At 33.6% G+C, this 72089-nt stretch overlaps 2 protein-coding genes and 4 non-coding genes across 6 annotated transcripts; 2 read left to right on the top strand and 4 right to left on the bottom strand.

The window, feature by feature from the left end:
* Positions 1–8120: 8120 nt before the first annotated feature.
* LOC128040792 (small nucleolar RNA R71) lies at positions 8121–8227 on the bottom strand. Its single transcript, XR_008195598.1, has one exon. It is a non-coding gene; the product is annotated as a small nucleolar RNA R71 (small nucleolar RNA).
* Positions 8228–27248: 19021 nt separating this feature from the next.
* On the bottom strand, positions 27249–27355 carry LOC128040684 (small nucleolar RNA R71). The gene has a single exon (XR_008195490.1). It is a non-coding gene; the product is annotated as a small nucleolar RNA R71 (small nucleolar RNA).
* Positions 27356–45634: 18279 nt separating this feature from the next.
* Positions 45635–45741, bottom strand: LOC128040778 (small nucleolar RNA R71). Its single transcript, XR_008195584.1, has one exon. It is a non-coding gene; the product is annotated as a small nucleolar RNA R71 (small nucleolar RNA).
* Positions 45742–53344: 7603 nt separating this feature from the next.
* Positions 53345–53451, top strand: LOC128040795 (small nucleolar RNA R71). Its single transcript, XR_008195601.1, has one exon. It is a non-coding gene; the product is annotated as a small nucleolar RNA R71 (small nucleolar RNA).
* Positions 53452–56215: 2764 nt separating this feature from the next.
* LOC105797580 (uncharacterized) lies at positions 56216–56887 on the top strand. The gene has a single exon (XM_012627530.1). The coding sequence runs from the start codon at positions 56216–56218 to the stop codon at positions 56885–56887; it is 672 nt and encodes a 223-aa protein (XP_012482984.1).
* A 5152-nt stretch (positions 56888–62039) lies between these two features.
* On the bottom strand, positions 62040–64045 carry LOC105798749 (transcription termination factor MTEF18, mitochondrial). Its single transcript, XM_012628960.2, has one exon. The coding sequence runs from the start codon at positions 63778–63780 to the stop codon at positions 62053–62055; it is 1728 nt and encodes a 575-aa protein (XP_012484414.1). The 5' UTR covers positions 63781–64045; the 3' UTR covers positions 62040–62052.
* Positions 64046–72089: the final 8044 nt, after the last annotated feature.

Raw genomic sequence — 72089 nt, 5'->3', positions numbered from 1 at the left:
GGCGGATACAATTATGTGCTTTAGTTGATTAAAATGCTATGTCAGATCGCAATGCCAATTGGAATAAGGTAGTGAACAAGTGGAAGGTTATTGAAAGTACGAGTTCACGTCAGGAGAATATTGTGCTTTAATTGTGGTACTGTGCAAGTTATGTTGCAAGGTAAGCTTGTCAGGAACCAACTGAATGTGAACTAGAATAGTTAAAAGATAAAAGGGTACTCAAGTAGGTTTCTCAGAAGTTGTGGAATTTTGGATAAGGCAATACAGTAAAATTTTACACTTTTCAAGTTCTAATAGGGAGTTTTCTTCTTCCTTCTTCTAGAATATTGTTATATGGGGCTTAAGAAGCAAAAATGTATTTTTTTAATTGAAGATGAAATCTTGAATTATATGGATGATTCTCCATGTCAAGGTAAGTTTTATGACTTTGCGTGCTATGAAAGATTAGGCCTTTAAGAATGTATGAATTGTAAGATGAAGAAGTAAAGCTTTATAGGTGGGTTATCTAGGTTAGAGATGATGACAAGTTTATTTGAAATGAGTTTTAATGGTTATTTTCTATTTTATAAGGCAGTGGTTGCCACAATCCCTATTAGATGATGAATCTAAGGTTCAAGTTGTTGTTTGTGATTTCAGGTGAGTCTCTAAGCCGACTCTTACTTGCATATTGTCCATGTAACAGCTTCTATGAAGGTGACTGATCTATAAAACCGAAACTAGAAAAGCATGGTATGATGATTATGCTATTGCATGAATGTTTGATCTATGAAACTGAAACTAGAAAAGTATGGTATGATGATTATGCTATTGCATGAATGTTTGATGGACTTTGCATGTGTAGTTTGTATGAAATCTAACAAGTTTAAGTAAGTGATATGAATCCTAAAGTTAAAGTATGGTTGAATGGGCATGTTTGGAAATATGCAATAAGGTGTGAAATAGCTTGGGTGTTTGCACGAATCAAGTGTTGAGTCTTTAATGATGTCAATGTATGAAGAGTCGGTCAAGTGAGTTTGTGTCTATTAATCACGGTGGAGTCAAAAGGGATCCGTTGGGACTAAAAACATGATCCCCGATATGAATCTCTGAAAGAGAGTCCATGGCCATGCACCATATCGTGTAAGACCATAGCTAGGCTATAGCATCATATGGAAAATAACTAAAGAAAGGTGATTACTCAAAGGGGTTCTTTGCTTGACCCAGGACGATGAGGGACAAACCTCACAAAATATGACTCTAGACGAATCCCTATTGTGAACACGCTAGAAAAATGATGCCTTTGTGGAAATCTATGAAAATAAAGCCTTTGTGGCAATCTATGAAAAGGAAGCATTTATGGAAAACTATAAAAAGGAAGCCTTTGTGGCGATCTATGATAAGGAAGCCTTTTCGACGTACTCTAAAGAATGCCCTTTGTGGCAACCATCTGAAGGCAATGCCTCTGTGGTCGACCCTAAGAGAAGCCTTTTCGGCGCACTCTAAAGAATGACTTTTGTGGCAACCATCTGAAGGCAATGCCTCTGTGGTGGACCCTAAGAGAAGGAAATGGTATTCGTGGTGAGCTCTAAAGTAACGATAGTTGTAATGAAATTAGAAAGAAGCTCCCCTATGGCGTATCATGTTACACCTTTGATGAGATATGCTAATGAGCTTCGTTTGTGGCGAGCTTTGCATGAAATGTAATGCCATATCCTGCATGTTTGTAAGATAAGAACATAGAAACTGGAATGCACCAGAGTATGTGGTGAGTTCAAAGTATGGGTTAAGTAAAATTCAAGAAAAAAATTGTGTAAAGGCTATGTCTAATTGTTTGATGAAGGGAATGTAACGCCCCAAAATTTAAATCTTTAATTTTTGTATGTTTTGGCCAAAATTGCTTGTTTGCTTTATTGGCTAAGTGTTTTGGGTGTGTTTGAGAAGCTTGGGTTCAAGTCTTGGCTTTTACAGAATTTTTAGTTTTACTCTTAATTGAATTTGGACACTAGCACATAGGCTTTATAAATATTAGTGCTTGTTTTATGACAAAAAAAGCCTATTGGTCTAGTGGTAGGTGGCGTGTGAAGTACTCTTAAGGTCTAAGGTTCGAGTCTTGTGCTGCACTGTGGAGTGTTTATTTTTACCACCTGTGCACTGAGGTGGTGGAGTTTGACTGAAATGCTGTGGAATTTGAATAGAAGAGTGAATCATGTAGAGAATAGTGGATTGTGATTGGGTGGAGTGAATCAAGGAGGGATAAGGGGAGAGATTTTAGGAGAAAATCAAGGAGTTGTTTTGAGAGGAATGTTGTGTCGTTTAGGGTAAGTCAAGCATTGAGAATTCGGATGGGGGAGGGTGTTTGTGCTGAATTTGATCATTCACTTAAGGTTATCAATTTTGGTTTATTTTGGAATTTTTCTCTCAGTCTGCTTTGATTTCTGTGAGTTTCGGGTTTCACGTTTTAGTTTTGGTGCCGAATTTTGCCAAGTTTTGGGAGTTACTCTCGGGTTTGCTCATTTATTTTATTTTCTTCTCTTTACTTTTTTTTCTTTCCTTTTTGTTTATTGTAGTCGAATTCCATCTTTGCCGAATCCCTTTTCTCTTCACTCTTATCTTCTCTGCCAAGCCGAATCACTTTTCTCTTCTCTTTTTTTTTCTTTGGCTGAATGTCCTTCTCACTCTGTCTTTGATTTCTATCTCTTATTCTTTAACTTTGTGATCGAGAGCTATTTCTTTTTCCCTTATTGATTGTGGTTCAGCCGATTGTCGCCATTCCATTCTCTGACAATTTGAGTTCCTCAAGGAGGAAAGGAATATTCAAATGTTTTTAAGTCGTCGAAACCTTCCTCTCGTCACGCGAACATAGGTAAGTATGTAGTTTAGTATTCCAATGTGAAGGCCGAGTTCTTTCTTTGAGTTTGTAAGTCACCGTGTGTGGTTTTAAATCACATGATTATGCAATATGGTTTAATGAAGTCCGTTGTGATGCATATATCTGTCAAGAAGATTTTTGTCAACCTTCCTCGGTGGTATAAGTGGGCTAAGCCACTTTTTTCAGTCAATGCAAGTATTAGTTCAATTCTGGTTAAGGTTGCAAAAGAAGGAGATTACCCTTTTTTGTTTAGCGACTAATGGAAAACATGTTTGAATGCAGATTTTGGGTGTTCGTGGATCTTTGTGCATTTTCACAAACTGGTGTGTAATCACCCCACTACAACTGTAGATCAGCGAAAAGCCGTGAACATGGTGTTTGAGAACACACGGGCGTGCGAATGCTCGAGTGGTAAGCCTAACTTGTGATTCGTGGGCAAAATGAATGAAATATCCTGAAGGGTAAAATGACCGAAATACCCTCAAAGGGTAAAATAACTGAAATACCCCCGAAGGGTAAAATGATCGAAATACCCCCGAAGGGTAAAATGACCGAAATACCCTCGAAGGTAAAATGACTAAAATACCCTCGAAGGGTAAACTGATCGAAATACCCTCGAAGGGTAAAATGACTAAAATACCCTCGAAAGGTAAAATGACTGAAATACCCTCGAAAGGTAAAATGATCGAAATACCCTTAAAGGGTAAAATGACCGAAATACCCTCGAAGGGTAAAATGATCGAAATACCCCCAATAGGGTAAAATGACTGTTATACTCCTAGGAGTTGAAATGAGTGTATGACCGATTTGCTCGATGTTATATATATGACTGTTACTGAGTATGACATACTGCATACACGTATGATTTATGACATGACATACTGCATGGGGTTGGGATTTTGATATAGGGGAAGTATACTGTACTGGTGGTTTGTCACATATACTGTTACTGGCAGCCTTGCTGCGTTACAATTATTGGCAGCTTTGCTGCGTCATTATTTTTGGAAGCTTTGATGCGATATTGGTGTGTTGGCTGGGTGGGTCGATTTTATCCCCACATGGTGTGTTGGTGGTACGGAGTGGTGTGTTGGCTAGATTGGGATGGGTTGCATTACTGCATTGTATTGATTCTTCAGATTGAGCTAAGGCCCACACTTTATCAGATAGGGCTCGAGCCCGGGCCGTTCTCGCATGTTGCATAGTGATTGTCAGAAGGGGATTACACACTGAGTTTCGTAAACTCACCCTCTCCTTTAACTGTGCAGGTAATCCTCTGCCATAGGCGATTCGGTGCTGCGAGGGACTCGGAGATGGCCACACAATCACTGCTTTTCATATTTTCTTTTATTTTGATTTAAATAATAAGTTGGGTTTTGTTTTTGTAATAAGGCCTTTAAGTTGGTTTAATTTTTTAATTGGGCTTTTACTTCCATATTTTAAATTGCTAGTTTAGGAGAAAATGAATTTTATAATAATTATCTTTTTCAAAGACACGAGTTTTAAACTATAGAATTTAAAAAGCTTCACAATTTTAGACTAATTGATTAAATTAATATCATACAACAAGACTGATGTTTCGACTAATTGATTTGCTAATTAATAATAAAAGGGGGTTTATCTTCAACATAGAAAAAGAAAACAAATTCTACCAACGAGTTCAAATTTTTGAGTGACACATTGATGTGAGACATCAGATCCGACCATAACGTCTAGGCCAGATTTGGGGTGTTACAGGGAATGTATTAGTGAATAATAATAAGAAGGGGTAGCTGAAGAAAGATAAGGTAAGGAAAGCAAATTCAAAAATTATTTTGAGAAGAGCACTAGGTAAGGCAATCATGATTAAGATGTGTATGAAAGGAAGAAATTCTGAAGGGATGAAGCCACTGATGAAACAATGTTAAGGGGAATTAATCATGATATAGTAAATAGAAGGAAAGACTATATTTCATCAATGGCAAACTGTTCCTGGTGACAAACAACTGAAGATTTAAGAAAATGAGCTAATGGCAATGGACTAACTGTAAAATTATGGAAATGAATGACTAAGGTATAAATGATTAGTTCTCACTAAGTTCTCATAAACTTACATGAATTCTGTTTTCTATTTCCGGTTGAATGTGAGGCTATGCCTTGGGGAAATGATGCTAGGACTACGCCCAAGGAGTGGCGTATCAAATTATTATGCATACAGAGCAAGCTTTGATGGCGTGACTTAGTGTGTTTGACACATAGAAACCCTTCAATCAAAATAATTACGTTAAACTAGGACATCATTTTAGTAATACTTGTAATCAAATTCTCTATGTATTATAACTGAAATTCTCTAATGTTTATACTTATGTATTGTATTGTGAAGTCTTGTAATTAAGTAGTTCAAATCGATTGTAATTTGTGTAAGTAGAGTTAAGTTACATTTTTATTAGATTGGTAACATCTAAGATTCAGATCCGGTTCATTGAATCGGATTTGGGGTGTTACAGACTATCTCACATGCAACCTAAGAATGATATTTAGCTAACTCAGTTATTCTTAAAGCAAACAAAATTAGTTTACAAATTAGAAAGCTAACAAATCTAAAGGCAATCCAAATAAATGTATGTGCAATTATGTTTTCCATCAAAATAGACTATGTAGATACATAATAGACAACTAAAGTGAATCTGTCACATCCCAAAAATAGGGTTAGTAGAAATTGGGTTAATGAACCGAGAGTGGTCACGACTAAACTTTTATTTAGATGATCTCTTACTTATTTGATAATAAATAAATATAAGTTATAGTGATTGAGTAATGGTGGAGCTGTCCTTGATGATCTGAGTTTGAATCCCTTCCCTCTCAATAATTTTTTTTTGGTGCAAAATGTTTTAAACCCTTAGCAAAGCTCATCCAATGTTTTTAAATATTTTCTGTTAAAATAAGAGTAAGGAAGGGAAGTGGTCTAGTGCTTTAATGCTCATTAGCTATCCTAGAGGTCTTAAGTTCAAGTCCCCTTATTCTCATCTTTTTATTTAATTTTTAACACAAAAACCCTTGTAATTATTAAGCCTGTCGTCCACCCCATAGCTTCCACGAATAGGAGGATTGCTTTTTGATAACTCTTGAAAAGAGTTATATTTCAAGCCTCTAGATGAAATTAATTGTTTGTAATTAAGTAAATATGTTTGCATTTTTTGATATTTTTAGAACATTGCATAAGAAAGCCTGGATTGTGGTATAAATGTTATTATCTATTACTTCTATTATTGGGAAAGAAAGGTGTTGTTTGTGGTTGGCAACAAGTGTAGGATGAAGAAGAGGAGAAAAAGAGTAGGAAAATGAAGGAAGTGAAATATTGCCATGACAAAATGTTGGTTAAATTGCCAACACGAATGCCATGGAAATTCTAAGAATATGACGCAACACTCAATCCATGTCACTCTTAGCCAGCTGGAATTGTATCAGATAAACCACCTTTAAAAAAAGAAAGCAAAAGGTGTGTGCTGAGAGGGAGGGACGTACCCTATAAAAAAGGAAAGAGAAAAGAAAAAATAAAAAACCAGGGAGAGAGAAGAATTAGAAAATAGTTTTTATCTCTCTATAGCAGATTCTCGTGAAGAAAAAAATCTCAGAGAAAGATAGAAAAGGGTAGTAGCTTACAGAGCAAAAGAATTTCTGACGCAAGGAAGGGGAAGAGGAATCTACCCTGGGTTTTGTATCAAATCTTATTATTAGAGTGAGAGCTGGAGTAGCAGAAGCTTCTTACAATTTTGCCTTTATTTTTGATTTGAACTTTGTGTTTCGTGATTCTAAACAATGATGTTGAATGGTTTTGTTATGGCTTAGAATGTTCAACCTATGAGCTAATTATCATTGGGCTGGAATTATTTGGGTGAATTTTTATTATCTTTAATGCCTATGGTTTGATTTTGAGTAGGATATTGTTTCATTCGATTTGTGATTATTTTTAATGCATGCGTGCAAGCTCTAGACATAGATGACTGTTTGGAATGTTATTAGATCTGATTTAATTTTGAAAAGATTAATTAGATTTGATTATAACCAGTTGATACAGGCAAGTATTCGAAAGTATCTTTGCAGCACTCTAAACGTAGAAGTTACAGTATGGACAGGAAAATGGAGAAAAATCAAGATATCATTCTTGAGTTTTGTAGACATACAAACACTCAGAATAATAGCTTAAAGTCTAGCTTTCGAAAGAAGCAGACTGCAGTAGTGATTTCTTGAGCAGTAGAATGGTCAAGATTTTTCCATGGCATTATTATGTTATAGAAGTATGCCCGAGTAATTCCAACCTTTATCATTCCAAAGTACAAACTCTTTCCCACTTATTCTTTTAGAATTTCCACAACATTTTAATTGTCCTAGCATATTTTTATTCATAATTGATTTTATTAATCTATTCATTACATTTCTTTGTCAATTAATCACCTGTTTCTTTTGCACAGTTTAATTAGTCAATTTCGTAGTAATAACATAACCAATTATTTTAGTCAATTTCGATCTTTATGGAGATGATACTCACTCATCACTTTATTACTTGCTTCGACGTGTATTCTTGTACATTCGTGTTACACATTCATATATGACAAGTTTTTGGCACAATTGCTGGGGATCGACAATTTTGGTGAAATATTTGATGTGCTATTATCTCTTTAATTTTATTAGTTTAGCTTAATTAGTTGTTTTGATTTTTTTTTTGTTCAAGATTTTTGGTTGGTACTTGAATAGAGATATTTCAGCAATTGAAGAGTACTTTTTTGATCTAGAAACTAAGAAAACCTTGAGAAGAAGGAGAAAAAATTTGAGAGAAATGGAAAGAATTAGAAACGATCAGGTTAGAGAAGAGTCATAACATCAGGAAGGAAGGGATGTTGATATTCCTCGAATAATAGATGACAAACACAGACCCATCAGAGAACATGTTGTGCCGATCTTAGATGATTTGAATCCAGGAATTGTCAGGCCGCATATTCAGGTTCAGCATTTCGAGTTAAAGCCAGTGATGTTTCAAATGTTACAAACAGTGGGGTAGTTTAGTGGATTGCCTAAGGAGGATCCAAGGTTGCGCTTAAGACTCTTCTTGGAAGTCTGCGATTCATTCAGGTAGTAGGGTGTTCCTGAAGATGCCCTGAAATTGAAGTTATTCATTTATTCATTATGAGATCGTGCTAGAGCATGGTTAAATGTATTGCCGTCAGGTACTGTGACATCTTGGAATGAACTTTTTTAGAGGTTTCTGCTGAGATATAATCCTCCGAACATGAATGCCAAAATAATGAATGATATTATATCCTTTCGGCAATCTAGTGATGAAGCATTATATGAAGCATGAGAGCAATTCAATGAGTTAATTAGAAAATGTCCGATGCATGGTTTCCAACATTGGAGACAAATGAAAATGTTTTACAATGGATTGAATGAGCATACAAGGATGGTGGTTGACGCATCTACCAATGGAACTTTGCTCGATAAATCATATAATGAAGCATATTAAATACTGGAGAGGATAGCAACCAATGATTATCAATACCCCACTACTAGAGTAGGGACTGGCAGAAGAGTTTATAGTGCAATGGAAGTTAATGCGATCACTTCCCTAACAACTCAAGTATCATCTTTAATGAATATCACTAGAACACTAAAAAGATGAACTGTAGTGCAGGAAATAGAAGCAGCTGAGTTAGCATGTGTTTACTACGGACAAGATCATGTTTTTTATGAATGCCTATCAAATCCAACCTCAGTCTATTATATGGGAAATTTTAATTATAACAACAACAACCCATATTCCAACACATATAATTTGGGGTGGAAGCAACATCCCAACTTCAGTCGGAGTAATCCAGGGGTGGGAAATGCTAGCAATGCTATTCAACAGAATGTTGCAGGTGCACCACTTGGGTTGTAACAACCTTAACCCGTATCCATCGTAGGAATAGGGTTACAGAGCATTACTGAATAAACATGACTTAAAACATACATTTGCAAACATTATACTAAACATAGCATAATCCATTCATATACATACATTTCATCCCTTAATCGAGCCCTCGAGGCCTTAGAAACACTTTAAAAATGATTTAGGACTAAATCAAAAACATTTGAAACAATGAGGAAAAAGTTAGAAAATTGGAACTACAGGGGTCACACAGCTGTGTGGTCAGGCCATGTGACTCACACGACTGAGACACACGCCTGAGTCCCAGGCCATGTCATAATTGAAATAGGGACAGTCGGCCATCTCCTAACCCGTGTTCGTGCCCGTGTAACTCTCTAAGTTGGGTCACACGGCCAAGCCACACGCCCATGTGCCAGGCCGTGTAACACTCTAAATGGCCTCACACGCCCGTGTTCCAAGCCATGTAACTGCCTGACTTAGAACCTTTAAAACCTACAGGGGACACATGGCAATGTCGCATGGCTGTGTGTCACACACGCCTGAGACACACACCCGTGTCTTAGGCCATGTGGATAAGAAATTGGCCAAAATCAAGCCATTTCCTTCACCCATTTCAAAAATGTACCTACAAGCAATATACACATATAATCAAGGCACCAAAACCTGCATAATAAAACCAAATCAATAAGCCAATAATCCATCCAACCAATATGCCATATTGGCACCTCAATCACAATCATACAAATATACCTAAACTTAATATTTGTAATTAAAATTTTGAAATGACTGAATACGTGATAATAGTGAAACTGAGTTTAGAGGAAAGATAACTTAAATACATTAAGAGTGGTCTGCTATAATCAGAATTGCATAATTATTTAGGAACTTATTTTTAGGAAACATTTTCTGCACTTCATTTACTAAACAAGCCTATAGAACTCGACCCAATTCTTTTTTGAAGACAGCTGATAATAGAGGTATTAAATATGCTTCATATGGTTAAACAATTCAAATGGTAATTGTGTGTTTTGGCAGATATCCATGTATTCATGCATACTCATATACATTTTGCTTGAGGAAAAGCAATAATTTAGGTTTGCGGGTGTGATAACTCTTGAAAAGAGTTATATTTCGTGCCTCTAGATGTAATTGATTATTTGTAATTAAGTAAATATGTTTGCATTTTTAGATATTTGTAGAACATTGAATAATAAAGCTTGGATTGTGCTATAAATGTTATTATCTATTACTTCTATTATTAGGGAAGAAAGGTGTTGTTTGTGGTTGGCAGCAGGTGCAGGATGAAGATTAGAAGGGAAAAATAGTACGAAAAATGAAAGAAGTGAAAAATTGCCATGACAAAATGTTTGTTAGATTGCCAACAAAAATTTCAATACAATTCTAGGAAGATGATGCAACACTCTGTCCAGGTCACTCTCAGCCAGCTGTACTTGTACTAGTTAAATCACCCTGAAAAAGAGGAAGCAAAAGGTGTGTGCTGAGAGGGAGGGACCTACGCTATAAAAAAAAGAGAAAGAGAAAAGAAAAAATTAGGGAGAGAGAGAAGAATTAGAAAATAGTTTGTATCTCTCTACAACAGATTCTCGTGAAGAAAAAAATCTCAAAGAAATAGAGGAAAGGGTAGCAGCTTACAGAGTAAAAGAATTACAGATACAAGGAAGGGCAAGAGGAATCTACCTTGGGTTTTGCATCAAATATCATAATTAGAGTGAAAGTTGGAGTAGCGAAAGCGTCCTATAGTTCTGCTTTTATTTTGTTATTTGAACTTTTTGATTCATGATTTTAAAGAATGATGTTGAATGGTTTTGTTATGGATTGGAATGTTCAACCCATGAACTAATTCTTATTGGGTTAGAATTATTTGGGTGAATTTTTATTATATTTATTGCACATGGTTTGATTTTGAGTAAGATATTGTTTCATTTGATTTGTGGTTATTTTTAATGCATGCATGCAAGCTCTAGACAAAGATAATTGTATGGTATGTTATTAGATCTGATTTAATTCTAAAAAGATTAATTAGATTGGATTATAATCAGTTGATACAGGCAAGTATTCGAAAGAATATATGCAGCACTCTAGACATAGAAGTTCTAGTCTGTACAGGAAAAGGGAGAGAAATCAGGATACCATTCTCGAGTTCTGTAGACATTCAAATGATTGCTCAAAGTCTAGATTTCGAAAGAAGCAGACTGCAATAGTGATTTCTTGAACAGTAGAATGGTCATGATTTTGCCATGCCATTATTATGTTATAGAAATAAGCCCGAGTAATTCCAACCTTTATCATTCAATAGTACAAACTCTTTCCCAGTTATTCTTTGAGAATTGACACAACATTTTAATTGCCCAAGCATATTTTTATTCATAATTGATTTTATTAATCCATTCATTACATTTCTTTATAAATTAATCACAAGTATCTTTTGCACAATTTAATTAGTCAGTTTTGTACTAATAGCATAACCAATTATTTTAGTCAATTTCGATCCTTATGGAGACGATACTTACACATCAATTTAGTACTTGATTCAACATGTATACTTGCACATTCGCATTACACATTCATAGGTGACACTTTCATCCATTATGCGTTAAACTTACCAAACATGATCCCCCTTTGTACTCCATCTCTCCCTCCTTACCATTTCATCTCACCCTTTCCATAGTACAGGTTCATTGAACCTAGACCATGGTGACCAACCTCTCCTCTCACTCACCCACCTATCATTGTTTTCCCCTCCTCCCTCTCATCCGTATTCTGTTTTTTCTCTCCATTCTAACCGATTTTTCTCTATTTTTGCAACACCGCCACCCTTTCCTCTTTTCACTTTTGCTTCATTCCTCCACCATGATCGAACCCTCCATCATTGACCACCGTGCCTCGTGGCCACTGCACCTCCTTTTCGTCCTCTTTCTCTTCCCTGTCGCTGCCCATTGACGCCGTGACCACCACCATAAACCACCGCAATTTTCTTTTCTCCTCCACTCCTCTTTCTTTCATCATAATATTTCACCTTTGTTTTGCTGAACCTGCACCATTTCTTTTACTATACCTTTCACTAGACCACCACTACCACCATTGCCACCATCACATTGCCGCCACCACTGTTGGCACCGCCGATGGTTGAGTTTTCCTCTTTTTCTTCACATTTTTTATGATTATTTTATTTTGATTAATCTTATACCTTCTCATTTTAATAATTCTTTTAGATCACCCAACTCTCTGATCTCGTGTCTTTATCAATCCACCGTTCATCTCGAATTGATCAAGTGTGTAAGTGTGTGTTGTTTGATCACAAACTCCTCTTCTTAGTGATTTCCTCTCTTGGTCGAATGGTATAGTGGCCATAGCGGTTATCCTTATTTAATTATTTACATATTAATACTATCCTTTACTCTCTTTGAAAGTCCAATCGATAATAATAGGAGAGATCCTTTTAGATCAGAAGTCGTAGATTCAAGTGTGCAAACCGTGGGGTAAGTGTTATAGTGAGATTTTTAGTGATCAATCTATTAATAATAAATATTTTTTTGACAAATTCTAACCAGTAAAGATCATTTGTGTGTTTAGATACATCTTTCAAGTTTAGATCCAAGCAGAATCAATACTAGGGGATTGTGGCATTTTGGATCTAGGAAAAAGGTGTGGGTTCAATAGTATTAGTTGTGTGTGATGTGTTTGCTTTTGTTATATTAATAAACTAATTATAATTAATCTTGAGTACACTAAATATTGAAAGAGGAGTTGAAAAACTCATTAAGGGGAACCCAAGTAAGTGACTCTACCTGAGTAATTCTATGAAACGCATGATATATGATCTGATTATAACTTTGGCAAGGATGTATGTGTAGATCTCATCCTCATGATATGAGATGCATGGCTTATGTGATACATTTGATAATTTAAATATGTGATATCTATATGTGTGTATGTTAATATTGAGATCTATGATCTAATGTGAAATGCATGTGAAAGTGATTAAAAGTGATTATTAAGTGATATGTAATTACGAGAGCATATATACATGCCTAAGTGTAAAAGTGAATAATATGTGTTAAAAAGTGAAATTGCCATATCACATGCATGAGGTGGGTTTTCTGAAAGGTGGAAGTATGTGGTAGTTTATCTGCAAATCAGTTGTGGCTTGTTCACAAAGTCTTTCAGTGGTAGTATATCTGCATATGTGTTGGCTTGTCCAAAAAGTATTATCAGTGGTAGTTTATATGCAAATTAGTGGTGGCTTATCCAAAAATGGTGTTTCGGATGGACAAGTTTTTGGGAACTCGATACTGGTGTGTAGCGAAGATGGATATGAAATTTTATAAAATGTGAATCGTATTAAAATATGCATCGACATGTTCATGCATAAGTATCAGTGTTAAATCTTATGATTATTAAGCTGACTAATATGTTGAGATTGATATTTTGATATGTATGCGATGATATTTCTGTTGATCTCACATTGGGCTCTTTAAAGCTCACCCACTTTACTTATATGTTTTAGATAATCATCATGGTTAGAAGTCAGATGCGGTCATCGGTGATGCTATTGTAAATGGTTTTTAAATAAATATAGACTTTTATTTATGATTTGGATTTTTATGGACTTTGTTGCTATTTGGGTTAAATTATGGTACTGTGGCATGGGACTAGAGTCGCTCATGGGCGGCCTGACTACTCGATGGCCCTTAGAAATATGGGAGGTTTGGGTAAAATATAGGCCGAAATATGGGCTTGGGCAAAAAATGAGGCCCGATTAAAAAGCAGTGAGACCTCAGCACCACTTTTTTGCCGGTAGCCCATTTACCGAATATAATAAATATATTTTTTTTTTATTTTTTTAATTTTAAAATACTTTTAGAATACTTTTTTTAAATTTTTTTAATTTTAAAATATTTTTAAAATACTTTTTAAATTTTTTTTAATTTTAAAATATTTTTAAAATACTTTTTTTAATTTTTTTTAATTTTTAAAATAAATTTTTGGTATTTATTTAAAAAGTGGGCCGGGCCGGGCTCGGGCTTATGAAATTTTTCCCGGGCCGGGCCTGGGCAAAATTTTAGGCCCATATTTCGTAGGGCCAAAATTTTTTTCAGGCCCGGCCGAACCCTACCAATCCTACCATGAGCACCTCTACATGGGACTTTACTTTGGTGATTTTATTCTGACTTGCATAAGTTGATTTCAGGACATTAAGTTTTAAAAACTGCATAAGTTATTATTTAATAAGATTTCGTATGAAACTCAATTTTTAAAATAAAATCTATCAAGAATATATCTTTTCATTGCATTTCTTAAAAGGAGTTTTAATAAAATTATACTTTGTTTTCAAAATTATTAATCTTTAAAAGTGAGTTTTCTAAAGACATTTGATTTATAAAGTTAATATGTTTTTATTACTAAAATAATAATGAAAACCAAGTTCTCCAATTTTGAATAAAAAGACAAATGATTTAGAAGTATTATTGAAAATCAAATAGTTTCAAATAAATGATTGAATATTTACAATCGAGATATTATTATTTTGATTCTTGAAATTTTCATGGTTTTTATGAAATTAAAATAACGTTTTATTTAATTTTTTTGAATTAATAAGTCAATAGTTTTAAAATATTTTTTCAAAATTCTGAAAGTTTATTTCGACCATTTTCGTATGCAAATGGTTTTTGGAATGAGATTCAAAATAAAGTTGAACATTCAATTTTATTAATTTTGAACGAACTGCGCGAATGGTTTAAAAAAATATGTTTGAAATCAAGAAAGTTTTTCTGGGCCAATGTAGCTTTCCGAATTCGATCATAACAACTGGACCAGGTTTGGGGTGTTACATGTAGTGGTATTAGAGCCCAGTTCAAAACTCGGACCACGGAATTTTTTTTGAGTCTACATGCATATTTAAAAGGGCATTTTGGGAACCATGCCACAAGGTAATATTTATGATATGTTCACAAAAGTTAAAATCCGAGAACTCCGATGTCGTTCTAAAGTTAGTACTATTATTGCTAAACTGTAGACAAATATTAAGATTGTATTGTTTAAAATTATAGATTAAAATTGTAAAAATTAGACCGTAAACACTCAGGAAATAGTTAGACTCTTTATTTTTGAACTATAGAGTAATATAAGACTTTAGACTCAAGAAAGAAATATGAAAACTCGAGGTATGCAAACCCGTGGTAAGTGATTTTTGAGGAGTACAATGTCGAGTAGCTCATCATTATTCGTTAGCTTTTAAAGGACTTGTGCCTAACCTTGAGACAAATGGCATCGTTAAAGCATTTATCGTTAAAGGCAGAAATTGCGAAACTAGGGATGATAAAATATCCCAAGCAATGTAGGGTGTTTTAGAAAGGGGTTTTCAAGACTACGGTTGAGAAGAACAAAATAGTAGAAGGAAGTAAGTGATGGGAATATGAGAGAAAGGAAAAGAACAAAGTACGGAATAAGAGGAAGTCTAGTTCTACTGGCCCAAATTCACGACCTTTGAAGCAGGCTAGAGAGGATAAACCACAATAGAATATTGTAAAAGCAAATACTGGAGGTTCTATTGGTTCAACAAGAATTTTGGTTTGTATGTCACATCCCAAAAATTGGGTTAGTATAAATTGGGTTAATTAACCGAGAATAATCACCTCAAAATTTTTATTTAGATAATATTTTGCTCATTTGATAATAAATAAATATCAATTATAGTGATTGAGTAGTTGTGGAGCTGTCCTTAATGACCTGAGTTTGAATCCTTTCGCTCTCGTTAATTTATATTTGGTACAAATTTGTTTTAAACCCTTAGAAAAGGTCATCCCAAGTTTTTAAATATTTTTTGTTTAAATCATCACAAGGAGTAATTTGGTCAAATGGTTAGTGCCTAAATAATTTCCTAAAGTTTCTATGTTCAGCTCCCAACACTCCCAAATTTTTATTTAATTTTTTTTGACAACTTTAGCTAATGTGAACACTCTTTTCCATCCAGCCTAGTTACTATGCATGAGGAAAGATTCTTTCCTTGTGTGTGAGTCAACCTTCCCTAATTAAGCCCCCTTTTTCACTCCTTTGATCCCCTTTTTGCTCATTTGTCCCCTCTACAAGCCTATTTTCTTCACACTTACCTTGTGTGTCATACATTAAACCTAGACAAGGTGAATGTTGTCCATATTTTAGTTTCCTATTAATCTTTGCCACCTCCTCTTTTGCTCGTCCTATTTTCTCCCTTTTTATTTTGTTTTAGCCATCAACTACCATTTGTATTATTTTTCCTCCTCTCTTCCCTCACCCTTTTTCCTTGAACCACCATCGTCACCACTAGACCTCCACCTTTCCGCCACTTTTCTCCTCTCATTTTTCTCCAAACAATGCCCGTAGTGCCACCCTCCACCATCGGGGCAACCATCGCGCAACTTCTCCCAATTTCTTATTTTCTTTTCTCTCTTCCTTTCTCCTATTTTAAGAGAGTGACCGAACACATATTATTTCCTTCTCCTCTATTGAACCGTTGCCTTCATTGTTAGATCATCACCATCGTCGCCATAGCACCACTGCCAACAGTGGAGATCATTTCTCTCTTCTTTATTTTGAATGTTCATTATTTTTTATATAGTCAAAAATTCTACATTAAATATTTTGTTTAATACCCAATTCTAAACTCTATTTTTCTTGAGCTTATTTTCGAATAATCCTCCTTTTAGATCATTTTTTCCCCTCCGATTCTTGATCGTTACAATTTGTCGAACCTTCCGTTTCAACATAGTAAGTATAAGACTAAGGGTTGTGTAGAAATATTTTTCTTCCCTTGGCCGAATACTTTAGAGAGCCTTAGTAAATTATCTTTCTCATGTTTAACATATCTTATGTCATTAATTGTTGAAAGGTCGATCAACATCAACTCGAGAGACCACTAAACGTTGGGATTTAAATCATTTTCCAAGAGATTATTTTAAGGGTAAGTGATAATGGAAAAATCAACACCACTTTTGTATCAATCTTATTGACGATCGTTTTTAACGTAAGATCGCCATTGTTGACTGAAAGGTAATCTAATTGTTAGATCCACGTGTAGGCGTTCTTAGAAATTTGTGGCACATCAAATCTATGATCAGGTGTGGGTTTTAACACTACATTAAATCAAGTCTTTGTTTTATATTGATAAAAGTGTTGTTATTTAAATAATGTTATTGATAAGGATACTTTTCGATATGGATTTTGTGAAGTAAGTATTTCCCAAACTGTATATGTTGTGAAAAACATGTTGTGTGATATTGATGCTTATTATTGACTTGAAAAATATGTACATCTCATTCTCATGTCATGTTCGCATGAAAGTAAATTGTTAAATTTTGGTACCATGTGTATATATAAGATTTTCTTGTTAAACATGCCTATATGATCTGAGTGATTTTACCCATATCACATGCATGGGGTGAGATATGTGAAAACCGGAAGTATGTGGCAGTTTACTAGCATTAATGTGACACTATTCATGATTTTGATTATGTGGCAGCATATATGCAGTTTTGGTGGCTTGTCCACGATATTGATTATTGGCAGTTTTATGTGTTGCATGGATGAGTTCTGGGAAAAACTCGATTTTGGTGTGTAGCAGAGACGTGTAGGATCGTTTTAAGAAAATATGCATCGTTTTACAAAATGTATATTGACATGATCATGCATAGTATAAGTGTGAAATATTGCGTTATATGAAACTGATATGATTATTATGATTGTATGTATTTATGTGATTGTGTTTATGTTAATCTCACACTAAGCTTTATAGCTCACCCCTACAGTTTTGGGATGTTACAGATAACCCTGAGGTTAGGATTCGAAGACGACATTTGGAGTTTCTAAGAATTCTTTTTTAAATTAAAGTAATTAAATTTTATTTTGATATTTTGGGTTTGTAATAAGTTTGGGTATGGACTGTGGCATGAGACTTTATTTTGGGAATATTTCATTCTAATTTGCATAAATAACTTCCATGACATTAAGTTTTAAAATTGCATAAATTAATATTTGATAAGATTTCACTTGAAACTCGGTTTCTAAAATAGAATATGTCAATAACACATCTTTTCGTTGCATTTCGGAAAATGAGTTCTTAATAAAATTAGACTTAGTTTTCAAAATTATTAATGTTTACAAATGAGTTTTCTAAAGACATTTTATTTATAAAGTTAATATTTTTTATTTCCAAAATAATGACAAATTACCAAGTTCTCCAATTTTGAATAAAAGACAAATGATTTAGAAGTATGATTGAAAATCAAATAGTTTTGAATCAATGATTGCATGTTTACAATTGAGATATTATTTATTTTGATTCCTAAAATTTGCACGATTTTTATGAAATTAAAATAAACTATTTATTTCATTTGTTTTGAATTGATAAGCCAATAGTTTCAAAATATTTTTTTTCAAAATTCTGAAAGTTTATTTCGGCCATTTTCATGGACAAATGGTTTTTGAAATGAGATTGAACATTCGATTTTACTAGTTTTGTACGAGCTGCGCAAATGGTTTAAAAAAAGTACGTTTCAAATCAAGAAAGTTTTTCTGGGCCATTCCGGTGGCCAATGTAGCTTTCCAAATTCGAGCATAACGACTTGGTCGGGTTTGGAGTGTTACATTATAAGTACTGTAGTAAGTTCCATTAGGGCAAATGTTGCAAAAAGTAAGGTGCTTGTATCAGATGAAGGTCAGTTAACCATCATGTTAAAAATCGTTCACGTATTTTTTAGGTAAGTGCAAGCTTCGACTCAAAAATGAAATTAGAGACTGGCTTATACTGCTAGGCATCGAGAGGTTCGAGATGCATATGACATTAATGAAGGTACCTTTATGATCCATTCTAATTGTACCTTGCATTGATTGTGAATTTATTTTCCCTAAATGGTTGTTGTTAAAAGTGCATTTTTGAAACTGAGAATTCGGGAATGAGGAAATCGTTAGTGATATTTCTATAGATAGTCCCCTGAGAAAATCCATGTAAGTAAATAAGAAATCAATAGGAAATTTAAGGTGAAGTATTGGAACTACATTGGAATCAGAGTTGTACAGTGAAAGCATGGTGGTTGGTTTAGAAAGAAGGGTTATGAATTTTATGGATAAGTGAATTGGCTTGACAATAGAAATTTTGACAAAATTCTTTTTAAGGAGGGGAGAGTTGTCACATCCCAAAAAATTGGGTTAGTAGAAATTAGGTTAATGAACCAAGAGTGGTCACAACTGAATTTTTATTTAGATAATCACTTACTTATTTAATAATAAATAAATATCAATTATAGTGATTGAGTAGTGGTGGAGCTATCCTTGATGATCTGAGTTTGAATCCCTTCCCTCTCATTAATTTTTTTCGTACAAATTTGTTTTAAACCCTTAGCAAAGGTCATCCCATGTTTTTAAATATTTTCTATTAAAATAAAAAGAAAGAAGTGACGTGATCTAGTGGTTTAATGCTCATTTGCTAACTTAGAGGTCCTAAGTTTAAGTCCCCTTGTTCTTATCTTTTTATTTAATTTTTAACACAAAAACCCATCTGATTATTAAGCTTGCCATCCATCCCAAAGCTTTAACGAATATGATCCCCCTTTTTACTCCTTGTCTCCCTCTCTTACCATTTCATCTCACCCTTTCTGTAGTAGAGGTTCATTGAACCTAGACCAAGTTGACAAACCTCTCCTCTCACTCACCAACCTATCATTGCCGTCCCCTCCTTCCTCTCCTCCATATTCTCTTTTTTCCTCTCTATTCTCACCTATTTTTCTCTCTTTTTGCAACACCACCACCTTTTCCTCTTTTTACTTGTGCTTCCTTCCTCCACCATGACTAAACCCTCCACCACCGACCGTCGTGCCTCGTGGCCACTACACCTCCTCCTCCTCCCCCTCTTTCTCTTCCCTGTCACCGCCCATCGATACCATGACCACCACCATAAACCATTGTGGTATTATTTTCTCCTCCATTCCTCTTTATTTCATAATAATATTTCACTTTTGTTTTGTCAAACCTTCACCATTTCTTTTACTACACCTTTCGTCAGACCACCGCCGCCATCGCCACCACCAGTGGTTGAGTTTTCCTCTTTTTCTCCACATTTCTTAGCCATTATTTTATTTTGATTAATCTTATACCCTCTCATTTTAATAATTCTTTTAAATCATCCAACTCTCCAATCTCAAGTCTTTATCAATCCAGTGTTCATTTTGAATTGATTAAGTGTGTAAGTGTGGGTTATTTGATCATAAACTCCTCCTCTTGTTGATGTTATTTCTTGGCCGAATGGTATAGTGGCCATAGTAATTGTCCTTATTAAATTATTTATGTATTAATACTATCCTTTACTCTCTTTGAAGGTCCAATCAATAATAATAATAGAGATCCTTAACTTTGGATTAGAAATCATAGATTCAAGTGTGCAAACTGTGGGGTAAGTGTTATGGTGAAATTTTTAATTATCAATATATTAATAGTAAATATTTTTTTTTGACAGATTCTAACCAATAAAGATCATTTGTTTGTTTAGATACATCTTTCAAGTTTAGATCCAAACGGAATTAATAATAGGGGATTGTGGCATTTTGGATATACAAAAAAGGTATGGGTTCAATAATATTGGTTGTGTGTGATTTGTTTGCTTTTTTATATTAATAAATTAATTATAATTAATCGTGAGGACACTAAGTATTCAAAGAGGAGTTGAAAAACTGATCAAGGGGAACCAAGTAAGTGACTCTAACCGAGTATTCTATGAAACGATGATATATGATGTGATTATAACTTTGACAAAGATGTATGTGTAGATCTCATTCTCATGATATGTGATGCATGGCTTATGTGATACGTTTGATAATTTAAATATGTGATATCTATCTATATGCATGTTAATATTCAGATCTATGACCTAATGTGAAAAGCATGTGAAAGGGATTAAAACTGATTATTAAGTGATATGTGATTAAGAGAGTATGGTTAAATGCCTAAGTGTAAAAATGAATAATATGTGTTAAAAAGTGAAATTGCCATATCACATGCATGGGGTGGGTTTTGTGAAAGGTGGAAGTATGTGGCAGTTTATTTGCAAATCAATGGTGGCTTATCCACAAAGTCTTTCAATGGTAGCATATCTGCACACGTGGTGACTTGTCCAAAAAGTGTTATCAATGGCAGTTTATCTGGTGCTGGCTTGTCTACAAATGGTGTTTCCAATGGATGAGTTTTTGGCAACTCGATACTTGTGTGTAGCGGAGATGGGTAGGAAATTTTATAAAACATCATTTTAAAATATGCATCGACGTGTTCATGCATAAGTATCAGTGTTAGAACTTGTGATTTTTAAGATGATTGATATGTTGAGATTGATAATTTGATATGTATGCAATTATATTTCTGTTGATCTCACATTAGGCTCTTTACAGCTCACCCACTTTACTTATGTGTTTCAGATAATCTTCGTGCTTAGAACTCAGACACGGTCGTTGGTGATGCTCTCGGAGATGGATTTTAAATAAATATGGACTTTTATTTATGATTTGGATTTTTATGGACTTTATTGCTATTTGGGACTTTTTATGTTCAATTATGGTACTTTATTTTGGGGATTTTATTATGATTTGCATGACTTGATTTCCTAATGTTAAGTTTTAAAAATTGCATAAGTTAGTATTTGATAAGATTTCAAATGAAACTCATTTTTAAAATAAAATCTATCAATAATATATTTTTCTGCTACATTTTTGAAACATGAGTTTTAATAAAATTAGACTTTGTTTTTAAAATTATTAATGTTTACAAATGAGTTTTCTAAAACATTTCATTTATGAAGTTAATATGTTTTATTTATGAAATAATAACAAATAACCAAGTTCTCCAATTTTTAATAAAAGACAAATGATTTAGAAGTATGACTGAAAATCAAATAGTTTTGGATAAATGCTTGAAAGTTTACAATTGAGATATCATTTATTTCGATTCTGAAAGTTGCATGGTTTTTATGAAATTAAAATAAAATATTTATTTAATTTTTTTGAGTTGATAAGCCTATAGTTTTAAAATATTTTTTAAAATTTTTGAAAGTTTATTTCGACCATTTTCGTGGACAAATGATTTTTGAAATGAGATAGAAAATAAAGTTGAACAGTCAATTTTACTAGTTTTGAGTGAACTAAGCGAATGGTTAAAAAAAGTATGTTTGAAATCAAGAAAGTTGTCCTGGGTCATTTCGGTGGCCAATGTAGCTTTTTGAATTCGTCCATAATGATTGGGCCGGGTTTGGGGTGTTAAAGAATCGAAGGTGCTCATCCAAGTAAATGCAAACAAATCAAGAGAATTGTGTGAGTAAAATATTTTGGTTGCAAAGGTCTCCTACGCTAGTAACATTCTAAGGCTTAGGACGGTTTGGACTTCAAAGAAAAAGGTAGCTCAAAATGGTTTCAAGCACTAGAAATAGTAAAGAACACAACATTGTTCCCCTTTTGTCCTAATTAATCGTAAAGCTCACCTCCTTATTTCTCCTTCTCTCTCAAAAATATTAGAAGATACTAAAAGATATTGGAACGTATAGTAAGTGAGCAAGTATTGCACATTATGAACTAAAAGATTTTTGTTTAAGCTCAAATTTGATTTTTCATTTGAGCTCTTTTTTTTTGCAGCCTTTCACATGCAATGCTTTTAACCCTCACTTTTCTTTTATTTCACTTATACATATTTTTCTTTTTTGTACTACTTTTAATTAGCAAGGATCTATACATACCATATCATACACAAATAAATCCACCAGAATGTCTCTACCTAACCCTTAATGTCTGTGGCTCAATGTCCATTACATAGTGCCTTTTTTAATGCTAGGGACAAAAAAGGTTTGAGTTTTCAATTTGTTTAGGCTCAAGGCTTCAACATGAGGCTCATCAAGAAAGGATTATTTGAGGCTCAATGTAACACCCCAAAATAGGACCTAGGAGTTTTAGGGGTATTTTAGGAATTTCAGCGTTAGAGTGTTAGAAACTTTGTGACATGATATACCAGTAATTTTTTAATTATGGTTTTTAGAAAATTAAATAAATTTCTGAAAATGAGTTCTAAATACATTTAATTTTGCAAAAAGGACTAATTTTTAAAAAAGTCAAAACTTAGAATTTTTATGAAGCAATTTGACCAGATTTTAAAATTCAAGCTAAAAACCCCAATCTCCAAATTATTTCACATAAAAACAACCCCCAAAACTAGTGTTTGTCGTCCATTGTTCTCTCTTGCTATTGCAATCAATTTTGAACTCCAAATCCTAATTCCTGTTGATTTCTATCATATTTAAGTTACAAACCTTTAAAAAAGACCAAGAAAGACACCCCAGATAACCATAGTTTTCTCCATTGTTAAGCTTTCGAGTTTTCAAATTTTCGATCTAATGCTTGGATTTTTGTCGTCTATGGTAACAGTTCAACTTCTAAATAGTTTTAAATGTTATTTATTCTTTAAAACTATGTTTTTAGTCATTAAATCGCATGTTTTAAATAAAAGTCAAAAATTGGGTCGTTAATGGTGGATTTTGTGATTTTGGATAAAAACATGGTTTCAAAGTGTTTTTCAATTAGATCTGATGTGATTAGAAGGTTTATAAACTTACTTTGAAGTTTCGTTAAATATTTCTTAAGTTTTAACGAATTTTCAGAAAATAGCCATAAAACATGTGGAAAAAGTCAATACTGTGAATTGAGTATTTTATTGTAGTTTAAAGGCTTGGAATTAGTAGTAGGTGAATTAAAAGATGAACGGAATTGGTTTTAGGAGAAAGGATTAAGTATAGGTCAAGATATCCAAAATTAAAATTTGTTATGTTATAAGTTTCGGTTACATGAGAACTTAGTTTAGCCTTATGTTTTGTACGCTTGTCATAAGTCCTTAGCTAATTTTTGGATGCATTGTTGTATGAATTTTTTGTGTTGAAGTTCTGGATTCGATAGAACCTTCTACGAGTAGAGATAAAGGCAAGGAAAAACTAGTTAGACCTTTTGGCTTTTCGGCGAAAGCGTAATTGGTGAGTGTTTGGAATAATTGGTTCTGGACATGATTCAATGCGTTATTTGGGAATTTAGTAGTAGCCTAAACCCCTACTCTAAATTCCGAGTTTAAGCTTTCTCATACCTATGTTATCTTGTGAATAAAGTGCTTATGTGTTTGTGAATATGTAAATTGAGATGCTATAACATGTGATATGTGGTTATGATAACTGTTGCGAAAGTGAAAATATGTACATGTTATGTATACATTAAATGTTAGTGATAGTAATTTGCTAAAGATGCAAATATGTTGTGATTGTGCACAGATAATCGGTAAGTGATATGTGTTTGACTTCGAATATTTTGGCCTTGTGATCTTGAAACCATTGGATATAGTTGGCATGCCATAGGATTTTGAGTACTCACCTATATGTACAGTGATTTTGGGCATTGAGGCCTTGGGACATGTTGGAGGGATAAGGGAATGTAAGCTAAGCTCCATTCAACTGGACATATGAGGGGAAATAAGGAGAGTGTTAGCTTTATGCTTCACTTTTGGGACATGTTTGACTCTATGAGTCTATGTTTGGTGTATTGGAGATCTATGTATCTGATGAGTGATGATAGAGCTCACTTTTATGTTTCATAGCTCAAGTGCCAAATTATATTAAAATGTATATATGTGTAATGTGAGGTATGCCTAAATGAGTATGTGACCATTATGAAATTTATGTGTAAAGATGTTTTGAATATTGTGATATATGCTTGAATGTTAGATGATTATGTGTAATAGGATATATTCTTAAAAGTGAATATGTTTACCATGAAAAGAACTAGTAGTAATGAACTAGTAAGTATAATATGACACTAGATTTGGAACTACTGAGGTTGTGCAATATGGTTGTTTCTTTGATGCTTAATGAATTGTTTTCATTGTGCTTAATATGAGCATTTGTAAATGAAAAATATATAGGATATTTCCTATGTAATTTATCACCTTTTACTTAAATTCATTGTTAAAACTAAGTAATTATTTAATAAATTAATGAAATATGTGAAAATATGAAATTAGGACATATAAATTATTAAAATGTGATTTTATACTTTATTATATAGTTTTCATGCAATAAATGACTTATTTTATATTAATTTGAATATATTATATTTTTAAGACATAAAGTGGACCATGCATGATTAAATTAAATAATAAAATATAAAATTATATTTAATAATTCATTTTAAAATATTTCATTAATAATTTGGGTTTTAATTAATTAATTAATTTGGATAAATTTTATTCTTTGGTCCTCTAACTTGTTGATTTATTCTAGATAGGTCTAATAGTTTTGCTGGATTACAAAACTATCCAAATTGGAGACCAAGTCAACCCTTAGGCTACACATGGTTGTCCATTTAAACCATTCTTTGGTTTAATTACACAAGGTCCTTGCAGTGTTGAAGAAATTAGAGATTTGCCCGAAGATTTACAATTGACCGAGTCTCAGTCCTGAGTTGTGTGGCATCCAAAATTGTTTAAAAATCAAGCAAAAAAATTAAGTCAAAAGCCACTAAGCATGGCCGGCAACAATTTGAGGAGATTTGAAGAGGTTAACATCCACTATTTTCAGCAAACTATCCCCTTCTCCCCACCTATAAATAAGACCCTCCCAGTCATTCATTCATCATCCCTCAATCATTCCTCATTCATTCTCATCATTCATCATTCTCTCTTTTCTCCAAATTCTCTTAGCCTTTTCCATTCCCACGCCTAGAATCATCTCTTCATAGATATTTTAGCAATTAAGCCTCTTAAAAAACCTTGGTCGGCCACCTTGGAGAGCCATCAGCAAAAGAGCAAAGCAAAGGAACGAAGGAGCCTCATCAGTCAGAGTCTTGGGTGACAGCCACTCTGAATTGGGTTTAATCTTCCTTTTCTTTAATTTAATATAAAGATGTTTGTTATGTGTTCTTCGTTCTTGTTTACAACAATGTTAGCTTAATTTGATTTAAGCTAAGATGATTGCTTTGATTAAATAATATTTATTTGATTCATGCTTCTAATGTTTGTGCCTCAATCAATCATGTTTTCAATTAAAATCAATTATGTATTTCGTTCATACATGATTGAAATGCACCTGAATTAGCTGAGCGATCCTGACCAGATGACAGCTAATGGACACATAATTGAAATGTACATGCTCAATTTAGATCCTGACCCGATTAAATTGAAGGTTGCATAACATCTCTAACCAAGCTCTGTTATTGGCATAGTTTTTAGATTTGTGTGATTACATTGTTTCAAACCTGACACGTCCCTGTTACCTCACATGAATGCTAGGAAACCCTTAGTAAATAAGGATCAATAAAATGCATATTTACTAAGTAAAGGAATCCGAAAGGATCTAATGTGGTTTCCAAACTCATGAAAGATCGAGTTGCCATGGAATGTTTTTTTGAATGTTATTAAGCATGTTGATAATAAATTGAGTTTAATTAAAATATTTGTCCTAGTTTATTTATGTTATAATTGTTGCAAACTATGTTTAATTGTACTAAAATCTATTTCATTCATGTAGTTTGCATCAATAGGATAATTTGCATTAGGGATCATTGCATTTAGTTTAATATATTTTAATCACCACTTCTTAACTATATTGTGTTTTTATTTACCAAATTGTTAATATAATTTTATTAATTAAGTCACTTAGCACAAATACAATCCCTGTGGAGACGATAACTCGATAGTTACTTATTACTTGATAACGACTGTGTACACTTGCACAAACCTATGTGTTATAAGTTTTTGGCGCCGTTACCGGGGACTGTCAAATGTTGCCATAGTCATTTTTTTCGTGAAATTATTTATTTTCAATTTGATTTATTTCTAACATTACTAACTTATTCTTTTAAATTTTTGTGATTTTCCTTCCAGGTGTTTATGGGCATCAATCGAATTATTGATTTACTCCCTGTAGACCCTGAAATTGAGTGAACTTTCAGACAAAGAAGATGTGAACGAACAACTCAAAGACAAGTTGAGATGGACCTTGGAAATCAAAATCAATACCAAGGTAATGAAGTCGATCAAGTACGAAATCCTATCCTCATTGCCGATGATAGGGACCAATGCATTAGACAATATGTTGTGCCACTTTTCAGTGAGTTAAACTCAGAAATTAGAAGGCCAGATATTGAGGCAACCCAGTTTGAATTGAAACCAGTGATGTTTCAAATGCTACAAACGGTGAGCCAATTTAGTGGTATGCCTACGGAAGATCCACATATCCACCTTCGATTGTTTATGGCGGTGAGTGATTCATTCAAGATAGCCAGTGCAACTGAAGGCGTACTGAGGTTGAAATTGTTTCCGTACTCATCACGAGAATGAGCACGAGCCTGGCTCAACTCATTGCCACCAAGTTCCATATCTACATGGCAAGAATTAGCACAGAGATTTTTGGTTAAGTATTTCCCACCTAGAAAAAAAGCTAAGTTAAGGAACGAGATCACAACTTTCCAACAATTGGATAACGAGTCTTTGTATGAGGCTTGGGAGCGATTCAAGGAGTTACTTCATAAGTGTCCTTATCATGGGATTCCTCATTGTATCCAGTTGGAGGCATTCTATAATGGTCTCAATGCACATACAAGATTGATGGTAGATGCTTCCGCGAATGGTGCAATTTTGTCTAAGTATTATAATGAGGCTTATGAGATCATCGAGAGGATCGCAAGTAATAACAATCAATGGCCAACAAATCGAACAGCTTCAGGAAGACGTGTAGTTGGAGTTCATGAAGCTGACACCCTCACTTTGTTATCAGCTCAGGTATCGTCTATTTCCTCTATAATAAAATAATTAACCGCTAATAGTGCTAATAATTCTGTAGCTCAGCCACCAAGTCTGTTTGATGTAGTTTCCTGTGTGTACTGTGGGGAAGGTCATTCTTTTGAGAATTGTCTATCGAATCCCAATTTAGTGTACTATGTGGGGAACCAATATCAAAATAGGAGTGGACAAGGACCCCAATCTAATTTCTACAATCCTTCATGGTGTAATCATCCTAACTTTTCTTGGAGCAACCAAGAAAATGGACTAAACAACAACTTATTGCAGCAAAGACCCAACCAAACTCAAGGGTTTAATCAGTAAGCTCCAAAACCACCTCAAGCTGAGGCATCAAACAGTTTGGAGATCCTGTTGAAAGCGTAAATGGCAAAGAATGACGCTTTGAACCAAAGCCAAGCATCAGCATTGAAAAATTTAGAAAGCCAAATGGGTCAGTTAGCTACAGAGCTACGTAATAGACCGCAAAGAACCTTGTCGAGCGATACTGAGAATCCAAGAAATTTGGGTAAAGAACATATCAAGGCAGTGGTATTGCAAAGTGGTAAAATTCTAGAAACCCAATTGATTGTGTCGAAGATAAGTTTGTTGAGAAGAATCAACTAGCTGTTGATGTTCCTACACCAAAGGAATCAGAATCTGCAAAGTTTGACAAGGTAAACCCTGACTTAGTGAATTCAGATATTTTAACATCTTTTTTGAATGAAGATTTACCTACTCAGAAAAGCTGTCTTGTTCAACCGAAAGTTCCATCATCTCCATATTTGCAATGATTGCAGCAAAACAAGCAGAAGCAGGAGGTGCAATTCAAGAAGTTTTTGGATGTTCTGAAGCAGTTACACATCAATATTCTGTTGCTGAAGGCTTTAGAACAAATGATGAATTATGTGGAGTTTATGAAAAATATATTGTCCAAGAAGAAACGACTGAGTGAGTATGAGACTATTGCCTTGACAAAGGAGTGCAGTGCGTTCCTGCAGAACAAATTGCCACCGAAATTGAAAGGCCCAGGAAGTTTTACTATACCCTGTAACATTGGTGAATCTTATTGTGGTAAAGCTTTGTGTGACTTAGGAGTGAGTATCAACTTGATGCCTAAGTCTATTTTCAAGATGTTAGGGATAGGTGAAGTAAGACCTACAACTATGACGCTTCAGTTAGCAGATCGATTTTTAGCATATCCCGAAGGAAAGATCGAGGATGTTTTGGTAAGAGTCGATAAATTTATTTTTCCTACTAATTTCATTGTCTTAGATTTTGAAGCAGACAAGTGTCGATCATCCCTAGGAAACCTTTCTTAGCCACAGGAAGAATGTTAATTGATGTGCAGAAAAGAGAACTCACTATGCGAGTTTAAAATGATCAGGTAATCTTTAACATTCTTAAAGTGATGAAATTGCCCGATTCGGCAGAGGAGTGTTCAGTTATGGAAGAGATAGAAACCTCAGTTTTTATGGAAAGTAATTTTGACGAAGATCCATTGGTGAAAGCTTTAGATTTTGACCCTTTGGAAGATGAATAAGGTGAAGAAAACATGGCTTTGATGGAAGCCAATCTAGGAAATTTTATTCAATCCACACGGTTTGAACCGTTGGAGTTGGAAGTCAGAGAATTAGTGCAACCCAGTTGTCAATTGAAAACCCGCCTAAACTCAAGCTAATGGTACTTCCTTCCTATAACGCCCCGAAATTTGGGCCTAGAAGTATTGGGCCTTAAGCAAGGGAACGATTAGGAAGCTGAGCATAAAAGTTTATGTGGGCTAGGAAATGACACAAAAGAATGTTTGCTTTAGTGGTTAAGGGTCCTGAAAGGAGTTGGAAAAGTCCTGGGTTCAAACTTGGGCTTTAGCAAAAATTTTGGTTTTAAGTGGATAAAACCCTGGATGCTTGGTTGTAGGCCTTTTAAATTATTGTGTTAAAAAATGATATAAGAAAGCATGTGGTCTAGTGGTTGTGGCATCAGTAAGGTTGCAAGGGAGCCTGGGTTCAAGTCTTGGCTCTTGCAATTTATTTTGGTTTTCTTTTAAAGGAACTTGGACATTAGATTTAGACCTTTTTATTAATTGAAGATAAAATGTGACGCAAAAAGGAGCCTGTGGTGTAGTGGCAAGGTGGTGTGTTGTGTAACTGTGAAGTCTGAGGTTCAAGTCCTAGGTTGCACAATGGGGTATTAATTTTATAGCTTGGTTCGACTAGTGGTTGTGTTGCAATAAAATTCTGATAAATAAGAGGTTGGAGTGATATGTGGAGTGATTTGAGGAGGATATCAGGGAGGATTTTTAGAAGTGGATTGTGGATAGAAAGGAGGAGTTTGAGTTGTAGAAGGTTATGCTGATTTGTATGTTGGTGTATGGGAAATTCGGCTATGAGGCTTTCTCCTCTCTTTTTGGTCAATTTTATTTTGGTCAGTTGCTCTAAATTCTTAAGTACCGAAAATAGTTTTCTGTTCTCCATTTTTTGTTGTTGAAGTTTTGTCGAATTGACCGTTTGGGGAAAACTGGTTAGTATTGCCGAATTCACTTTTCAATATTTGTCGAATCGTCTTTCTTCTTCCATTCTTTCTACTTCTCTATTTCTCAAAATCGAAGAGTGCTTCTCCCCTTCCTCTCTAATTCTTCTCCTTTCGGACTTTCTACTAAGCCGAATCCTCTCCCCACCTTTCTTCACTATCTTCTCTACTTCTCATTCCTTCACAATCCCAATCGAACACATCTTAGGCCTTTCAAGTACTTTCATTTTATCATCTCCTCTCTCTATTGTGCTTGGCCGAATACACCTTTTTTTTTATTTCTAACTGATTCTATCATCACTCTTTCTTTTTGTATTAAGCCGAATACTTCTTTTTCCTCTTGATTCTCTTGTTGTTGATTGTGAGTTATATCTGCTAGAAGTAGAGCACGGTTTTCCAAAACAATAACTGTTTTCTAACACTACGTTTCCGCACCTCAATTTTTAAATATCATGTTTTCGTAAATCATTTGCTTTAACTTAAGCTTCCGCAACAATAAGGTTTTGTAGGTGATAACTTTTTAAAAAACCTTTATTGAAAATAAACAAACGCAAACTGAGATTTTATACAAGTTTTAAATGGTAAGAAGTTTGAAATTTCAAGAATGGTTTTTAATGAAAACATGGTTTTCGAAAAACACTTCAATGTGACACGCCAGATTCGGGCCTAACTTTTAGGCCGGGATTAGGGTGTTACACTTCCCATTTGAAATACATTTATTTAGGTGATTATTCTACTTTGCCTATGATTATTTGAGCGGAACTAACGAAAGATCAAAAGGAGCAACTAATTGCTGTTCTAAAGAAATTTAAGAAAGCAATTGGTTGGACCATAGCTGATATTCAACGTATAAGCCCTTCTTTTTGCATGCATAAAATCATTTTAGAAGAAGGAGAAAGACCTCGAATTGATGGGAAAAGGAGGCTCAATCCTATTATGAAAGAAGTTGTGAGAAAGGGAGTGATTAAATGGTTAGATGCAAGAATCATCTATCCTATTTCAGGTAGTTCATGGGTAAGTCCGTTGCAGTGTGTGTCGAAGAAAGGTGGAATCACGATTGTTGAAAATGAGCGTAATGAGTTAATTCCAACAAGAACTGTTACTGGTTGGAGAATCTGTATTGATTACAGAAAGTTGGACAAAGCCACTCGGAAGAACCATTTTTCGTTGCCTTTTATGGATCAGATGTTAGATCGACTGTCAGGTAATGAATTCTATTGTTTTTTAGATGGCTATTCAGGATATAACCAAATAGTTGTAGCCCCGAAGGACCAACATAAAACAACCTTTACTTGTCCATACTGTACATTTGCTTTTAGGCGAATGCCTTTTGGTTTATGCAATGCACCTGCAACTTTTCGACGATGCATGATGGCAATATTTATTGATATGGTTGAAAATTTTGTTGAGGTTTTCATGGATGATTTTTCTATTTTTGGTAACACTTATGATATCCATTTGAGTAATTTGGCTAAGCTGCTGAAGAGATGCGAAGAGACGAATCTTGTCCTTAATTAGGAAAAATTCCATTTTATGGTCAAGGAAGGGATTGTCTTAGGTCATAAGATCTCAAAAAAGGGAATTAAAGTCGATAAAGAAAAGGTGGACGTAATTGAAAGATTACCGGCCCATTGAATGTGAAAGGAATCAAAAGTTTCTTAGGCCATGTCGATTTTTTTCGAAGGTTTATCAAAGATTTCCCAGATGAGGTAACTCAGTCATGTGTGCCTATCAACGAGAATTTCCCAGATGAACACTTATTTAAGGTAAATCAAATTCATGAAATACCCTGGTTTGCTGATTTTTCCAATTATCTTATATGTGGAATAATTCCTCGAGAAATGACATACCAACAAAGAAAAAAATTCCTTTATGATAGTCAGTATTATCTTTGGAAGGATCCATTTTTGTTTCAATAATATGCAGATATTATAATCCAAAAGTGTGTAGCTGAAAGCGAGATTGCAGAGATCTTGTATCACTGCCATTCATCTCCAAGTGGGGGACACTTTGGTGGTTCACGTACTACAGCAAAGATTTTGCAAGCAGGTTTCTTTTGGCCTACAGTATTTAAAGATACTTATGCTTATGTGAAAAACTGTGATAAATGCCAAAGGACTGGAAATATATCAAGGAGGAATAAGATTCCTTTGACAAACATTTTGGAGATCGAATTGTTCGACGTAAGGGGCATTGACTTCTTAGGCCCGTTTCCTTCATATGGGAACAAATACATCTTAGTTGCTATGGACTATGTATCCAAGTGGGTTGAAACTGAAGCATGCCCAACAAATGATGCTAAGGTAGTCATGAGATTCCTACATAAGCATGTGTTTACACGATTTGGGACACTAAGAGTTATTATTAGTGATGAAGGTTCTCACTTTGTGAACAAATGGCTTAAGTGGTTGCTTGAAAAATATGATGTGAAGCACAAGATTGCTACTGTCTATCACCCCCAGTCTAATGGGCAAGTTGAAAGAGTGAATCGTAAAATCAAAGGTATCCTTGAAAAGGTAGTACGCCCTAACAGAAAAGATTGGTCTCGAAGGCTCGATGATGCATTATGGGCCTATCGAACAGCATTTAAGACTCTGTTAGGAATGAATCTTTATTGGTTAGTCTTTGGAAAGGCATATCATTTGCCATTAGAGTTGGAGAATAAAGCTCCTTGGGCTTTGAAGCAGTTCAACTTTGATCTTAAGCAAGTCGGTGAGAGAAGAATGCTACAACTTGATGAGTTGGAAAAGTTGAGGTTGTTTTCCTATGAGAATGCCAAAATGTGTAAAGAAAGATCAAAGAGATGGCATGATAGTCATATACAACCTCGTGAGTTTAAAGAAGGTCAGAAGGTTTTGTTATTTAATTCAATGTTCAAGTTATTTCCTAGGAAGCTTAAATCTCGATGGAAAGGACCTTATACCATCTACCAAGTTTATCCTTATAGAGCTATTGAATTATACAACAATTACGGAGGTACTTTTAAAGTCAATGGTCAACATCTCAAACACTACTGAGATGGTGAAGTTGAGCGAGTTGAATCATCACTCAGATTAACAGACCTTTAATTTTTCATGAACTCATTTTGTAAATAAATAAATAATTAGAACTTATTTTCTTAACTTATTACATTTAATTAATTCTGTCTAAGGAGATTGGAACTTAAGCGGGACCGCTGTGACCCCTCCAACCTTTCCTTGGAATTAATTTAATGTAATTTGTTAATAAGAAATTTTCTAATTAAGATTTAATTTTTTTAAAATTTCATTTGTTCTGTTTAAGTTTTAAATTTTTATGTTAATAAATGGGGTCAAATTTGGCCCAAGTACTAATCAATTTTTTTTAGTAAGATACAGTCTGAGTTTGAGGCCCAATACAGCAAAAAGGAAGGAAAAATCCATGCCTTGCCGTCACACCCATTGCTTGCCGCCCAAGTAACCCTAATGTAGCTAATTTTTTTCTACATGTTGCCCTAATTTTTGCCTATATAAACCCCTCTCCATTCTACTAATCTTCATAGCAATTTGCTTACACCCTAAAAATCCCTAAATCTCCCTTTTGTGCCGTCAACCACAAATCTCAAAAGAAACCTTAGTTCTCTTCCCTTTCTACCAAAATTCCCTATTGCCGTCGTAAGATTTTTGCCATAGCAAGTTCTTCCCACTTTGCCGATTTCTCTTTTCTCTTTTGTGCAGAAACTTTGCCGAACTTTTGGGAAAAGATACCATGTCTCACAAAAGAACCAGATCTTCAAAGACTACTCCTGAAAACCCAATTTTGATCGGTGAAGAAGTGAAAGAGAGATTTGATTCAATCTTCAAGCATCAACCTATGATGCCGGAAAAAGGTTTTGACTTGAAGAGTAATGATTTGATGGTTGTTCCTATACCGATTAGAAAGAAAATCAATGCTTTCAAGTCTTAACGATTTTGTGATGCTCGTTCACTTCCTGATGATGAACTAATTCAAGAATTCTATGCTAGTTTGACTACGCAAGATGCTACTGAAGTCATCGTTCAAAAGAAAAAGGTACCTCTTACTTCTAAGTCCATCAATGATTTGTTTAATTTACTTGATATTGAAGAAGATGAGTACTACCCTATGATAAACAATATCAATTGGGATTTTCTTCAACAAGTACATGATGTTCTGACAAATCCGGGATCCCAATGGATTATAAGAAAGTATAGGAGCCATTCTTGTCGAAGAGAATACTTAAAATGATTAGCAAAGGTATGGTTTTATTTCATTCGTTACCTTTTTATGCCTATCTCACATAGTTCCACCATCTCGATGGAACAGATGCTTTTGTTATATGCAATTTTGACAGAAAATTCCATTAATTTTGGGAAAACTATCCTCAAGGAGATTTACAATTGTACTGAAAAGAAGGTAGGAAGTGCTTATTTCCCATCATTAATCACTTCACTTTGCTTAAAGTATCATGTTAAAACACAAGCAAATCTGAAGGGGAGATATGTTCAAGGGAGCATTACAAATTATGATCTTGAAAGATTAGTGGAGAGGGTGCATGAACTGAATCAAGGCAAGCAAGAAGATCCAACTCAGCCGGATACAGAGGATTCAACAGATGGAATTGAAACTGAAGCTAATTCAGTCATAGACACTGAAGAGGAAGAATCTGATAAGGAACCAAACATTCCTGAACCAAGGGTTGAGCCAGAAGAAGAACCAGTCAAGCTAAGTGTTGAACTTGAATATACAACTCCCATGCCAACTTCTGTAAGTACTTCAAGGAAATCGAAGTTGTCAGTTTTGATGGATATGTTCAAGTTCATGCACAATCAACAACAAACTTACTGGAAATATGCAAAAATTAGAGATGACTCAATTTGAAATACTTTTAAGAATATCTCTAATGCTTTTGTTCCTGAGTTCCTAGATGCTATCTTTGAGACATGGGCAGAAGATACTAATGATGCAAGTTGAGATGGAGCTAAAGAAGACAAGGAGAATAAGTTAGAAAAATAAAATGGGGATTCTTGTCCTGTTATTTATTTAATTATTTTTAGGTCTTTAGGAATTTATTTCTTTCATAATTAGGATTTAATTTCTGCAGAATAAAACATAGCAAGCATGAACAAACTTAACACTTCTTTAGAAATAATAAGACTAAGTGATGTAGTAATGGGAATGAACATGTCTAGGATTGGGTTATTAGGGAAGACTTGGTATTTAAGCAGTCTTAATGGCTCACCTCTCTTTCTTTACAACCCTACCTGGTGTTCAGTTTTCATTCATTACTTTGTTCTTGCAATGAGCACATTGCTACTTTTTTAAAGGGGAGTAAGGCAAATAAATTGCTCAAATTGCTTAAACTTTCAATTTTTTTTCAAGTATGCTTCAATTATTTCTTTCATAAGTATGTTTTAATAAATGAATGCTTAGAGATATTTTTTTTTTTGTTACTGAGATAGTTTGTATGCAAGTATAAATGATGATTTTATCTAAGTTAAAGTATGTTATCATGAAGAATGGAATGCTTGTATGATCTTAGCCTTAGTAATGTTTGCCATGAAAACTTAGTTTCTTTTGAGATTAGACATGCATGAAGGTTTATATCTTTAAAATTGACTTAGTAACTTTCTTGAGGCAAAATCCTAGGGGACATAAAAATCTAAAATGGTATAGGCACTATTTCTTTGGACCGTTTGAGCCTTTTCAAGCCAACCCTATGATATTAGACCCTTGAAACTGTAATTTTGAGCTTAAAGGTTTGTTTTTGCAATGAACCTACATTATAAGCCAGTTACCATCTTTTTAAAATTGTCCTAATTTTGTGAACCTATCTTAACTAAAGTTGTCTTGGGAATCAATATTTGAGGAAATTTTCATAAATATGTATGTGCTCGTGCTTACAAAAAAAAGAGCGAAGAAAAGTTCGCTTAGTCTTCAAAAAGGAAAAATGTATGAGCTTGAGCTCAAAATAAGTTTGGGGGTGTTCCAAAGGTCCACTTAAAGAAAAAGGTTGTATTACGAGAAAACCAAGACAAAGTTAAAGGTTAGATTTTTAAAACCAAAATGTCCCATCTCTTAAAATCCCTACCTTTAACTAAGCCCCATTACAACCTTATAAAATACCTATTGATTTGATGATTATGTCACCTACATTAGTGGAGAGGAAGTCCTAAGTTCAACATATGAAGATTATAAATAAGCCTTGTGATTGTTTGCTTGACTGATAGGAAATTATGTTGAATGAAGAATGTTATCTATTGCTGTGACATACATGCAAACTATGATTCATATTGGCATATTTTTAAGCTTAGTATAAAATTAAGGAATGTTTGCATATGAATTCCTTGTTAATAAAGAATATCCATAAGCATTAATGCATGATTATGGGAAAAATATTGATGTTGCTTACACAATTAGCAATTTTTCCTTAGCAAGACCTTTTGCTGTGTATAAACATTACTCGGGACGATCAATGATTTAATTTTGGGGGTGTGTAAACGGAAAAATATATAGGATTTTAACTATGTAATTTATCACTTTTTTTTTCTTAAATCCATTGTTAAAACTAAGTAATGGTTTAATAAATTAATAAAATATGTGAAAATATGAAATTATGTCATAGATATTATTAAAATGTGATTTTATGCTTTAATATATTGTTTTCATGCAATAAATGACTTAGTTTATATTAATTTGAATATATTATATTTTTTAATACATAAAATGGGCTATGCATGATTAAATTAAATAATAAAATATAAAATTATATTTAATAATTCATTTTAAAATATTTCATTAATAATTTAGATTTTAATTAATTAATTAAATTGGATAAATTTAATTCTTTGGTCCTCTAACTTCTTGATTTATTCTGGATAGGTCTGATAGCTTTGCTGAATTACAACACCGTCCAAATTGGAGGCCAAGCCCACCCAATATTTGGCTACACATGGTTGTCCATTTAAACCATTCTTTGGTTTAATTACACAAGGTCCTTGCAGTGTTGAAGAAATTAGAGATTTGCCCAAAGATTTACGATTGACCGAGTCTCGGTCCTGAGTTGTGTGGCATCCAAAATTGCTTAAAAATCAAGCAATAAAATCAAGTCAAAAGCCACTAAGCATGGCCGCCCAGAATTTGAGGAGATTTGAAGAGGTTAACATCTACTAATTTTAGCAAACTATCCCCCTCTCCTCAGCTATAAATAAAACCCTCTCATTCTTTCATTCATCATCTCTTAAGCATCCATCAATCATTCCTCATTCATTCTCATCATTCATCATTCTCTTCATTCATCATTCTCTCTTTTCTCCAAATTCTCTTAGCCTTTTCCATTTCCAAGCCTAGCATCATCTCTTCATGGAGATTTTAGCAATTAAGCCTCTTAAAGAACCCTTAGTAGGCCACCATGGAGAGCCATCAGCAAAGGAGCAAAGCAAATGAACGACGGAGCCTCGTCAGTCAGAGTCTTGGTTGATAGCCACTCTAAATTGGGTTTAATCTTCCTTTTCTTTAATTTAATATAAAGATGTTTGCTATGTGTTTTTTGTTCTTGTTTACAACAATGTTAGCTTAATTTTATTTAAGTTAGGATGATTGCTTTGATTAAATAATATTTATTTGATTCATGCTTATAATGTTTTTGCCTCAATCGATCGTGTTTTCAATTAAAATTAAGTTTGTATTTCGTTCATACGTGATTGAAATGTACCTGAATTAGTTGAGTGATCCTGACCAGGCGACAGCTAATGGACACGTAATTGAAATGTGCATGCTCAATTTAGATCATGACCCGATTAAATTGAAGGTTGCATAACAACTCTGACCAAGCTCTATTATCTGCATAGTTTTTAGATTCGTGTGATTAAATTGTTTCAAACCTAACACGTCTCTGTTACCTTACACAAATGCTAAGAAACCCTTAGTAAATAAGGATCAATAAAATGTGTATTTACTAAGTAAAGGATTCCGAAAGGACCTAATGTAGTTTCCAAACTCATGAAAGATCGAGTTGCCATGGAATGTTTTTCCGAATGTTATTAAGCATGTTGATAATAAATTGAGTTTAATTAAAGTAATTGTCCTAGTTTATTTATGTTATAATTGTTGCAAATTGTGTTTAATTTTACTAAAATCTATTTCATTCATATAGTTTGCATACGTAGGATAATTTACATTAGGGATCATTGCATTTAGTTTAATATATTTTAATCACCACTTCTCAAGTATATTTGTTTTCATTTACCAAATTGTTAATATAATTTAACAAATTAAGCGACTTGGCGCAAATATAATCCCAGTGGAGACGATAACTCGATAGTTACTTATTACTTGATAATGACTGTGTACACTTGCACAAACCTATGCGTTACAACATTTACTAAGCTTGTTAAGCTCACACACTCCTTTTAAACCCTTGCAGATTAGTAGGGAGCTAGTGTGAGCGGTGAGTTTTCTGAGAAGTGATCCAAGCAAGTCTATTTGTTATTTCGTAGGTGTTTTATATTTATTTACATTTTGGGGAATAAGGTAATGTGGTAGACTTGTTACAACCATATTAACTCCTAGACATTTTGCTGGTTTTTTAATCAGTTTATAAGGATTACATGTTATTATTATGGTTGGGTTCATGAACATGTAGATGGATTGACGTTACTTTCTTGAACACTATTTTACGATATTGAATTGTTAATTAGGTCGTTGAATGATTATTTGTTAAAGTAATTGATGCATGATGTTTAGGAATTAAATTGGGAAGGATTAATTGCTTATGCATGTTGCATCTTTGTGGTCTAGAGCAGAGGTATCGATAATCGAGTTTGGTATCGATAATCGAGTTTTAAAATCGATACCTCTATGTTTTGAAACATGTAGGGAGTCAGAATAGAGATTTGGTATCGATACCTTTGCTTAAGTATCGATACTCGGGGTTAAAAATATCGATATTTCATGGTAGGTATCGATAATTTTTGAGAGTTTGGCTTTTAATTGAGAAACAAAATGCAAGTTTGGTATCGTTTTTCCAGGTGATATCGGTACCAATTAAAGAAAATATTGATACCCTAGTGTCAGTATCGATACCTAGGGACAAGTTTTGGAAATATTGTTAAATGGACCCTACGCATGTTTAATTATTGTTATAAGACTATTTGATGTATGGTTAGCATGTAACATTGATAACTAGCAAGTATAATTGACTTAAAACCTATTCGAATACTAAATTGGAAGATGTTGCGTTTAGAATGAACTTTTACTTGTTGTATATGACATGAGACGGTGATGTGGCATCCCGTATTCCGGCTTGGCAACCAGGCCGAGTATAGGGTTTTACATTTGGTGGTATCAAAGCTCTAGGTTCATTAACTCTCAGACCTAGGTGACTATTGTGCGTTTGGAGTTCTGAAACTCACGTGTCTAAATTTCTTTGATTTCTTGAAATTGTTGATATACAACTATTTGAATTGCATGAGACTGATTGAAATTTCTTTGATTGAATTGTATGTGGGGTAGGAAGAGGAACACATTTCCTTAATCCTAAATTTTACTTGCACGAACAAAACTTGGATCATCTCCTCGCCACACACACCGTTTATTTGTTTATTTGTTTGTTTGTATGTAAGACTAGATTCGATATGTCACATAGATGTGTTAATGTGAGTGTGAATGTATTCGTTTGATCTAAGTGCACTATCTAGTAAGTTGGAAATTCGGGTAGGAGTGCTCAATGAGGGTATTTTTGCCTTGTAATCACTTCTTTTAATCTCATTGATAAATTTAGGTTCTATGCCTTCATAAATTTTAATTGAATTAGCTAATAAGTAGAGAATCCCGATAGGTACTAGTGAATAGGACAAACAATTATGAATTCCTTTAGACGAGAGTATCGTAGTGAGTAGAGGGAACTGCTAGCAAAGTTACTGTAGAATAAGTTTGTGGTAGTAAATAGGATCATTAAGAAAACCACTAGAAAGTTAGAGAGAATAAGAATCTGAGTGCGCAACAAAAGTGTGATAGTTAGTTTAAAAGTAGAAATAACATATTTTGTGATTAAGCAAGTGACGTATTAGTAAGGAATTTTGAGGATGAAATTCTTTTTAGAGGGAGAGATTTGCAACATCCCAAAATAGGGCCTAGAAGTTTTAAGGGTATTTTAGGAATTTCATCCTTAGAGTGTTCAGAATTTTACAACATGATATACCGGTAAAGTTTTCAATTATGGTTTATAGAAAATTAAATCAATTTTTGAAAATGAGTTCTAAATAACTTTAATTTTGCAAAAATGAATGACTTTTAAAAGAGTCAAAACTTAGAGTTTTTATGAAGCAATTTAACTAGATTTTAAAATTCAAGCTAAAAACACCCATTCTCCAAATTATTTCAGGTAAAAACAACCCCAAAAACTAGCATTTTCCCTCATTTGTTCTCTCTTGCTATTCCAATCAATTTTGAACTCCAAATCCTAATTCCTCTCGATTTCTATCATCTCTTAAGTTACAAACCTCTAGGAAAAGACCAAAAAAATACCCCAAAACACCATAGTTTCCTCCATTGTCAAGATTTCAAGTTTTTCGGGTTTTTAATCTAATGCTTGGATTTTCGTCGTCTAAGGTAACTGATAACTCTTATTTATTGTTTGCATTTTTAGATATTTTTAGAACATTGCATAACAAATCTTGGATTGTGCTATAAATGTTATTATCTATTACTTATTTATTGGGGAAGAAAGGTGTTGTTTGTGGTTGGCAGCAGGTGCAGGATGAAGAAGAGAAGAGAAAAAGAGTAGAAAAATAAAGTGAAATATTTCCATGGCAAAACGTTGGTTAGATTGCCAACACAAATGCCATGGAAATTCCAGGAAGATGATGCAACACTCAGTCCACGTCACTCTAAGCCAGCTATACTTGTACCAAATAAACCACCCTGAAAAAGTGGAAGCAAAAGGTGTGTGCTGAAAGGGACGAACGTACGCTATAAAGAAGGAAAGAGATAAGAGATAAGAAAAAATTAGAGAAAGAGAGAAGAATTAGAAAATAGTTTTTATATCTCTGCAGTAGATTCTCGTGAAGAATAAAATCTCAGAGAAAGAAAGGAAAGGGCAGTAGCTTACAAAGCAGAAGAATTACAAACAAAAGGAAAGGGAAGAGGAATCTGCCCTGGGTTTTGCATCAAATCTCATTATTAGAGTGAAAGTTGGAGTAGGGAAAGCTCCCTGCAGTTCTGCCTTTATTTTCTGATTTGAACTTTGTGATTCGTGACTTTCAACAATGATGTTGAATAGATTTGTTATGGATTCAAATGTCCAACCCATGAGTTAATTCTCATTGGGTTGGAATTATTTGGGTGAATTTTATTATCTTTAATGCCTGTAACACCCCTAACCCGTACCCATCGTTGAATTAGGGTTCCAAAGCATTATCGTATAAATGAAACATTAAAACATACATTTCATACATTATTGAAAACATATTATAAAACAGTCATTCACATACATATCATCCTTAAATCGAGTCTTCAAGTCCCCAGAAATACCATAGAAACAATTTGGGGATAAATCGAAAACATTTGGAAAGTTTAAAAAAAAGTTTCATAAATTTCACTACAGTGGTCACACGGATGTGTGCCTCACACAGCTGAGACACAGTGGTAGTGTAACCTTTGAACTAGGGGTACACGGTCGTGTCCCAACCCATGTCCTCACCCGTGTAACTCTTTGAGTAGGGTCACACGACCTGGCACATGGACATAACTCTCGAAATTGCCCCACACGCCTATGTGTCAAGCTATGTGCTAGGCCGTGTAACTCACTGACTTGCATACAAAGGAGCCTATAGCAGACACACGGCCGTGTCACAGGTCATGTGTCACACACGATTAGTCACATACCCATGTCTCAGGCCGCATGGACATAAACCTATAGGCCTTTTGTGCACATAATCAAAGCATCAAGACCTTATCAAAATATACATGTAATGACCAATTCAAGAGTCCTAAAATCAACTAACCAATATTCCATTCAAGGCACCTCAAATGCAAGCATCAAAGCTTACCTAAACATGCATATATTTGGTCACATTTCCATCATCAATTATAGTTCATGTTTTACCAAAACATGCCACAAACATAACCATAAACACATCACCTCAAACATACTATTTGAGCCATTCAAATTATGCATCTCAAGTTAACCAAAACGACAGAATCCATCAAAGTATCAAATGGTACCAACCAAGACAACTTGCACAAGTTATACATACTAAATTCATCCATTAAACATTCAACTAAACATCATTATAAGTCCGCCTATACATGCCATTATAATCTTGGCCAAAACATTCAAAAGCTATCGATATTTATGCTTGATAGTGTCATAGATCTCTGATGAGCTTCCAAACCGATCGAGTTTCTGATAATCTATAAAACATAGGAAGGAAACTACGTAAGCACATAATGATTAGTAAGTTCATAGAAAATGAAATATAACTTACCATTTCATTTACATAACAATAAGTATAAGCATAGTGTAATTCAACCACAAGCTTGGCACAAGCCTAAACATCATCATCAATACAAAATTTAGTCCATTTATACATAACTCATTTGGATTAACCACATGATAAGCCATTTTCATAAGAAAATAGATCATTTGAATCATACATCCTTTTCATGAGCATATGCATAATTCCATTTGGAGACTTACAATTTAATTCCCTTTTCTTGCCCGTTGAACTACTTAGAATAACATTAGATACTAGGGAAAGCTCACACGAAGTGTGCTTAGACATATAAGTGTAACCTTTACTTTACATCATTGCTCACACGAGCTGTGGAGTGGGCTTGCTCACAAGAGCTGTGGAGTGGGCTTGCTCACACGAGCTGTAGGTCAGAATGTAAGCTACACGATGCTACTCACACGAGCTATAGAGTATCCACAACAAATATAGCACCTCAGCCATCGGTAGGACATTCAAGACCATCACCCGAAACATGAAATCCCTAATTACATGTCATTTGTATCCTACGAATTCCTAAGGTTCAATCGGGACTCGATAACCATCATAGAATTAATTTGCTTATACATTGCTCAATTAACATTGTAAATAAAATAATACATATATTTTAAGTAACATTAATACGATAGTTTTTCATACGAACTTACCTCAACAACTACGGGCGTAGAAATGAATTTGTCCTAATTAGAGGCTTTAGCCCTCGATCTAAATCTGTACGTGCTCTATCTTGATCTAAATAGACAAATTAAATCTATTTAATATCCTTAGTATTCAATTTATTCCATATTTCATATTTTATGCAAAATTACTATTTTGCCCTTAACATTTTAACTTTTCACAATTTACTCCTTAAGCTCATAAATTGAAATTTAAGCATTTTAATCCTCCTCTCAAGCTAATCGAATTCTCAAAGGACTTAAACCAACCCATAGCAATCATCATTTCATAAATTTCACATGAACTTTTACTATTTTTTACAAATTAATCGCTAAATGAAATTTTCATCAAAATTCACTTTACAAAACTTGTTTATTTATTAATAAGGACTCATAATCTATCATTAAACATCAAGAATCATACAAAATCATTCATGGCATAACCCTTTATCTTTAAAAGTTTTACAAATTGACCCCCGAGCTAGCTAGATTAAGAAAAAACGACCTGAAAAATCTAGAAATCATTAAAAACGGGGTTCAAAATCACTTACATGCAAGACTTGAACATAGACGAGAATTCAAGGTGCATAAATGGAGTTTTCCTTCTCTAAATTCGGGGGATATATGCATTCCAGAAGATGATGCTATATTTTTACCATATTTTTACTTTACTTAATTATTAAATTACTTTTTTCACCTTAATTATTAACCTTAAAAATCATTTAAATAGTGTCCATAATTTCCCACTAGCTTAATAAATGATATAATTACCATTTAAATCCATCCACTTTAAAGTTTCATATCCATTTGACCCTTTTAACTAATAGAACTCCACTTTTGCACATTTTATGATTTAGTCCTTTTAACTTAATTAATCATGCAAACATCAAAATTTCTTAACGAAATTTTAATATGACCTTACTAACATCCCATAGATATTAAAATAATAATAAAATAAAAATTACTCGTCATATTTATGGTCTCGGAACCACTGTTTTGATTTCACATAAAACGAGTAGTTACAATGCCCATGGTTTGATTTTGAGTAGGATATTGTTTCATTCGATTTGTGATTATTTTTAATGCATGCATACAAGTTTTAGAAATAGATGATTGTTTGGTATGTTATTAGATTATTAGATTGGATTATAATCGGTCGATATAGGCAAGTATTCGAAACAATATTTGCAGCACTTTAGATGTAGAAGTTGTAGTCTGAATAGAAAAAGGGAGAAAAATTAGGATATCATTCTCGAGTTCTGTAGACATACAAAAAATCAGAATGATAGCTCAAAGTTTAGATTTCGAAAGAAATAGACTGTAATACTGATTTCCTGAGCAGTAGAATGATCATGATTTTGCCATGGCATTATTATGTTATAGAAATAAGCCCGAGTAATTCCAACCTTTGTCATTCAACAGTACAAACTCTTTCCCACTTATTCTTTGAGAATTGCCACAACATTTTAATTGCTCTAGCATATTTTTATTCATAATTAATTTTATTAGTCCATTCATTACATTTCTTTATGAATTAATCACCTGTATCTTTTGCAGTTTAATTAGTCAATTTCGTAGTAATAGCATAACCAATTATTTTAGTTAATTCTGATCCCTGTGGAGATGATACTCACTCATTAATTTAGTACTTGATTCAACGTGTATACTTACACATTCGCATTACACATTCATACGCGACAAGTTTTTGGCGCCATTGCCGGGGATCAAAAATTTTGGTGAAATACTTGGTGTGTTATTATCTATTTAATTTTATTAGTTTAGCTTATTTAGTTGTTTTGACTTTTTTTTCAAGATTTTTGGTTGGAGCTTGAATAGAGATATTTTAGCAATTGAAGTGTATTCTTTTGATCTAGAAATTGAGAGAACCTTGAGAAGAAGGAAAAAAGAATTAAGAGAAATGGAAAGAATTAGAAATAGTCAGGCTAGAGAAGAGCCATTACATCAGCAAGGAAGGGATGCTGATATTCCTCGAATAATAGATTACAGAGACAGACCCATTAGAGAACATGTAGTGCCAATTTTAGATTATTTGAATCCAAGAATTGTCAAGCCGCATATTCAGGCTTAGTATTTTGAGTTAAAGCCAGTGATGTTTCAAATGTTACAAACAGTGGGGCAGCTTAGTGGATTGCCTACGGAGGATCCAAGGTTGTAGTTAAGACTCTTCTTGGAAGTTTGCGATTCATTCTGGCAACAGGGTGTTCCTGAAGATGCCCTGAAACTGAAGTTATTCCCTTATTCATTGCAAGATCGTGGCAGGGCATGGTTAAATGCATTGTCGTCAAGTACTATGGCATATTGGAATGAACTTTAATAGAAGATTCTGCTGAGATATTATACTTCAAACATGAATGCCAAATTGAGGAACGATATTACGTCCTTTCGGCAATCTGAGGATGAAACATTATATGAAGCATGGGAGTGACTCAAAGAGTTAATTAGAAAATGTTCGATGCATGGTTTCCAACATTAGACACAAATAGAAATGTTTTACAATGGATTTAATGTGCATACAATGATGGTGGTTAACGTAACACCCATTTTCATGTCTTTGATATCAACAGCTCCGTGTGAGAATACTTGAACTACTTCAAACGGACCTAACCAGTGAGATTTCAATTTACCATGGAATAATTTGAGTCTAGAATTAAACAGTAATACATGTCGTCCTAGTTCAAATTGCCTTGGCATAATTTTGTTATCATGTCATCGTTTGGTCTTTTCCTTGTATAGTCTAGCATTTTCATATGCTTATGCCCGAAACTCTTCCATTTCATTTAACTCTCACAACCTTTTATTACTAGCAACAACCCAGTCCATGTTCAGTTTCTTGATAGCCCAAAATGCTTTCTGCTCAAGCTCAATAGGTAACTGACATAGCTTCCCATAAACAAGTTTAAAAGGCGACATCCCTAATGGTGTTTTAAACGCAGTTCAAGAGGGCCACAAAGATTCATCCAGTCTAGTGGACCAATCCTTACGAGATGGATTCACCAGTTTTTCCAAAATCTCTTTAATTTCTCTATTAGAAATCTCAGCTAGTCCATTTGTCCGCAGTTGAAATGTCGTAGCAATCTTATGATTCAGCTCGTACCTACTCAAGGCATTGGCCACCAGTTTGCAATCAAAATGGGATCTTTCATAGTTGATAATGGCTCTAGGTGTACAAAATCTTGTAAAAATGTTCTTATGTAGGAACTTCAGTACTAACTTAGCGTCATTAGTAGCTAGGGCTACCACTTCTACCCATTTAGAAATGTAATCTACCGCCAAAAATATTTATGATTTGCCTACTGATGGTGGAAATGGACCCATAAATCTATTCCCCATACTTCAAATAACTCAACCTCCAATATACTTTGCAGCGGCATTTCATGTCTCCTAGATAGATTCCTCGTTCTCTAAACAAATTTGGCCAATAGAATCTCGACTGAAGCACTTTAGCAGTGATTCTCATTCCTCTAAAATGTCCGCCATAAGGAGATGAATGACAATGCTCCAAAATACTATGTATTTCATCGTCAGAAACACACTTTTGAATGATTTGATCGACACAATGTTTAAATAAGAAAGGTTCATCCCAATAATAGTGCTTAGCATCATGAAGAAATTTTCGCCTTTTATGGGTGTTTAAATTAGGTGACATTACACCACTCACCAAGAAATTCATTATATTGGTATACCAAGGTAATGCTTTGTAAAATACCAATTATTCTTCTGGAAAATCTTCTTTAATAAAGTTTCCATTGCCATCTACATTACCCAATTCTAACCTTGATAACCGATCATCCACTTGGTTTTCAGTCCCCTTTCGACCCTGAATTTCCAAGTCAAACTCTTGTAGTAACAATACCCGCCTAATTAATTTTGGCTTGGCATATTTCTTACGTACCAAATACTTAACAGTCGAGTGATCTATGTAAACTATAACCTTGGTACCCACTAGATAATGACAAAATTTGTTGAATGTGAACACCACAGCTAAAAGCTCTTTTTTCGTGATGGTATAATTAAGTTGTGCATCCATTAGAGTTTTTCCAGTGTAATATATTACACGCAGTATTTTGTCTCTCCTCTTCCCCAACGCTTACTCCCATGGCATAATCGTTGGCATTGCACATGAGTTCAAATGGCAAGGTTCATTCTGGAGCTACTACGATTGGTGTTACTACCAGTCTTTTTTTTAATTCCTTAAAAGCACCTAGGCAGTGTTCATCAAAATCAAAGGGTTTATTTTGCTATAGTAGTGTGCACAAGGGTTTAGATAACTTCGAGAAATCCTTAATGAATCTTCTATAAAATCCTACATGACTTGGAAAACTTCTAACACCCTTGACGCTGGTGGAAGGTGGTAATTTTTCTATTACTTCAATTTTTGCTCTATCCACTTCAATTCCTCACTGTGATATCCTATGCCCTAAGATAATTCCTTCACGAACCATGAAGTGGCTTTTTTACTAGTTTAAGATAAGATTTGTTTCTTCACAACGACATAAAACTAATTCCAATTTTTTTAAACAATATTCAAAATTGTTTTCAAATAAAAATAAATCATCCATGAAAACTTCAAGGAATTTCTCTACCATATTCGAGAATATGGCCATCTTACAACGCTAAAAGGATGCCAGACCATTACATAATCCAAACGGCATCCGTCTAAACGCAAAAGTACCATATGGACACGTGAAAGTTGTCTTTTCTTGGTCACTAGGAGCTATGACAATCTAATTATACCCTGAATAATAGTCCAACAAACAGTAGAAACCTTTTCCTACTAACTGTCCAACATCTTATCAATAAACGGCAATGGGAAAGGGTCCTTCCTACTTGCCTTATTAAGCTTCTGATAATCCATGCACACTCTCCATCCTGTGATTGTAGCAGCTTGTTTTCTATGAAATCAGAATAGTGGTTTTGGGACCACAAATCCAACGTGAAAATATTTATTTTATTATTATTTTAATGTCTACAATATGTTAGTAAAGTTGTATAAAAATTTCGTTGAGAAACTTTAACGTTTGCATGCTTAATAAAGTAAAAAAGGAATAAATAAATAAAAGTGAAAAAGTAGAGTTCTATTAGTTAAAGGTATCTATTAGCTATAAAATTAAATGGTTGAGGGATTTATGTGGTAAATAGACCATTATTATTATCAGTGGACCTTTATGGACACAATTTAAGTGATTTTAAGTTAAAAACACTAAGGTTAAAATAGTAAATTAATAAATTAACTTAAAATAAAAATGAAGAAAGATGGTATCATCTTCCTCAAGCTTTATTTTCACCAAAAATTAAAGAAGAAAAAGCAGTTGATAGAGTTTTAAAGCTTCGGTCATTGCTTTCTGGCATGTAAGTGTAATTTCATTTCGTTGTTAATGATTTTTATGTTTTCGGGATCGTTGTAGTTTAATCTAGCTAGCCCAATGACTAATTTGCAAAAATTTTAAAGAATTAGGGTTTTCCATAAATGTAATTGTATGATTTATGAATTTTGGTGAAAGATTATGAGTCCTTGTAGTGAAATAAACAACTTTTGTGAAGTAATTTTGATGAAATATCATTTAGGGACTTATTTGTTAAAGTAGAAAAATGTCATAGTGAAATTGTGAATTAATGATTTGGTTGGGTTGATATGAGTCCCTAGGTAAATTAACTAGCATGGTATGTGGATAAAATTGCATGAATTTCAATTTATGAGTTTAAGGACAAAATTGTAAAGAGGTTAAAATAATAGGGGCAAAATTATAATTTTGCAAAAGTATAAATTTTGGACTAAATTGAATAGAATGAATATTAAATGGGTTAAATTTTCTTATTTATATCAAGTTAAGCCTCGTATGGATCTAGATCGAGGAAAAGATAAAGTCTCGAACTAGTGAATCATATTTCGACATCTTTTAAATCGAGGTAAGTTCGTATGTTTAAATAATGTTTTAATGTTATTTGATTTATGTGCTACTATGCTATTTATCATGTCATGTTACGACGGAAATCCAACTACGTTATGACGGCTATCGATCCCCATTTGAACCTTAGGAATATATAGGATACAAATGACATGTCATTAGGGTTACCATGTTTTGGGTGCTGGTCCTGAATGTCCTACCTATGGCTGAGTTCCAGCATTTTTTATGGATACTCGTCAGCTTGTGTGAGTGGCATTGTGTAGCTACATTCCGACCATCAGCTTGTCTGAATAGACCTATTTATAGCTCGAGTAAGCATGATGTAAAGGAAAAGGAAAAGGAATGGTTTCGACCATGTTGCACACTTTGTGTAAGCTTACCATGCATCCGATATTATTCTAAATGGTTCAACGGGCATGAAAAGGGAAGGAACAGTAAGTGTTCCAATGGCTAAATTATGAACTTATAAGAAGGTATGAATTGGTGTTGATCAAAGTATCTATAATTATGTTTATGGAAAGTATGAATTTAAATGTGCTATGTTCATGTATTATACCTTACCATGTGATGATATTGTTGAGTTATGTGTTAAAGCACTAACTATTGTTGTTGATGATACTTAGACTTGTGCCAAGCTTGTGTTGGATTGATTCATCGCTATTTTATAAGATTTTTCATTAAAATGGTAAGCTATCTTTATGATGTATGAACTTACTAAGCATTATATGCTTACATAGTTTCTTTCCTATATTTTATAGATTATCGGAAGCTTGACCGGTTTGGAAGCTCGTCAGAGACCTATTACACTATCCAGAGATTATAACGGTATATTTTGATGTTTTAGTCATGGTTATAATTGCATGTATAGGTGGACTTGTGTCTAATGTTTCAGTTGATGTTTATGGCATATAATGTTGCCTTGAATTTGTGGTATTATAGTTGGTGTGCTTTTGGCACTTTGATACATTGATGGTTGATGCCAATATGGCTTGGTTGATGCATGTTTTAAATGACCAATTTGGTATGTGATGATGTAGTTTCAATGTGGTCAATTGTGATGAGTTTTTGGTATGAAAATGGGTTAGATATAAATGTTTGATATATAGACAATTATGCACATGTTTAGATAGATTTGATGAGTTATGTTTGAGGTGCCTTATTGGCATATTGGTTGAATGAATTATTTGTACATTGAAATTGTCATATTATGTATGTTTTGGCATGTCTTGGTTCCTTGATCATAAGTCATATGGCTTGTAGGTACTTACTGGAAATGGGTGAAAGAAATGGCTTGATTTTGGTCAATTTCTTGTCCACGCGGCCTAAGACACAGGCGTGTGTCTCAGCCTTGTGTGACACACGGCAATGTTACACGGCCTTGTGTCCCTTATAGGTTTTAAAGGTTGTATTTTAAAAGTTACATGGCCTAGCACACAGCTTAGCACACTGGTGTCTGAGGCCATTTTGAGTGTTACACGGCCTAGCACACAGGCGTGTGGCTTGGCCATGTGACCAAAGTCAGAGAGTTACACGGGCACGGGCACGGACACGGGCTGGGACATGGTTGTGTGTTAATATTTCAAATGTTACACGGCCTGAGATACGGGCGTGTGTCTCAGCCGTGTGAGTTACACAGCCGTGTGACCCTTGCAGTGTGAATTTTTCTAACTTTTTCATCAATGTTTTAAATGTTCTCGATTTAGTCCCGAATCATGTCTAAAGTGTTTTTAAGGCTCGAGGGCTCGAATAAGGGTTGATATGCATGTGTTTGAATGGTTTATGCTATGATTTATGAAATGTTTGGAAATGAATGATTTTAAGTTACGTTTTTATGGTAATGCTTCGAAACCCTATTCTAGCGACAAATACAAATACAGTGATCGTGTGACGTGGTGTGAGATCATTATTGTCATTGTTAACCACTATGACACCTCTTTTCTTAGGGACACATTGTATAGGGCTTACCCACGACTTGCCTAAGATTGGGTAAATAATGCTAACGTCAAACCACTTGATAATCTCTTTCTTGACAACTTCTTTCATTATCGGGTTCAATCTTCTCTGTTGTTCAATAAAATTTTTGTGGCAATCGTCTAACAAGATTTTACGCATGCAAAACATAAGACTGATCCCCTTTATATCAGTAACGGTCCATCCTAACGCCTTCGTAAATCGTTGCTGGACTTCCAACAACTTGAGTTCTTGTTAAGATGTCAATTCCTCAAAAATCACAACTGGCAAGGTACTTTTATCTCTCAAGTACTCATATTTTAAATGTTACAGAAAAGGTTTCAACTCCAATGCAGGAGGTTCCTCTATAGAAGGTTTAAGAGGCTTGAATGAATGACTTAAATAAATCCAAAGATTCAAATTTTTTCCTTGGTCTCTCTAATTTCTATTTGGCTTCCATGAATTGACTGAGTTCTTCGAAACATACTTCATCAATCCTTTCTAATAAGTCTTCGTTATTATCAAAATTGTTGTGGCAAAGTCTGTTGAATTCTTCCTCCACTATCGTATTTATAAAACTAATGGGGTGGCATACTTCATTTTTGTCTACACATTTCAAAGCATCAAAAACATCAAAAGTAACATGTTGATCATTTACCCTCATGGTCAGTTCACCCTTCTGTACGTCAATTAGAATTTTGCCTGTAGCAAAAAAAGGTCTTCCAAGGATAATTGACACATTTTGATCCGCTTCAAATTCTAGAATAAGGAAGTCAAGACGAAAGATAAATTTATCCACTCTTACCAATACGTCCTTAATTTTACCTTTCGGATGGGCGTAGGATCGATAAGCTAACTGCACAGTCACTATAGTAGGTTTGGCATTCTCGATTCCTAGCTTCCTATAAATAGACATAGGCATTAGATTTATACTCGCTCCTAAATCACATAATACCTTACCAACATAATTATTTCCTATTGAACATGGAATAGTGAAACTCCCTAGATCCTTCAACTTTGGAGATAATTTATTCATCAACATTGTTGTGCACCCTTTAGTGATAGCAGCAGTCTCAAATTCTCCCAATTTACGCTTCTTAGACAATATATATTTCATAAATTTCACGTAATTGGGCATTTGCTACAAAGCTTCTACCAACGGTATGTTGATATGGAGTTACTTCGAAACATCTAAAAATCTTTTAAACTAAATATCCTACTTGGATTTGTGAAATCACTGAGGAAAAGGTAAAGGTGGTCGTCCTTCAGATTGCTAATATTGTTTTGCTGTGGCATCTCTATTGGAAACATGATCTGATTTTGTCACAACATTTCTCTATGTACCCTTTTCAGGTGTTATCTGTTGTTCAGTAGGCTCTGAGATCTTTTTTTGATTACGGTTGGATTTGTCTTTCTCTGTCATGGCATCTTGAACAACTTCATCCAACTGAGTCCCACTTCTAAGAGTGATGGCCTTGCACTGCTCCTTCCTTTTGGTTCTCAAAATTTTCAGTATCACTTCGCAATGCTCTTTGTTGCTTTAAATTTAGAGCTTTTGCTATTTTCCCCACTTGATTTTCAAGAGCTCAGAGAGACACAGCTTGACTCTGAATCACAGCATCATTTTTTTCCATATACTCCTTCAACAAAGATTCAATAGAATTAGAATATGATACCTGACCATAACCGAGCGGTGCATTGTGGTTATTTTGTCTTGCAACATTTTTTGAACTGCCCACACCATGATTATTCCAACTAAAATTCGGATGCTGCTTCCACCCTGGATTGTAAGTGTAGGAATTGAGGTTATTATTCTGATTAAAATTAAGCATGTAATATACTGATGCTGGGTTTGATGGACATTTATCAAACACGTGACTTTCACCACAATAAACGCATGAAAACTGGGTTGATTTCATCTCTTGGACTGCAGTTGGATTTTTCATTATTTTAGTCATGTTTGCTAAAGAAGATACTTGGGCTGCCAATGAGGTAATTGTGTCGAGCTCCACGGTACCTGCAGCTCTTTTGTAGTCCCAACTCTTGTGGTAGGGTACTAATAATCATTGTTGGCAATCTTTTCCAAAATCTCATATGCTTCGTTGGAAGATTTATCCAACAATGTATTATTATTGTCAGATGCATCAACTACCATTCTCGTTTGTGCATAAAATCCAATATAGAATATTTTTATTTGAGTCTAGTGTTGAAATCCATGCATCAGACATTTCTGAATTAAATCTTTAAATCGTTCCCATGCTTCATATAATGTTTCATCCTTTAACTGCCAAAAAGATGTGATGTCATTTCTAAGCTTGGCATTCATGTTTGGTGGATTATACCATAGCAAAAACCTCAGCCAAAGTTCATTCCATGATGTCACTATCCCTGATGGTAGAGCATTTAGTCATGCTCTTGCTCAGTCGCTCAAGGAATATGAGAACAATTTAAGTATTAGGGCATCTTCAGGAACACTTTGTTGCCTAATCGAATCAGAGACTTCTAGGAAAAGTCACAAATGCAATCTTGGATCCTTAGTGGGCAATCCTCCAAACTGTCCTACTATTTGTAGCATCTGAAACATTACCAATTTCAGTTCAAACTATTGCACTTGTATGGTTGGTTTGACTATCCCTGGATTCAAATCATCAAAAATTGGCATAACATGCTCTCGGATTGGTTTATCTTGATCATCTATCACCTCACAAACATGCAGATCAACACCCTAACCATTCATTTTATCATTCATACCAGGTATCACCCTACGAACAGGAGAAGTGGCATCTTGACCATTCAGATTATCATTGAGACTAAGATCATTCCTATTCCTAGCCATTTTTCGCAGTTCTTTCCATCTTATTCATAAAGTTCTATCAATCTCTAGGTCAAAAAGATACTCTTTGTTAGCAGAAATGCCTCTTCTCATGCACTGATGGCAAAGATGTAAAGATTAAATATAACTAAGTTAAATAAAACTAATAAAATTAATTAAAATAAGTAAACCAAATTACACCAAATTTTTTATTCCCGGCAACAGCACCAAAAACTTGTCGCGTGTGCATATGATATGCGATTTCTGCAAGTATATACGTGGAATAAAGTAATAAAATGATGAGTGAGTATCGTTCCCACAATGATCAAATTGGGTATATAATTGGTCAAGTTATTATAATATAAAATGCAATTAATGCTATGGTAAAGCTATGGCAAGTATGTTGTAGCAATTAAAGGAATAGTGATGTATGCAATATGTGAAATTAATGAATACTTGAAATGCTATGGAAAAACAATAGTAGAAATGTAATGGTAATTATGAGAATAACTACGTGAATAATATGTAATAAATAAATAAATGACTAAAAATGTTATGGCAAAGCTACTACGGCAAAGATAAGGGTTATGCGATGTTGAGTGGAAAGGTCGGGATTACTAAAAATCTACTTTTCCAATCAGCTACGCCTCAGCAAAATCATACTTAACCTACTGCTTAGAGGAGTTCTTAAGTGGCCTGCCTCTTTCGAGAGCAAAAACATCAAGTTACCTTGCTTGTGTCTATAAGCCTTTAATATGGTACCCTATAGTGTTACCTTCTGTATGATCGCTGCTCTATGTCTAGAGCCTACTATAAGTATCTATCGAATACTTGTTCATATCATTCAATCATGGTCCAACTAATCCAACATTTTCAGAATTTAGGTTAATTTAAAGGTATGCTGCACAATCAACTATGTCTAGGGATTGCTCACATACACTGTAAAGAATAAAATAATTAAATGAAATAGTAAACTAACTCAGATTTATATTATAGCCATTAAAAACAGTTAAAGTTTCATCAAAGTAATCCCAACCCTATGAGATTTAACTTGTAGGTTGGCAAATAAAATTCAACTCAAAGATTGTTTTCATCACTGTAATTCATGAAGGAACATATTAGAAATAATGGAAGAATATCAAGAAGACAACGTTCGCTTGTCCAATCCATACTCCAGTTGCGCAATGTCCTGAGGTGGCTGAGAGGGGTTGCCTGTGTCTTTCCTCTTTCTATCTCTATTCAGCCGCTACTTACTAATTTACCTAAGGATCTCTGCTCCTAGTTTCGTGCCCTAGGGTTTCATCCTTTGCTTCTTTTTAAATTGCTTTGTTTTTTTTTTAGGATAATTCCAACAACCTCAAGATTTATCTTCTCCTCTTTTCTAGGCAGATTTATCTGGTACAAGTAGAGTTGGGCTAAAACTGATATGCGCTGAATGCTGACTAGACATCTTCCCGGCATTGCTACGGCATACTAGCTGGCAATCTGACCACCCTTTTTCCCCGGTAAAACTTCACTCATTTATTTCTTGTTCTTCACCTACACCTGCCAATACCACAAAACACAACCCTTCCACGAGCAATTAAAAGCATCTAATATTTAAATGCAGCCCAAGTTCTAATGCAATGCTAAAATTACTAATGAAATGTCCTAAAATGCAACTCTATGTACTTAAGTACAAGCAATTAACTAGGTCCAAAAGCATAAAATGGAACTCTTTTCAAGAGTTATCAAGAAGTGCATAGTAGCCCTTACGCTATTCATCCTGGAGGGAGTAAGATGTATCGAGACTTCAAAGAACTGTATTGGTGGCTAGGGCTAAATCGTGATGTAACCGAGTATGTGAGTAACTGTCTGGCGTGCCAGCAAGTTAAGGTTGAGCATCAATTCCCCTCTAATTTGTTGCAGCCTATTCAGATTCCTCAGTGGAAGTGGGATCATGTGACCATGGATTTTGTTAGTGGGGTTTCCTTTGACACCTGCTAAGAAGGATTCAGTTTGGGTTATAATGGATCGACTAATTAAGTTAGCACACTTTCTACCTGCCCGTACTAATTATTCGTTACATAAGTTGGAAAGGTTGTACATTTCAGAGATTGTAAGACTTTATGGTGTACCTTTGTCCATCATTTCCAATCAGGATCCTCGATTTACATCTTAATTTTGGAAAAAGTTGCACAAGGCTTTGGGAACTCGATTGAACTTTAGCACAAATTTTCATCCACAGTCTGATGGGCAATCTGAGTGAGTTATACAGATTCTAGAGGACATGTTAAGGGTTTGTGTGATTGACTTCAGTGGCAGTTGGGAGGAATGCTTAACGTTAGCTGAGTTTGCATACAACAATAGTTTTCAGTCGAGATTTAGATGGCTCCTTTTGAAGCACTGTATTTTTGCAGATGTTGTACACCTCTGTGTTGGACTGATTTGGGGGGAAAATAAAGTATTGGGTCCAAGTTTGGTGCAAGAAATTGGGAATATGGTGAAATTGATTCAAGATCGATTGAGAGCAGCATTTGATCGACAGAAATCTTACGTCGACTTAAGGCGAAGGGATATTGAGTTTAATGTTGGGTATCAAGTTTTCCTTAAGGTTTCACCATGGAAGAAAGTACAGAGGTTTGGGTGCAAGGGCAAGCTGAGCTCGAGATTCATTGGACCTTATAGAGTTCTTAATAGGGTTGGACTAGTGACTTACCAGTTAGAGTTAACTTCGAAGTTGGACCATATTCATGGCGAGTTCAATATTTCTATGTTGAGGAGTTACCGTTCTGATCTATCTCATGTGATTCCAGTCGATGAGGTCGAGGTGAAACCTGGTTTGTCATATGAGGAAGAATTAGTTCAAATTTTGGACCGCGGGGTCAAGACATTGAGGAAAAACCAAATTCCTGTAGTAAACGTCTTATGGCAAAACCATGGTGTTAATGAAGCCTCTTAGGAACCCAAGGATCGATGCGTCACCTCTAGCCTCACTTGTTTGGACCAGGTAAATTTCGAGGATGAAATTTATTCTAAGGGGGTAGAGTGGTCACGTCCCATATTTTATTTATTTTATTGCGTCAGTTTATGACACAAGGAATTAAATGGCCTAGTGGTTAAGTGAGTGAATTATTTCCAAAAAGTCTCATGTTCAAGCCCCTAGATTCCCAGATTTTTTTAATTAATTTTGACAATTTCAAGTGGGTCAAACCCCCTTAGTTGTCCACCTCACTTGCCTTGTGCGTAAGGATTCCTTTTCGTTTCTTTCTAGTCAACTTACATTACATAGCCCCATTTTCACTTCCATGATACATTTTTGGTGCCTTTGTCCCCCTTATTGCCTTTTTCCCTCCCTTATTGCCTTTGTCTCCTCCTCTCCCTTTAACTGCCCCTCCTCTTTGCTCCTCCCTTTTCTCCTATTTTCTTTTATTTTTGCCACATCTTCTCTTTATTTATCCTCCATTTCACGAGGATCACCAACTCACTGCCACCGCCACCGCCACCGCCATCGACCACACCTAAATTCTCTAATTTTTCTTTTTTTTTCTCCTCTTCTTCCCGTAACTGATTTCTCTAATCCCTAAATTCTAATATTTTATTCATAAAAAAGAGTATATCACATCATATATCTAATTATTTTTTATATATTATGTTATTTTTTGTCTAGTTGAGAATCCTCCCCTCTAGTCAACTCTCCGTGGGAAGTTGTTGAGCCCCTATTCCTTCGATATTATGTAAGTTTGGATGATCCTCTGTCTATGATATTCTTTCATTTATTTTTATATATATTCGATAAGGACAATAGTAACTATTCGGTTTATTGGATATTATGAAGTGCTATTTGAAAATCCTGGATTTGTACCCCCACTTTTGGAAGTGTGCAATTTTACAATCGATTTCGATTCAAGATTTGATCTCTTCCTTCAGAGGTTGGAAACGGAGTTGTTGTCATCGGATTTGTGAAATTAGGTGTGGGGATTTTCCTTGATAAAATATATAATATTGTTTTTTTCGAGATAAATATATATTTGAAAAGATTAAATAATTGTTTAATAAAATTTCTGAAAAGTGAAAATGGGCCAATACGTTAAGTATTCATATGGATTGATAAAATTTGATAAAAAAGAGGATTCCAAGTAAGTGATTCTGAAACTTCAGATATGTGATGTTTGTATGTGAATATGTGATTTTTCTGATAAATGTAATATTGTATGTTTTCCTAATACTCATGATATGTGATATATGGCGATATTGGTTATGCATGTGTTATAAACATGACATTGATTTATTGATATTCTGATTTGCATATTGAGCATGCTATTATTCTGATTATGATTCACATGTTAAGCATGTCATGATTCTGATTCGCATGTTAAACATTCCACTATGATAGACCATAATAAGATTTGATTCGCATGTAAAGCATCCCTACTGAAATTCTATTTTGTATGTCATATCTCATGCATGGGGTTGGGACTTTCTTTTGGATGGTTTTTGGATTGTTTTGCATGATTTGAATTTTTAAACTATCACCTAAGACAATTTATGAAATTGATAAGTAAAATTGGATTTTTCATAATAATGTCAAACTTAACTCAATGATTGTATTTTCAAACTCAATACTTTGTTTTCGAAACTCAACACCACCTACTCATGAAACTGAGATTTTACAAGATATATTAAACATATGTTTTCAAAATGACAAATGTGTTATGTTATTTTTCCGCTACGGCATTTACTTGAAATATGATTTTTTTTTTTTGTAAATCATTAATACTTGAGTTTTTCTAAAGATAAATAATTTCAACAATACTTGGCTTTTCTTAAAAAAAAATCAAAATGACATTTTAAAATGATGACGATTATTAAAGAGAAAATAGTTAAAAAATTATTCTACGCCAACAACATGGCTAATGTGATCTTCGAGATTCGACCACAATGTCTAGGTCAGGTTTACGGAATTACACAAATTGTGTGATTGGATAAAAGATTTATAGAAGAAATATCATTTCTATTAAGGTTTTCTACATTATAAAACCAATTTACTTGTTTGGATTAAACTAGTGATGAATTTCAAAATTCTTAAGGAATTTTAACACTGGATTTGAGCATCTCAAATTCCACCTACAAGTGGTTATTCAAAATTTATCATTGTATTTCATTCAAAACACATGATTCTACTATAAAATAAAATAAACATAAACATAAATTTTAAATATATTGTTTTATTTAATTCTAGTATATTTTTAAAATTTTGTTCTATTAAAATATTAAAAATATTTACAAATCTAATAATATGCATATTGTATATTTTATTTTTAATATTATGGTTCTTATTTAATTTTCTTTTAACTCAGCCTAATTTTTTAAAATAAATATTTGTCCAAATAATATAATGCTAGTACTTTAAAATTCTCAAAATATTTTAAATTTCTCAGAGTTTGTACTTTTTATTTATGTATTTTTACTAATTTTTAAGATTAGTTGTTTATTTGTTAATGAGTCACATTTTAAATATGAAAATAATATTTAATGTGTCATAACCAATTAAAAATTAATATATATTATCACCCATGAGTCTCAATTCAACTAGAAAATTATCAAAACTCAATTCTTTTTACAAATTAACAAATATAAGGAGATTACTTTTTTATATTATAAAAATCTAAAAGATACATATATGATAAATTTTAAGATTATGACACCAGGATCATTAATATTTTAAATTAAACCTTATTCGCCTTTCATTTCAATTTTTAATAAATATATTTGTTATATGATTTTTTCACATACATCATTAGTTTTCCATAATCTAGGTAGATAAGTCACTCAACTTTGGCCAAAATATCAATTAAGCCCTTCATAAGTTTAAAAAAAAAAAACACTCAATTAGCCTTCAAACATTAAAAATAAATTGGTTGAGCCCTTTAACCAATGGTTTCTGTCATTGACTGTTAATTTGCGAACGTGACCATTAATGGCTACTAAGTCAGTTATTATGTTGCTAACATAACATTCTACGTTAGCAAAAATTAAAATATATATATTTAATAATTTTATGTCTAAAATGGACTTGGTAAACAAAAAATTTGCTCAAATTCATCCCTAGATTTAAAATTTTGAATTATAAACATTTTTATTTTTGAAAAAAATGTTAAAATGTTAAATAAGCACTCCAAAAATAATTTAAAAAGTCAACTTAGCTTGTCGAAAAGTGCATTTAATTAAGCTCTTTCAATCATGATTGGTATTAAATTGAGCCCTTTGGATTCATTTTTCCCTCAAAATTCCTTACAAGTCATTAAGTATCGATGTGGCAAGCTAACATGGCAAGTAACTTGAAAAAGGTGACGTGACAATGGATGTAGAAAATGATAATGTGAAAGGCCTAATTAATTTTTATTATTTTATAAAGGTTTAATTGTTTATTTAATCCTATTTTCAAAAAATTATAAAAAATATTGAAAATAATTAAATATTATAAAATATAAAAATACAGAAACAAAAGGTTATAAAATTATTAATATTACAAAACTATTAAAATTATTAAAATTTTATAAAAAATTATTAAAATACTAAAAGTTAAATAGAAAATAGAAAAATTTTGTTATCTTGCAAATTTCGAGTCTTTAGTTTTATAATTTTTCTTTACTTCTTTTGTAATTTTAATAAGTTTTATATATATATATTTAAAAATAATAACTTTAAATTTTTTCTATTATTTTTTTATAGTTTTATATTTTATACTTTTCTAAAAATCTAGAATATTTAGAATTTTGAATAAATTTGCCTGCCATATCAACTATCACAATCATTTTTCATGCCAACCTTCATTGATGATTCGAATGACTCAATTGAGATGCACTTTTCAACAAAAAATTAAATTATTACTTTTTTAATTATTTTTAGGGTTTGGCAGTTTAGTCTTTAAAATAATAAAATTTATTAAAATTTTATAAAATATTAAATAAAATAAAATTATTAAAATTTAAGTCCATAATGGACTTAAATTTTTTAAATAAATTTTATTTGTTTTGTGGCCATTAACAACCAATCGTTATGTTGTTGATGGGATGATCCACATCATTTTCCACATCAGTTTATCATATCAATTACCACGATCATTTTTCATGTTAAGGGCTTCCATAGAAAAATAAATTCAAAACACTCAATTAAGTACCAATCATTATTTGAAATGCTTAACGTCGACAAGAGGCTTAATTGATGTTTTTAATTACTTTTGGAGGGCTTTATTCCATTTACTGATAACAGGATTGTCCTCGCTGCATAAAATAGCATTACTCTCCAAAAACCCGAAGAACTGCGTTTGAGATCTCCAAGGTTCAAGTCCCAGTAATGACATCCCCTCCCTCAATTTGTAATGTACCAAAAACAAAATAGCATTACTCTACTGTACAAAATGACAATAATAGGTTTGGACTTGGACAGTTCCAAAACTGCCCTTAAAGCTTATCGCGGTTGGTTAACCATCAGGTCTGCAAAACTCACTGCTAAGCTTTATTATTGCAGTAAAACTATGCGGATATCTAATGAAGGATCCACGTTATTCAATTTTTATCGTCTTCAAAAGGAGTAGCTGATAATCCCAATTGGAATAAGCTGCTCAAAAGTAAGATGACATCTACATGCAATAGTTTTTTGCGCACCACTCTTGTTCATATATGTATAGCCAAAGCCTCCGTATGAACTATTAAACACCAAAATTCATAGTACTTTATAGGTTTGCTAGTCCTAATCAAAACTTGATATAATTTTTCATCTTAAACACTAGACTGCACTTATGCTAACCAATTCTTGAAGAAAGACGGGTAATAGTCATTAGTATCATGTTGGCCTCACTTTGAAGTCAACAGTTAATTAAGTGTTGCATATGGATGCCAACAATTCAATCAACAAATCCATAAACAAGGAACAGGAATCTAGAAATTTTTTTACCTAATGTGCATCAACTCTGCCCGTATAGGCTAATGGTAGTTGAATGAAATGGGCTCCAACTTTACTTATATATGAATGCAGGCTATGCCAACTTTCTATAGGAGAAACACAACTCAGACAATTGCAGCGGCAGCTACAAAGGCATAACCCACAAATGCGCAAATAAATTCATTTATCCCGGGTAAATTCAGCTTTCAAATCCTCCCAAACTTGAGGGCCACTAGGATGATTATTGACACATTGGCTCAGAAATATTTTGTCTGACCATGAAATTATAGTGCTCAAGGCCAGGTCAGGCTCTGCCTTTCCCTGATCTTTGAGCCAATTATACATTGCCAATCTAAGCCTAACCCTCTGCGTTGTATACGAAAGATACGAGGGGAACAAAATCAAAGAGGATAAAGGGAAACCTAGCTCATTCACTAGAATATCAATCTTAGATTGGATGAGAGCTTTTGATTGATTTAGGATTTGGGGGGATACACGTACCATTTTAGAAACATCTTCCTGATCCAAACCAGCATTCACAATAGTATCAAATCTCTCTTGAAGCTCTCCTCCCCTGCCTCGAAACACCTTGAATGCTTTCTTCAACATGTTAGGGTTTTCCCCGTATCCCAAGTCTAAGAAGAACTTTGTCTTCAACTTTTGTGACTCCAAACCCTCTCCCGAGTCTGGTAATGGCCTAACTCTTGTTCCCATACCCCATTTACTCAATTCTTGGGGATTCTCTTGTATGTATTTACAAAGCCGCTTTTTTCCAACATTTAGGTCATGAAGCAAACTACTTGTTTTCTTCAATGTGCATGAACCAAGTAATATGGGGTAAGAACACACAATTTTCCCAATCTCATCCACTTCCATCTCAATCTCCTGAAAAAACAGAAAAAATCTGATAATATTTGAAACAAAATGTGAAACTTGGATTTCCGGAAACTGTAGAAACATAGAGGATATCCTGTCCATTCGGAGTCCAAATTTCAACAGGAATGCAATTAGCGAAAGCACTCTGCCACTGGAGCCCTCAAACAAAAGCAGTGGATGCTGGCTGATTAACCCACCTAACTCACCGCTACAACCCATCTCCCTAAAGAATTTCAAAACTCGAAATATCATACTCCAATTGTAGAACTCCTTCTCCGACAAATGCTCCTTAATCCACGCATAATCAAATCCCAAACCGTTCAAAATCTCTAATACCTTAATAAATTTAATATCTATATCCCCAGTCAAAACATGAGGACTATAAACAATAATCTTCGCAATAAAAGACTGACTAAGCCCTAGTTTTTGATAAGCTTGAAGCTTCAATAGCAAAACTCCAAAATCATGCTGAAACACTTGAACTGCTTTCTTATATATCTGACCAATCTTATTTCGTTCAACCCCGAACTCGCACAAGACCCTATAATTCTCTAGCAACAAACAATCATCACTGAGAAACAACAAATCCCTAGGAAGTAAAGGGGTATACTCACAAGGTTTCAGTCCCAAACTCTCAAAGAAAGGTTCAAATTCATTAATGGGATGGTAACGCAAAAACCGCGACATAGACCTTCTAACATCTTTCACAATTTCAAACTTCTTCAAAAGCTTTCTTAAGAAATGGGGTGAGTTTTTGCTCATATTCTCTGCATCTACAAACTGAATACTCCTAGTAGAATGCAAATACTCCAACAACGCGGTTTGAGCCTCTTTCAATGTGGCACGGGGGATTCGCACGCCGTCTTCCCCATAACACCGTTGACTCAAAACTGATCCTTTTGTGGTATAAAGTCTAGGGTTTTGGCTTTGTGGGATGTGAAATGAACCCATTTTTTGCTGGTTTTCAACAAAATAAGACGATACCCATTTGAGAATAGATGGATTCCCAAGTTTTTGAAAATGGGTCATCATTAGTTTGATCAAATATGAAGCCAACTTATCAATAGGCAAAGAGAGCAGACAAAGGATAGGTTTTAAAGCAGATATGGTTCAGTTATGGCGTATTACCTGGGATTTGGCAAGTGTGGGTGCATTGTCAGCTATTTTGTTTGTTCATTTCCTCTTCAACTGATGTAGAGGTAGGCAGGCAGCCCAGAAGGCAGTTGCAATAAGGTTTACAGTCTTAATTTCAGACTCGCCAGAGGGTTTTTGGTTGAACTGACGCGGGTTTACGCTAAACAACGGAAATACATTAGATTTGATTATTTTATATATACCCTTTTGAACTTTAGAAATACTTTACCTTTTGCTATTTAAAAATTTTGGTTTCGTATAATTTTATTGGTTGTTATAAACAAAGTAAAATAATATTTTTAATATCAATAAATTTTTTTTCAATCTAGCCTTTACCTTTAAAAGTAAATAAAAAAAATTAAAAATTAATCTTTTTCATATTTTAAGTAAAAATAAAAAAATTAAAATAGAAATATTTTAAAAAAAATCTAAAATTATGAAAAAATTATTTAAAATTCAAAAATAAAAAAATCATTTTAAATATATAAAAATTCTAAAATTTAATGTTGTCTAAACTGGATTGGACTAACATGTCGAATTAGTTGGAATAGGAATCTGCTAGGTATCGATCCGTGATAGGTAAAAAAATTGGTTGATTTGTGAACTGTACAAACTATTTGAATTGGGCTAAAAACCTGTTAACCCAACTTTTATAATTATTTAATATTTAATATTTTTTATTTTTAATAATTTATTTGTTTTGAACTGATAGGACTGTTCAAGTTTAGAATCCATTCGTCTAACTAGTTTGATCACCACTTTGGTTCCAAAAACATTGCCAAAATTCAAATATATATGTGTGTTAATAAGAGGTGTTCATGGGTCATGTAACCCCATCAACCCGATCAGCTCAACTCGTTATGAGATGTCTTAGGCTTATATTTTTTAACCTTGGGATGACCGACCTAGGCTCGTTTTAATGTTTAAATAATGTAATATTTATACCAATATTTAATTATAAAAATAATGCATGGGTTATGTAACTCAGTTAGCCCGACCGACCTAACTCGTTTTGGGATGGGCTTAGGCTTATATTTTTTTAACCTTAGGTTGGTCGGACTTAGCTTGTTTTTTAACAATCACTAAAGGTAAAATTAGACAAAAGGACCAAGATTTTTAAATAAAAAAAGTGCAGGGACCCAATGTCTTAAAATTAAAGTACAAGATTAAATTTTAAACTTCAAAAAGAATTTGACTTCTTTAAACCAAATTAATCCTTCTATAAAAATTTAGGGATAATGTTAATATAACACCCCAAAATTCTTAGTACAAAAAATGGTACTGGCCTAAGAATGAATACAATGAATTATTAAAAAATTTGGAAATGAGTTAGTTATTGAGTACTGGTATGGAATTAATTTGATATTTGAGAAGGAAATCAACATAGAGGATTGTGAAAGTGAGAATTCAGTGAAAATGACCATTTTTTTTTAAATGAGGACAAAAGCATAAATTTGACCAAAAAAGAAAAAGGAACTAATCATGGTTATTTGGTATGAAAGTGACATGGAACATGCATTACTATGATGAGGATCACCTTTGGATTAAATTGAAAAATAGTGAAGAGTACATAGACTAAATTGCAATTTTATTATTGTCATTGTAAAAGGGCATAAGTGTAATTTTCAACACTGGAGGACAAATATTGAAGTATAATTGTGATTTAAGAAGTTTGGATATGTTAAGTGTTAAGTTGATTGTAACACCTTATACCCGATCCGATTTACAAGATCTTGATATAAGATGTCATAATACTTAAATACTTAACAAAAATTTTACAACTAGTGAAAATCATATTGAACATACTTCTCATTTATTTGTATTATTTTCTAAGTCAAAAGATTTTAAAGGAAACGTTTATTAATTAATACAGATTCAAAAAGCAGTATAAAACATTACAACTTAAATCTTTGTTAAAAAAGACTTATTCATGGAGTAGAGTACTATTCGACATATTCCCAAGAGAGCCATTCCATATGCTTAATATCGATCTTCGAACTGCCACTTTGATGCATTCCTAGCTTGGTTCCTCCAGGCGCACTTGTTCAATTTCAAGAACCTACATTACAAAAAGACATCTGAAAGTTCAACAGAACTTAGTGAGTCTCAACCAATATTACCTTTAAACGTTATTATTTGATTAACCGGCTTGAAGATTCTAGACTTCCTTTCAGATTTTGGCGGATACTTTTCTGATTCCTAGTATATAACTATATACCAGTTGATAACTCTTGAAAAGAGTTATACTTCAAGTCTCTAGATTGAATTAATTGTTTATAAATAAGTAAATATATTTTCATTTTTAGATATTTTAAAAACATTGCATAACAAAGCTTGGATTGTGCTATAAATGTTATTATTTGTTACTTTTATTATTGGGGAAGAAGGTGTTAGTTGTGGTTGGCATCAAGTGCAGGATGAAGAAGAGAAGAGAAAAAAAAGAGTAGAAAAATGAATGAAGTGAAATATTGCCATGGTAAAATATTGGTTAGATTGCCAATAAGGCGCCATGGTAATTCTAGGAAGATGATGCAACACTCAATCCACGTCACTCTCAGTCAGCTATATTTGTACCAGATAAACCACCTTGAAAAAGAGGAAGAAAAAGGTGTGTGCTGAGAGAGAGGGACCTACCCTATAAAGAAGGAAAGAAACAAAGAGAAAAGGGGGATCTAGAGAGAGAGAATATTTGAAGAGCAGTTTTGTTTCTCTTTGCATTAGATTCTCATGAAAAATCTCAGTGAAAAAGAGAGGAAATGGTAGTAGCTTACAGAGCAGAGTAGTCACAGACACAAGGAAAGGGAAGAGAAATCTGCCCTGGATTTTGCATCAAATCTTATTATTAAAGTGAAAGCTGGAATAGCAAAAGCTTCCTGTAGTTCTACCTTTATTTTCTGATTTGAAGTTTGTGATTCATAAACTTAAATGATGAAGTTGAATGGTTGTGTTTTGGATTTGAATATCCAACCCATGAGCTAAATCTCAATTGGTTGGAATTATTTTGGTGAATTCTTATTATCTTTAATGCCCATGGTTTGATTTTGAGTAGATTACTATTTCATTCGAGTTGTGATTATTTTAAATGCATGCATGCAAGATCTAGACATAGATGACTGTATATTATATTTTTAGATCTAAGTTAATTCTAGAAAGATTAAATAGATTGGATTATTGTCAGATGATACAAGCAAGTATTCGAAAGAATATTTGCAACAATCTAGACGTAGAAGTTGCAATCTGTATAGGGAAAGGAAGAACAACTATATATCATTCTAGAGTTCTATAACACCTTATACCCGGCCCGATCGCCGAGGCCGAATAATAAGATGCTACATCACCATCTCATTTCTTATTCATGAAGACTACATTTTGTTAAGTGAACATGCATCCTTTTAATTGCTTTAAAAGATAGTACTTAGAAGCTAATTACGGGTCATGCAAACTAAATTTTAAACTTAGTCAACTTAACATGCAACATTCGAACTTAATTTGAGCATTTATGAAACATTGGGACCTAATAGCAAAATTTCCCAAAAAGGTTAGTAGGTATCAATACTAAATCTAAGGTATCGATATTTCTTCTTAGTGGTATCAATGCCACATGGAAAATCGATACCAAAATAGCTCATTGTTTTCCACCTGAGACCAAACTTATTGGAAAATATTGATACCTCTCTCAGGGTATTGATAATTACACCTCCACTATCGATACTGGGGCCATCGTATCAATACCAAAGCCGTATTCTGTCTCCCTGCACTTTCGAGAGGACAGAGGTATCTTTTTAAGTCTTAATATAGATACCCCTACTTCTGTTAACAAAAATTCAGCATACATTTGCGTTTAAATCATTCAAACTTAATTCTTAAACATCATATTTCATTCATTTAATCAAATAAGCATCAAAATGACTAAAACAATAATCCAAAATACCATGTCCAAATCCAAATGCTTCTAAACATATTTAACATGCAAACAATTAATCCAAAATATACTCAACAAAACCAATATAAATGTCTGTCCCATTGCCTTAACTTATATACTCAAGAATGATTAATAACACCTACTATAACGACTAAAGTATAGCTTGGATCAACCCCTCGACGGCCACACTACTCACACCAGCACTAAGTATCTACAATGGTAAAAAAGGACAAGCTCAGTGAATGCTTAGAGTAACCACTTGTGCAAACTAGTCATCAAGGAAACATATATCATATTGTTTAACTTATGTGACTTGCATACAATTTCATATATACATCCATGATCATGCATTTAATCACAAGAATCACATACAAGTACAAATTATGATAGATTGACTCATGAGAGGATGAAATATAAAGTGGACTTTATTACCACACATCGGATACACGAATCTCCTCCACACCACACATAGACTCATTGAGTCAGTCGTATACCACAAGTGAAGCGTATAGCTAACACTCTCCAACACACTACACATTCATATCCCGATGAATGGAGCTTGGCTCAGATTCCCTTATTTCTTTGAGTTCTATCCTTGGGCCTCAACGCCCCAATATCACAACATATGTAAATGAGTACTCATAATTCTCTGCCATGCCAACTATATCAAACAGTTTCATTAAATCACAAGGCCAAAATATCTATAATAAAAACAAAAAATTACGTATTGATTTTTCTACACATTTTCATTGCACATTCACATTCATATCACATTATAATCTCTGTCACATGGCATGTTTAACATACCCTCATAACCACATACACAACAGTCATCTCATATTCATGGCATATGTTCTAGCATTACATTTATATTCACAACTCTGCAATCTCAATTTTCACAACATACATACAACCCATTCTGTAAAAAAACACTTACACTTGGAATTTAGAGTAGGGGTTTTGGCTACTTCTAAATTCCCAAATACACAACGATTCACTTGCGAGCGATTATTCCAAACACTCACCAAATTGAACACTTTTGCCAAAAGCCGAAAGCTTAGGTAAGCTTTTCTTTGCCTTTATTCCTACTCGTTGAAGGTCCTACTGACTTCGGTGTTTCAACAAGGAAAACCATACAAAAGCACCATCAACCAAATAACCATCAACTCATTAAAACAATCACAAACATAAGCCTAAGCTACCTTAACTTTTAACATAGAAACTTTAGATTCGAATATCTCAGCCTACACTTAATCTTTTCACACAGAACGAATTCCGTTCACCTACATGTTCATCTACAACTAATTCCCAACCTTTAAACTACTCAAAACCACACATTTTAAGGTATCAAAATATTTCGACAAGTTTTAGCCTTTAGAACAAAAAAATCATTAAAACTCAAGAATTTCTTAACAAAACTTCAAAGTATCTTTAGAAAGTTTCTAATCTTGTTAAAACAAGTGAAAAACACTTTAAAATCAAGTTTTTATCCACAAACCTGAAATCCACCATTAATGACCATAATTTTGGCTTTTACCTAAATCATGCATTTTACAAGCTAATAATTTGATTTAAGGAACTAAATAACATTTAAAACTAATATGAAAATGGTTAATTACCTTGAATGCAGAAAAATGGTGATTTTGACACAACCTGAAAAATCCACGTTTTGGAGAAGATGAAGAAGATGATGTAATTTGTGGGTGATTTCCTTAGGTTTAATAGAGATTGATAGTTCAAAGGTAATAGAAATAAAGGAGATTTAGGAATCAAAGTTTAAAATCACTTAGAAGAGCAAGAGGAGAGCAAAAATGGCACATGCAAAAAGAAGAGAAATTTTAACATGAAAGCAAACTAGAATTGGGGTTTATTAGGTTGATTTTAAAACTCTGGTCTATTTGCTTCATAAAGACTGCCGGTTTGATACCTTTACAAATCAGTCCTATTTATTAAATTTAAGACATTTAAAAATCGTTTTTAGAAATTGACTTAATTTTATGAAAACTATTGTCGAAAACATTATCGATTACCCAACTTATGAAATTCTAAATTCATCTAAACCAAAACTCCTAAAATAACCCTAAAACTCCTTGGCCCAATTTTGAGGTGTGACAAGTTCTGTAGATATACAAAAACTTAGAATGATAGCTTAAAGTTTGGATCTCGAAAGAAGTAGACTGTAGTAGTGAGTCCCTAAGCAGTAGAATAGTCAAGATTTTGCCATGGCATTATTTTAATATAAAAATAAAGCCTGAGTAATTCCAACCTTTATCATTCAACAGTACAAATCTTCCTCACTTATTCTTTGAGAATTGCCACATCATTTAAATTGCCTTAGCATATTTTCATTCATAATTGATTTTATTAAATCATTCATTAAATTTCATTATCAATTTGTCATATATTTCTTTTGTGCAAATTAATTAGTCAATATCATAATAATAGCATAACCAATTATTTTAATCAATTTCGATCCCTATGGAGGCGATACTCACTCATCACTTTATTACTTGATTCGACGTGTATACTTACACATTCGCGTTACACATTCACATGTGACAAGTTTTTGGTGCTGTTGCCAGGGATCGGCAAAATTGGTGAAAATTTGGTGTGTTATTATTTTTTATTTTTATTTTTTAGCCTAATTAGTTGTTTTGATTTTTCTTTCAGGATTTCTTTATTTGTTGGTGCATGAGTAGAGATATTTTAGTTATTAAATAGTATTCTTTTGATCCAGAAATTGAGAGAACCTTGAGAAAAATGAGAAAAAAATTGTGAGAAATGGAAAGAATTAGAAATGATCAGGTTCGAGAAGAGCCATTACATCAGGTTATATAATGACATGTATTTCTAGACTCGTACATGCTATGTTCAGTTTGAGAATCGACTAAACCGTAGCTCTAATACCACTAAATGTAACACCCCTAACCTGTATCCGTCACCGAAATAGGGTTACAGAGCATTACCGTAAAAACATAACTTAAAAGCATTCATTTCTAAACATCACCATAATCATAGCATAATTCATTCATACACATGCATATCATCCTTTATTCGAACCCTAGGGGCCCTAAAAACACTTTAGAAACGATTTGAGACTAAATTGGAAACATTTAAAACATTGAGAAAAAAGTTAGAAAAATTCATACTGCAGGAGTGACACTGTAACACCCCTAACCCGTATCCTTCCCCAGAATAGGGTTATAGAGCATTACCGGAGTTTACAAATTAATTTTCAGACATTTCATTTCATCAAACATTCATATTTATAACCAATCAAAATCAAAACATTTATGAGCTAATCATTAACCAATTTAACTTATACAATAACCAGAATCAAATCATCTAAAATTTCCGATAGAACCAATGGATAATGTGATATATCTCCAACAAGCTTCCAACCCAATCAAGCTTCCGATAATCATTTCAAAACATCCAATAATAGTTCAATTCCAAACACACATATATATAATATTCATTACCAAATAGCATTCAATTTAATTAAAATTATACAAAATATAGTTCATACGAACTTACCAGGCTAAATTGCAAAAATACCAAAATTCAGGGACATTTTGAAAATTTTCATTTTTTTTTCTCGAATTTCCACCCAATCTTGATCTAAATTAATATTTCATTCAATTTAGTAATTCAAATAATAAAACAATTCATTTCATGCAATTTGGTCATTTTTGACATTTTTCCAAAATTGCCCTTAAAGTTGTACTTTTATTCAATTTAGTCATCGAGCCCAAATCATGCAAATTAACCATTTGAAATGCAAATCCATGCTAGCATAATATTCATAAATTTATTTTCCTCCTCCTCTCCATTCCACATCCTTAATTTACATAACTTGCTTATAAGTAACATTGTCTATAATTTCACTATTTTCTTGTAAATTTATTCAAAGCTGTCTATTTGAGTCATAGTCACTAAATCATTTATATCTTGAGCTACAGAAATCCAAATTAAGATCTGTTAATTTTCTCTGAAACTAGACTTACATATATTCTTGCCATAAAATTTCAGAATTTTTGGTTCAGCCAAATAGTATAGTTTATTCTTTAAAGTTTCCCTATTTTGTCAGTTCGACGATTCCACCACTCTTTACAAAAATGAATTATCTAATTGTACGTAATTTGGATGTTTCCGTTTATTTCATTTGAAATTAGATTCATTAAGGATTCTAATCATATAAATTATAACTCATAATTATTTTTCTTAAATTTTGATGATTTTCCAAAGCCGAGCAGGGGAACCGAAATTATTTTGACATTGTCTC

This window comes from Gossypium raimondii, chromosome 4, assembly GCF_025698545.1.
Source record: "Gossypium raimondii isolate GPD5lz chromosome 4, ASM2569854v1, whole genome shotgun sequence".
Lineage (NCBI taxonomy): Eukaryota > Viridiplantae > Streptophyta > Magnoliopsida > Malvales > Malvaceae > Gossypium > Gossypium raimondii.
The sequence above is the reverse complement of the archived record's forward strand: the minus strand, read 5'-3'. Positions and strand labels throughout refer to the sequence as shown.

Excerpts from the sequence above, each read along its gene's own strand:
- LOC105797580 (XM_012627530.1), top strand. The coding sequence starts at position 56,216 with ATGTTAAGGGTTTGTGTGATTGACTTCAGTGGCAGTTGGGAGGAATGC.
- LOC105798749 (XM_012628960.2), bottom strand. The coding sequence starts at position 63,780 with ATGATGACCCATTTTCAAAAACTTGGGAATCCATCTATTCTCAAATGG.